The sequence below is a fragment of the Macaca mulatta genome, chromosome 20 (assembly GCF_049350105.2).
Source record: "Macaca mulatta isolate MMU2019108-1 chromosome 20, T2T-MMU8v2.0, whole genome shotgun sequence".
Classification (NCBI taxonomy): Eukaryota; Metazoa; Chordata; class Mammalia; order Primates; family Cercopithecidae; genus Macaca; species Macaca mulatta.
Window position 1 is genome coordinate 24,071,152 of NC_133425.1, and position 65,846 is coordinate 24,136,997.

At 40.6% G+C, this 65,846-nt stretch overlaps 1 protein-coding gene across 2 annotated transcripts; it reads left to right on the top strand.

The window, feature by feature from the left end:
* The first annotated feature begins 27,938 nt into the window (after positions 1–27,938).
* RBBP6 (RB binding protein 6, ubiquitin ligase) lies at positions 27,939–60,661 on the top strand. 2 transcript variants are annotated; one of them, XM_015125811.3, is made up of 18 exons: positions 27,939–29,189; positions 34,207–34,306; positions 36,954–36,990; positions 41,542–41,586; positions 43,644–43,732; positions 43,851–43,947; positions 44,334–44,473; positions 47,594–47,766; positions 49,655–49,758; positions 49,874–50,211; positions 51,209–51,305; positions 51,432–51,510; positions 51,620–51,674; positions 52,793–52,861; positions 54,942–55,304; positions 55,592–55,693; positions 56,542–58,293; positions 58,672–60,661. In XM_015125811.3, the coding sequence occupies exons 1-18, from the start codon at positions 29,024–29,026 to the stop codon at positions 60,239–60,241; spliced, it is 5,376 nt and encodes a 1,791-aa protein (XP_014981297.3). In that variant the 5' UTR covers positions 27,939–29,023; the 3' UTR covers positions 60,242–60,661. The 2 variants fall into 2 exon arrangements, with proteins under 2 accessions (XP_014981297.3, XP_014981298.3); XM_015125812.3 differs by lacking the exon at positions 55,592–55,693.
* Positions 60,662–65,846: the final 5,185 nt, after the last annotated feature.

The window sequence follows — 65,846 nt, forward strand, 5'->3', positions numbered from 1 at the left end:
ACATGGACGGAACGGGGGGATCATTATTTTAAGTGAAACAAGCCAGACACAGAAAGTCAAATATCATGTGTTCTCACTCATAAGTGGGCTCTAAAAACATGTGTTCGCGGCTGGGCACAGTGTCTCACTCCTATAATCCCAGCACTTTGGGAGGCCAAGGTCAGAAGTTTGAGACCAACCTGGACAACATGGTGAAACCCTGTCTCTGCTAAAAATACAAAAAATTAGCCAGGTGTGGTGGCGCATGCCTGTAATCCCAGCTACTCGGAAGTCTGAGGCAGGAGAATCACTTGAACCTGGGAGGCAGAGGTTTCAGTGAGCCGAGATCATGCCATTGCACTCTAGCCTGGGCAACAAAAGCGAAACTCCATCTCAAAAAAAAAAAAAAAAAAAGTGTCCACATGGGCATAGAGAATGGAATGAAAGACAATGGAGACTTGGAAGGGAGATGCAGTGGAAGGGGGTGGATGATAAGAAACTACTTAATAGACAATGTATATCATACAGGTGACTTGACCCTGACTTGACCTTTTGACCACTATGCAATCTATGCATGTAATAAAACTGCACTTATACCCTATACAATTTATTTTATTTTATTTTATTTTATCTTATTTTATTTTATTTTGAGACAGAGTCTTGCTCTGTCGCCCAGGCTGGAGTGCAGCAGTGCGATCTCGGCTCACTGCAAGCCTCGCCTCCCGGGTTCACACCATTCTCCTGCCTTAGCCTCCCGAGTAGCTAGGACTACAAGCGCCCACCGCCACACCCAGCAAATTTTCTGTACTTTTAGTAGAGACAGGGTTTCACCGTGTTAACCAGGATGGTCTCGATCTCCTGACCTCGTGATCTGCCCGCCTTCGCCTCCCAAAGTGTTGGGATTACAAGCGTGAGCCACCACACCCAACCTTGTACCCTATACATTTATACAAATAATAATAACAGAGAACTTTTATCAAGCACATACTGTGTGCCAGGTACTGTGCCAACGCCATGCAGCAACACTGTAAGGTGAAAATCACTCCAGGTTTCAGATGAAGAAACTGAGACAGAGAGGTTAAGAAACACTACAGTTGGCTGGGTGTGGTGGCTCATGCCCGTAATCTCAGCAGCACTTTGGGAGGCCAGGGAGGGAGAATTGCTTGAATCCAGGAATTCAAGACCAGCCTGGGCAATACAGGAAGACCTCATCTCTACAAAAAAAAAAAAAAAATTAAAAATTAGCCAGGCCGTAGTGGCATGAGCCTGTAGTTCCAGCTACTCAGGCAATTAAGGTGGGAGGATTCCTTGACCTCAGGAGTTTGAGGCTGCAGTGAGGTATTTTCATGCCACTGCACTCCAGCCTGGACAGCAAACCAAAGACTCTATCTCTCTGTTTTTCTTTACCTTTTCTTTTTCTTTTTTCTTTTTTTTTTTTTTTTTTGAGACGGAGTTTCATTCTTGTTGCCCAGGCTAGATGGCAGTGGCACAATCTCGGCTCACTGCAACCTCCCCCTCCCAGAGACCCTATCTGTATATATATAATATATATATACACATATATATATAATATATATATACACATATATATTATATATATATACACATATATATATACATTATATATATATATATAAACAGAAAAGAAAAAGTACTACAGTTTTTTTATTCGTTTGTTTGTTTGTTTTGAGACGGAGTCTTGCTCTGTCGCCCAGGCTGGAGTGCAATGGTGCAATCTTGGCTCACTGCAGCCTCCACCTACCAGGTTCAAGCCATCCTCCTGCCTCAGCTTCCTCCCAGGTAGCTGGGAATACAGGCATGTGCCACCATGCCCGGCTAATTTTTGTATTTTTAGAAGAGATATGGTTTCACCATGTTGGTCAGGCTGGTCTCGAACTCCTGACCTCAAGTGATCCTCCTGCCTCAGCCTCCCAAAGTGCTGGGATTACAGACGTGAGCCACCGTGCCCGGCCAAGCACTACAGTTTTTAAGTAGAGGAGGCAGAATTGAAATTCAGAGTCTTATTCCAGATCCGTAGTCCTTAACTAGGACAATATGCACAATGTAAAGGGAAGTGTTTTAAGTGGACAAACAAAATCAATCATTGCAAGCTCCCCCAGAAGTCTAGGTGTATGATGCCATCAACAGCATCCACTTGCTAAAGTAGCTTCAAACCATCTGGGATGTAGGGGTCGGGGGAGCAGGAAGCTGTCTCAGATAGAGGCTGCTTTGAGGCTATGCAGGTCTCGGTAGACACAGGGTCCCACAGTTTTTTCTTTCTTGAGAGGCTGGGGAATGGGGGCATGAACAACATCTCTGTAGGGAAGGGAGTACTTGATAAGCCAACCCTAATTTGTTGGGCAGGGTTTTGTGGCCCTGTAAGTCAAGGGTTAATTAGATTCAGGCCTGGGCTGTTGCAAGCCTACATGGGAATTACCCCAAGTCTCCGAATTCTCACAGTGCAGTTTTATTGGAAAACAAAGAGTTAGGATGCATGCAGAATGTGTGACAGCTTCTTCCTCTGTGTGGGAATGCACCTGTACTGGAAGTTCCCTGAATCCGCACGTGGGCTTCAGGACCCCATAACTAATATGGCAGAAATGATTGACAATAAATCAAGGCCGACTAATACAAAAAAATAGCCGGGCGAGGTGGTGGGCTCCTGTAGTCCCAGCTACTCGGGAGGCTGAGGCAGGAGAATGGCGTGAACCCGGGAGGCGGAGCTTGCAGTGAGCTGAGATCCGGCCACTGCACTCCAGCCTGGGCGACAGAGCGAGACTCCGTCTCAAAAAAAAAAAAAAAAAAAAAAAAAATCAAGGCCGACTCTTCTCTGCATAACGGTGATTTACACATACCTTGACTCTTCTCAGGGTAGCTGTACCTGCCCTGCGTGGGTGACGAGCAGGAGAAAGTGTATACCTGGGCACCGCTGGTCCTCCTGATGACATGAAGAAGCTGTACAAACCATATCTCTTGCTCATATTCCTCTGTAACAACTGTGAGTGCAGTGGCTCACGCCTATAATTCCAGCACTTTCGGAGGCCGAGGCAGGCGGATCACTTGAGGTCAGGAGTTTAAGACCAGCCTGACCAACATGGTGAAACCCCTTCTCTACTAAAAATACAAAATTAGCCGGGTATCGTAGCACATGCCTGTAATCCCAGTTACTTGGGAGGCTGAGGCAGGAGAATCGCTTGAAGCCGGGAGGTGGAGGTTGCAGTGAGCCAAGATCTTGCCACTGCACTCCAGCCTAGGTGATGGAGTGAGACTCTGTCTCCAAAAAAAAAAAAAAGGTGGGGGGCAACTTGGCCCCCCAAGGGACCATAGGCAATGTGTGGAGATATTTTTGGTTGTCAAAATGGGGGAAGGGATGCTACTGGCACCCAGTGTGTAAAGACCCAAGCATGTAGTTAAACATCCTACAGTGCAAAGGACAGCCTCCCACAACAAAAGATTGTCCAGCCTCAGGGTTGAAGAACTATTAGACTAAAGCCTGTTGTGCCTTTTCTCTTTTTTGACGGAGTTTTGCTTTTGTCGCCCAGGCTGGAGTGCAATGGTGCGATCTTAGCTACTGCAACTTCCGCCTCCTGGGTTCCAGCTATTCTCCTGCCTCAGCCTCCCGAGTAGCTGGGATTACAGGCATCCACCATCACACCGGGCTAATTTTTTTGTATTTTTACTAGAGACAGGATTTCACCATGTTGGTCAGGCTGATCTTGAACTCCTGACCTCAGGTGATCCACCAGTCTCAGCCTCCCAAAATGCTGGGATTACAGGCCTGAGCCACCGCACCCGGTTTTTGTTTTTGTTTTTGTTTTTAAGACAGGGACTTGCTCTGTCACCCAGGCTGGAGTGCAGTGGTGTGATCATAGCTCACTACAACCTTGACCTCCTGGACTCAAGCAATCTTCCCACCTTAGCCTCCTGAGTAGCTGGGACTACAGGCACACGCCACTATCCCTGGCTAATTTTTTGTGTTTTGTAGAGATGAGTCTCGCTGTGTTGCTCAGGATAGTCTCGAACCCCTAGGCACAAGTGATCCTGCTGCTTCGGCCTCCCAGTGTGCTGGGATTACAGGTGTGAGCCACCCCACCTGGTCCTGTCGTGCTTCTCTGATGGCCCGTCCAGCCTTATAGTCATAGCTGTGATACTGAAGGCAGATCTTCATCTTGTTCCCCGAGTGTGTGTCCATGCTGCGGGGATGAGAATGCCATTTCTCTACACTCTTGCCACCCCGGAGAATAGTTTACCCTCTGCTGGAGGCCAGGTGCTGGTATCCAGCAAAGGTCCTCTCGCAAAAAAGAGCAGACCATGAAAACACAATCTCATGGGAGTCCACTAGGGGGCAGCCATCAACAGTATCCACTTGCTAAAGTCGCTTCAAATCGAATGAAAATAAAGCTGGAAATCCACGGGCAGAAGGAAAACAGACCGTTATCTCACCCCTTATGCAAGAATGAACTCAAACTGGATTAAAGATTTAAACATAATATCTGAAACTGTAAAACCAGTATGAGAAAACATAAGGGATAGAAAGGAACAAAATAGGCTTGGTGCTGTAATCCCAGCACTTTGGGAGGCCAAGGAGGGCGGATCACTGAAGGTCAGCAGTTCGAGGCCAGCCTGGCCAACATGGTAAAACCCCTCCTTACTAAAAATGCAAAAGTTAACTGGACATGACAAGGCGCATGCCTATAGTCACAGCTACTCGGGAGGCTGAGGATCACTTGAACCCAAGAGACCAAGGCTGCAGTAAGCCGAGATCACCCCTCTGTACTCCAGCCTGGGTAACGAGCCAGACCCTGTCTCAAAAAAATAAACAAAACATAATTTATATACACTTGACCCTTGAACAACATGAAGGTTTGGGGCACCAACCCTCCATTCAGTTGAAAATGCAAATATTAACTTTTGACTTCCCAAAAACTTAACTGTTAATACTAATAGCCCACTGTTGACTGGAAATCTTATCAATAACATAGACAGTTGAATACATATTTTTTATGGTAAATGTATCATATATTCTATTTTTACAATATAGTAAGCTAGGACAAATATTATTAAGAAAATCAAAAGAAAGAGAAAAATTATTTACTATTCATTAAGTGTAAGTAGATTATCATAAAGATCTCCATCCTTCCAAAAGTCTTAAAAAAAAAAGAAAAAAAATTGCCTCAGGTCTAGGAGTATTGAAAAAGAATAATTTATTTTTAAAAAAGATCTTCATGCTGAGTAGACTGAAGAGGAGGAGGAAAAGGAGGAGTTGGTCTTACTGTTTCAAGGGTATTTTATGGTACCAAATGACAAAATAGCCTACCATCTACATATATTTTATGCATTCATGACATACCTATTTTTTAAATTTTTTTTGATATTTCTAGGCTATGCAGTTTGTCTGCAAATTTCTTTTTTTGTTTTTCTTTATCTTTTACTTTTTTTTTTTCTTTCTTTCTTTTCTTTCTTTTTTTTTTTTTTTTTTTTTTTTTTTTTTTTTTTGGAGGCAGGATCTCACTCTGTCACCCAGCCTGGAGTGCAGTAGTGTGATCTCGGCTCACTACAACCTTCACTTGATCCTCCCACCTCAGCCTCCCAGGTAGCTGGGACTACAGGCACACGCCACCACGCCCAGCTAATTTTTTAAGTTTTTGTAGAGACAGGGTCTCAATTTGTTGCCCAGGCTGGTCTTGAACTCCCAGCCTCAAGCAATTCTCCCGTCTTGGCCTCCCAACGTGTTGGGATTACAGACATGAGCCACTACACCTAGCCTAAGTTTTTTCAAATTATTGCAAATCTCCTAAACATGTTCCAATATATTTATTGAAAAAAATCCATGTAGAAAAAAATCCATGGACTCAAGCAGTTGAAACCCATGTTGTTCAAGAGCCAACTGCAGATAGATAGATAGATAGATAGATAGATAGATAGATAGATAGATAGACAGACAGACAGACAGACAGACAGACAGATAGATAGATAGATAGATAGATAGATAGATAGATAGATAGATAGAATTTTGGTAGCATATTACACATTGGTCTTTCCTGTGCTTTTCACTTATCTATATATATCTTGGACACCTTTCCACAACAGTGAATAGTATGCCATCTAATTCCTTTTTTTTTTTTTTTTTTTTTTTTTTTTTTTTTGAGACAGAGTTTCCCTCTTGTTGCCCAGGCTGGAGTGCAGTGGCGCGATCTCACCTCACTGCAACCTTCAATTTCCGAGTTCCTGCCATTCTCCCACTTCAGCCTCTCGAGTAGCTGGGATTACAGGCGTGTGCCATCACGCTTGGCTGATTTTTGTATTTTTAATGGAGACAAGGTTTCACCATGTTGGCCAAGCTGGTCTTAAACTCCTGATCTCAAGTGATCCACCTCCCTCAGCCTTCCCAAAGTGCTGGGATTACAGGCATGAGGCACCGTACCTGGCCCATGTATAGAATTGGGGTCTCCCCCGGATCTCTCTTTTCCAGGATTCCCCCGCCTTGATCTTCAGAGACTGTGTTTGTGCATACCCTGCCCTCTGGTTTTTCCACATAAAACCAGGTTTTCTAGCAGGGTTTAAGCTACTCCCAGACCTTGGCACAGATTTACCCTGCCCTCAAAAACAAGGCACTCACCCAGGCTTGTCCCAAGTGGCAGCATCACTCTAGCACCTGCCTGCTTGTGCTCACTCCTCGGTGCCTTCAGGCTTTCACATTTTTGCAGAGTTTACAGTTGTTATCTGCACAGGGTTGATCCAGGATGAGAGTGAATTTTTGCCTCACCCTTTTTTTTTTTTTTTTAGGAATGGGGTCTTGCTATGTTGCCCAAGCTGGTCTCTAACTCCTGGGTTCAAACAATCCTCCCACCTTGGCCTCCCAAAGCACTGGGATTACAGATGTGAGCCACTGCACCCAGCTTGCCTCACTCTTTAACTGCCACATTTTACCCTCAGAAATATCACAACCCAGCTGGGCATGGTGGCTCACACCTGTAATCCCCTACTTGGGAGGCTGAAGCAGGAGAATCATTTGAACCCAGAAGGTGGAGGTTGCAATGAGTTGAGACTGTGCCACTGCACTTCAGCCTAGGCGACAAGAGCAAAACTCCGTCAAAAAAGAAAAAACAAGGAAGGAAGGAAGGAAGGAAGGGAAAGAAAGAGAGAAAGAGAGGAAGGAAGAAAAGAAGGAAGGAAGGAAGGAAGGAAGGAAGGAAGGAAGGAAGGAAGGAAGGAAGGGAGGGAGGGAGGGAGGGAGGGAGGGAGGGAGGGGGGGAGGGAGGGAGGGAGAAGAGAAAGAGAGAAAGAGAAAAGGAGGGAGGGAGGGAAGGAAGGAAGGAAGGAAGGAAGGAAAAGAGAAAGAAAGAGAGAAAGGAAGAAAGGAAGGAAGGAAGAAGAAAGAAAGAAAGAAAGAAAGAAAGAAAGAAAGAAAGAAAGAAAGAAAGAAAGAAAGAAAGAAAGAAAGAAAGAAAGAAAGAAAGAGAAAGAAAGAAAGGAAGGAAGGAAAAGAAAGAGGGAGGGAGGGAAGGAGGGAGGGAAGTAGGGAAAGATCACAGCTCTGCGACCCTCCTGTCTTCAGAGCAACGGGTAGTATGGGCCATCAGATCCCAGATCATTTGAGCAATTTGGGATGGAGTGTGGTTTTGGTTTTTGTGTGTGTTGACAAAACACTGTCAGCAAATCACTGACCTTGGAAGGGTTGCTTCACCTCAGTTCTCATTTATAAAGCTGAATGGCAATACGTCTTTCCTTGCAGGCTTGTGCAGAAGTTCAATGAGATAGCACAGTGATGGTCCATGTTTTTGTGGCACTTACAGTGTACAGGTACTGCTGCTCAGGTACTTTATTCCCTGCCACAGCCCATCAATGAGGTCCTGTGATTATCGGCTCCATTTGATGGTGAGGACATGAAGGCACAGTGAGTTGGCGTGATTTGCTCAGTACCCTTCATGGAGTACGTGGTGGAGCTGAGATTTGAACCAAGGGCATGTAGTGCCTGCATCTGTGCACCTAATCATGTGGAAGCTATAATGTGGGGTTTGTTTTTGTTTTGTTTTGTTTTTAAGAGTCAGTGTCAGGCCAGATGCAGTGGTTCATGCCTGTAATCCCAACACTTTAGAAGGCCAAGGAGGGCCAATAACTCGAGCTCAGGAGCTCGAGACCAGCCTGGGCAACATTAGTGGGACCACCTCTCTACTAAAAATACAAAAACACAGCTGGGCATGGTGGTGCACACCTGTGGTCTCAGCTACTTGGGAGGCTGAGGCAGGAGGATCACCTGAACCCAAGAGGTGGAGGTTGTGGTGAGCTGAGATCACACTTTTGCACTCCAGTCTGGGTGACAGAGCGAGACCCTGTCTCAAAAAAAAAAAAAAAATTGCAACGAGCCAGTGTCTCGCTCTGTTGACCAGACTAGAGTGCTGTGGTGCAATCATAGCTCACCGCAGCCTCAAACTCCTGGGCTGAAGCGATCCTCCTGCCTCAGCCTCCCAAGTAACTGGGACTACAGTCATGTGTGCTACCACGCCCAGCCGAGTGTGGTGCTTTTTCATCCTGGGTCTGCATCAGAATCACCTGGGCTTCCTTCAAAGACCTGCTGAATCAGAATCTCCAACCTCTGTATTTGGAAAAATCTCCACGCCTTGGCATTGAGTCAATGCTGAAATATGAACGTCCGTACCTCCTGGTCTCCCTTTTCCTGATTCACAGGGGAGGACTGCCGCTGTCAGCCTCTTCTTGGCTCTCAACCAAGCTGCAGGCCTGGATTATTAGGGTAGCCTCTGACCCATTCCTGATAGATCTATGTCACCAGCCTGAGCAACAGGTGGAACAGGCTCCAGGAGCTTTGGCAAGAAACGGCTGCCCATTGGATCATCCTTACCCGCCTGGCTGAAGCTGTAACTCTGGTCATATGGCCTCTGGCAAAGATGCTATGAGCCATGGTGTATGTCACCCAATCTCTATCTTCTAAATAAACCACACCTGGCAACCCCACGCTCTCCTGAGCCCCTGCAAGTTCCTGGAACCTCCCAGGATGCTCTTGATGATAATTACAGTTCAGTTGTAACTTGAAGGACTTAGGAACCCATGGTAACAACCATACTGAGAATCCTGAACATTAAAATGGGAATGTCTTCAGTTCTCATACCCTTCTAGAACATTCCCTTCTCAAATCTAAATTCATTCACATGGCTTTTATGATCCTACACTCTCTGACCCCTGCTCACCTGTCAGGCCTAAGCCCTACCACTCCCCACAACCCCAACCCCAGTAACCACACTTCATTCAGCCACATTGGCCTTTTGACTCTCCCCTCCCCGTCCCCTTTTTTTAGAAGCAGAGTCTTACTCTGTCACCCAGGCTGGAATGCAGAGGCATGATCAAAGCTCATCGGAGCCTCGACCTCCGGGGCTCAAGCGATCCTCCCACCTCAGCCTCCCAAGTAGCTGGGACTACAGGCAAGCACTAACACGCTCAGTTAATTTTTTAGTTTAGTTTAGTTTTGTTTTGTTTTGTTTTTTGAGATGGAGTCTCACTCTGTCGCCCAAGCTGGAGTGCAGTGGCAAATCTCAGCTCACTGCAAGCTCCACCTCCCAGGTTCATGCCATTCTCCTGCCTCAGCCTCCCAAGTAGCTGAGACTACAGGCGCCTGCCACCACGCCCAGCTAAATTTTTTTGTATTTTTAGTAGAGACAGCTTTCACTGTGTTAGCCAGGATGGTCTCAATTTCCTGACCTCATGATCTGCCCGCCTCGGCCTCCCAAAGTGCTGGGATTACAAGCATGAGCCACCGTGCCCAGGCAGTTTTTATTTTATAGAGATGGGGTCTCACTATGTTGCCCAGGCTGGCCTCAAACTCCTGAGCTCAAGTGATCCTTCCACCTCAGCCTCCCAAAGTGCTGGGATTACAGGTGTGAGCCACTGTGCCTGCCTAAGTTTCTTTTGATCAAACCTCAGGGCCTCAGCACTTGCTGTTCACCCTACCAAGAAAGTTTTTTCCCTAGAACTTCCCACAGCTTTCTTGTCAATCAAATGTCAAGTCAAATGTCACCTCTTCACGGAGGCCTTTTCTGACCACCCAATGTTAAGTCACCCTCGCTCTCTGCCTCCCCATCACTCTCCATCTCACTACCCTGCTTTATTGTCTTCCCAGCACTTACTGCATCCTAAAGCTGTTGTTGACGAGGCACAGTGGCTCACGCCTATAATCCCAGCACTTTGGGAGACCGAGGTGGGCAGATCGCCTGAGGTCAGGAGCTCCAGACCAGCCTGGCCAACATGGTGAAACCCAGTCTCTACTAAAAATACAAAAATTAGCCAGGCGTGGTGGTGTGCGCCTGTAATCCCAGCTATTCGGGAGGCTAAGGCAGGAGAATCGCTTGAACCTGGGAAGCGGAGGCTGCAGTGAGCTCAGATCACGCCACTGCACTCCAGCCTGGGCGACAGAGGGAGACTCCATCTCAAAAAAGTAAAAAAAAAAAAAAAAAGAGGGCCCTTGAATGATACATTGTTTCATTCAACATGGGTGGTTTCACCATAACTCAATTGCTAGCTGGGGCCACTAGCTGGAATTCGCACATTCTGCCCGCATCTGCATGGGTTACCTCACTAGGTTTCCTCTGACATTGCAAAGCTGTGCCTGTTCGGGGAATGGGGGCGTCTACATCCCAGTGTGAGTGAGTGTGTCTGTGAGTGTGCCTCGTGATGGAATGTGTCTTGCCGGGATGGGGTCACATCACGCACCCTGGGCTGCCAGTACAGGCTCAGGCCACCCGAGACCCTGAACTGGAATAAACAGGAAAATAACAATCTTACATGTTTTTCTTAATCTTTCTTAAAAGTACGTATAGCGGCCGGGCGCGGTGGCTCAAGCCTGTAATCCCAGCACTTTGGGAGGCCGAGACGGGCGAATCACAAGGTCAGGAGATCGAGACCATCCTGGCTAACCCGGTGAAACCCCGTCTCTACTAAAAAATACAAAAAACTAGCTGGGCGTGGTGGCGGGCGCCTGTAGTCCCAGCTACTCGGGAGGCTGAGGCAGGAGAATGGCGTGAACCCGGGAGGCGGAGCTTGCAGTGAGCCGAGATCGCGCCACTGCACTCCAGCCCGGACGACAGAGCGAGACTCCGTCTCAAAAAAAAAAAAAAAAAAAAAAGTACGTATAGCTCACATTCATTTCAATGTTTAATATGAGAAGTGTGTTGGTCTTTATTTAGAAGTTTGGTGATGTTTTTGTGACCAGAAATATGCCATAGGAATTTAACTCTTGTTAATATCAGTAAACCTATGGTAAAATTGGTTTTGTAATGTGTTGTTTCACTTAAAGTCACAATTTCCAATAACCTGTTAATGACATTCAGCGAGGACTTACTGTGCCTGAGATGGGCGCTGGTGTGACAGACACCACTGGGAGCACTTAACAGGGAGGGCGAGCTCACTCCCTGAGTTTGAACCCTGACTCCATCACGATTAGTGGGGGCCCTGGACCCACCTCTGGGGTATATAACCTGAGGCTTTCCTCTGTGAGCCCCGGGTTTCTTCCTCTGTAAAACAGGGAGAAGAATGAGGCCTCCTCCACTGGCTCATCATGAGGATAAGTGAGATAGTACCTGTTAAGCCTATAGTACAGCACCAGGCCTATAGGACCAGCAACCCCGGTTGCAGAGTCGGGAAGAGGAGGGCGGGGCAGATGTTTGCCGGCAGCATCACTCACAAAGTCTGACCTAGGTAAGCAAAGGCTTCCCCATGTGGCTTCTTCCAGGGAGGCTCAGCAGTGCGAGGGGAGATTCCAGGCCAGCGCTCTGCTTTAATCTATCAAGCTCGTCGCTGCTGCAGAAGCCAGACAGAACCACTTATCAAGAGTCATTCTGGGGCCTCACAAATAATTCCCCAACCCCTGCCACGAGCTTAGGGAAGACACAGGTGAGGCAGGCAAGGTCTGCGCCCTCTGGGAAGTTTATCTCAAAGCAGAGACAAGATAAAAACAAAGATAATAGGAGACTCGCTGTTGCAAGGGCATATGTTGGTCTGTTTACAGAGGGCCAGCTCCGCTCCTGGTAGCTGGGGACAAGGGGTCCCTTCTCCATGGGAAATGTTAGCCACATGGAGTAAAATGGAGTCAGTGGAGGGGGGAGGCACTGCTCTCCCCAGCAAGACACATCCCATTTGCTTGGAGGTTTTGATGTTGTTTTGTTTGTTTGTTTGTTTGGTGTTTGTTTTAGAGTCTCACTCTGTCACCCAGGCTAGAGTGCAGTGGCGAGATAGCTTATTGCAACCTCCACCTCCTGGGCTCAAGCGATCCTCCCACCTCAGCCTCCCAAGTAGCTGGGACTACAGACATGCACCAACCCATCCAGCTAATTTTTGTGTTTTTTTTGTAGGAACGGGGTCTCACTGTTGCCCAGGCTGGTCTCAAACTCCTGGGCTTAAGCACTTTGGCTTCCCAAAGTGCTAGGATTACGGTGTGAGCCACTGTGCCTGGCCTCTGGTTTAGTTTTTTACTTTTTTTTTTTTTTTCGTAAAGACAGCATCCCACCTTATTGCCCAGACTGGTCTTGAACTGGTGTCAAAGAATCTCCTGACCTCAGCATCCCAAAACAGTGGTATTACAGGCATGAGCCACCGCGTCCAGCTCACATCCCTTTTAAATGATGGCTCCTGTGTGACCTCAAACGTGTTACCTCAACTCTCTGAACTTCATTGTCTCATCTAGCACATGGGGATACTATTGGGATGGATTCACAGTGTTGTTGGGAGGATTTAAAAATTCAATGCAGTCAAAAGTGTTTGGTTCAGGGTATGGTGAATAGAAAATGCATGGTAAATGCAAGCAGTTGTTGTTTTGTTGGTGTCGAGTTTACCAAGTTGGAAGCACTTCAGAGAAACATACCACGTGAATTTATTTCCCAAACAGCACCTAAGTGGTGCTTGTATACCAGGCACGGTCATTCAATTGCCTTAACAGCTCTATGAGGGACTGAGCATGGTGGCTCATGTCTGTAATCCCAGCACAGGTGGGAGGATAGCTTGAACTCAGGAGTTTGAAACCAGCGTGGGCAACATAGTGAGATCCCATCTCTACTAAAAAAAAAAAAAAAATTAGCTGGGTATGGTGGCATGAGCCTGTAGTCCCAGCTACTAGGGAGGCTGAGGTGGGAAGATCACTTGAGCCCAGGAGGTCAAGACTGCAGTGAGCTGTGGTTGCGCCACAGTACTCTAGCCTGGGTGACAGAATGAGATCTTGTCTCAAAAACAAAACAAAACCAAACAAAAACAGCTGTATGAGGAAGGTATTTTTGTTATCTTTCATACCATTTTTTGTACGCATAACATAAAACTTATTCTTGCACCCATTTTTAAGTGCACAGTTCAGTAGTATTAAGTATATTCACATTGTTGTGCAGCAGATCTCTAGGACTTCCTTGTCTTGCAAAACCGAAACTCTGTATTTTTTGAACACCATTTCCCCATTTCGTTCTTCCCCACCCCTCACTGCCAGTCTCTGGCAATCAACATTCTACTTTGTTTCTAGGAAGGGACTATTTCTAGAAACTAGGGACTATTCTACTTTATTTCTAGGAAGGAACTAATTTAGGCCTGTTTCACAAATCAAGAAACCAAGACCAACTACATAATTTGAGGGACTCAGAGTAAAATAAAAACGTGTTTAATTTATTTATTTTTTTTTTTTTCTGAGACGGAGTCTCTCTCTGTCACCCAGACTGGAATGCAGTGGTGCAATCTTAGCTCACTGCAACCTCTACCTCCCAGGTTCACGCGATTCTCCTGTCTCAGCCCCCTGAGTAGCTGGGATTACAGGCACACGCCACGACGCCCGGCTAATTTTTATATTTTTAGTAGAGATGGGGGTTTCACCATGTTGGTCAGGCTGATCTTGAACTCCAGACCTCAGGTGATCCGCCCGCTTTGGCCTCCCAAAGTGCTGGGATTACAGGCATGAGCCACTGTACCCGGCCTCCAGGGTTTAAACTGCTCTAAAGAAGGTCAAGACAGTGACAGCAGAGCTTTAACCGAAGCACAGAGCCCTTCTGAATAGTCACACAGGGCCAGCGAAACCAACCCTGGAGAAAACCACGGGCCAGAGAAGGTATATAACTTTCCCAAGGTCACACAGCAAGTGTTGGAGCCAGGATTCAAGCCCAGTGTCTAAAATGACACGACTCCCTTTACTTATTGAAAACTCCCTACAGGCAGGGGCTTTGATTTGATCACCACAAATTGCCTGGTTCCCTCTCAGGGCTTGTCACACAATGGCACTCATGACATATTTCATATTTGGAAGAATGAATGAGTAGATCACATTCACCCAAGAGCCAAGCAGCTTCTCGGAGGTTCTTTTGCTTTGCCTTGGCTCTGGCACAAGTAACACTCCCAGTTCTGCCCCTCCTTCATGTTTACTTAAAGCCTTGAATTCCTAGAAAAAGCAAGCCTGGCGTGCCTGTCTACATGTAATGGCCACACGCCGGACGCTTTTATGAGGCTCCACCTCTCCAGAGCATTCCTGGTCTCTGAGTCCCACTTTGATGGGGTGGAGTGAAGCTAGGAGACATGAGATAATGGAAGGTCACCGATGGCATACCTCACTCCAGGCCCCCACGTCACATGAAGTCTGATGACCAAGTCCCTGGTCTGATCCCAACGCAAGGAAACTAGAACCAACTTATTAAAGTAGAAGCAAAAAATTAGTTTTATTTATGGTTATGGCATTAAGTGAAAAAAAACAGCTAATACTGCCAGGCGTAGTGGCTCAGGCCTGGAATCCCAGCACTTTGGAAGGGAGAGGCAGGAGGATCGCTTGAGCCCAGGAGTTTGAGACCAGCCTGGGCAATATAGTGAGACCCCATCCCTACAAAAAATTTAAAAATTAGCCAGGAGTGGTAGCATGTGCCTGTGGTCCCAGCTACACAGGAAGCTGAGGCAGGAGGATTGCTCGAGCTGAGGAGGTTGAGGCTACAGAAAGCTGTGGTTGTGCCACTGTACTCCATCCTGGGCAACACAGCAAGACCATCTCAAAACACACACACACACACACACACACACCCACACACACACACCCCACACACACACACAAACACCACCAGCTAATGCCATAACCGTACATAACTAGATTAGTCAAGATTAATTAATCTAGATTAATCTAATTAGACTAATCTAATCTTAACTAGATTTAGGGAGCTAGCCCAATTCTTGCCTCTTTGAAAGGAACTACATTTCTCTGTCTGAATGCTTACAAGATGCTTTGCTGGCAGTCGGGGCAGTGGGGAGAGAGAAGGAAACTCAGGAAAACATAAATAAATGAATCATAATCCCAATGTCATAACACCTCATCATCATTGCCCTAGGCATGACTCTCTGTTAGTTTAATTATTTTTTCTTTATTTATTTATGGTAAAATAAGGAACACTTGTGAACCCACTCACCCAAGAACAACATCATTACCGACAACTCACATCTCTGGGAGCGGACGTGGAGGGGTGGGTGGCTTCCTACTATCTCATCTTTCCATCTCAGAGGTAATCGCTGGCCTGAATTTTGATTTTTTTTTTTTTGGTTTGTTTGTTTGTTTGTTTTTGAGACATAGTTTCACTCTTGTTGCCCAGGCTGGAGTGCAGTGGCACGATCTCAACTCACTACAACCTCCACCTCCCAGGTTCAAGTGATTCTCCTGCCTCAGCTTCCCGAGTAGCTGGGATTGCAGGCACGCGCCACCACGCTGGGCTAATTTTGTATTTTTAGTAGAGACGGGGTTTCTCCATGTTGGTCAGGCTGGTCTTGAACTCCCGACCTCAGGTGATCTGCCCACTTCGGCTTCCCAAAGTGCTGGGATTACAGGCATGAGCCACGGCGCCCAGCCTTTTGTTTTTGTTGTTGTTGTTGTTGATACAGAGTCTCACTCTGTTGCCCAGGCTGGAGCACAGTAATGCAATCTCAGCTCACTGCAACCTCTGCCTCCCAGGTTCAAGTGATTCTCCTGTGCCTCAGTCTCCGGAGTAGCTGGGATTACAGGCAAGCGCCACCACACCCCGATAATTTTTGTATTTTCAGTAGAGACAGGGTTTCACTATATTGGCCAGGCTGGTCTCAAACTCCTGACCTCTAGAGATTCGCCTGCCTCAGCCTCCCAAAGTGCTGGGATTACAGGTGTGAGCCACTGTGCCCAGCCCCTGAATTTTGTGTTGTTTAGTCACCCTTTTAAAGAAGTATTAAGGTCTAAGTGCCATGGCTCTTGATTGTAATCCCAGCACTTCCAGAAGCCAAGAGGGGAGGATCCCCTGAGACCAGGAGTTCAAGACCATTCTGGGCAACATAGTGAGCCCCCTGTCTTAAAAAAAAAAAAAAAAGAATTAATTAACTGAGTGTGGTCCTAGCTGCTCAGGAGGCTGAGTCAGGAAGATTGAATCCAGGGCAACAGAGCGAGACTCTGTCTCTAAAAAAATACAAAAATTAAATTAAAAAGATGTATGCCTAGCTAAATAATGTATTGTTCAGTTTTATGTGTCTCTGAAATTCATTAAAAAGTTATGTCATCTTTGGATACTTGCTTTGCTGACCCAGATAAGCTAAAAAGATTTCACCACCATGTTACTACATGTAGCTATATTTCATTTATTTATTTCACTGCTGTATGATACTCCATTATCTGGAGAGACAACGATCTTTTCTTGTTGATGGGTGTTTCGGTTGTTTCCAGCATTTTTTTTTTTTTTTTTTTTTGAGACAAGGTATCACCCTGGCACCAGACTAGAGTGCAGTGGCATTATCATAGTTCACTGCACCTTCAGTCTTCTGGGCTCAAGCAATCATCCCACTTCAGCCTCCCAAGTAGCTGGGACTACAGGCATGCACCATCACGCCTGGCTAATTTTTGTCTTTTTTGTAGAGATGGGATTTCACCATGTTGCCCAGACTAATGTCGAACTCCTGAGCTCAAGTAATCCTCCTCCTGCCTTGGCATCCCAAAATGCTGGGATTACAATTACACTTTGGGATGAGACAGGCACAAGCTACCGTGTCCTGCCTTTTTTTGTTTGTTTTTTTGTTTTTGTTTTTGTTTGTTTGTTTGTTTATTTTTTTGTTTTTTTTGTGTGTGTTTTTTTGAGACAGGGTCACACTCTGGGCGCCCAGGCTGGAGTGCAGTGGTGACCTCCTGGGCTCATGCAATCCTCCTGCATCAGCCTTCTGAGTAGCTGGGACTATAAGTATGTGTCACCATGACCAGCTTTCCAGATTTGCCTCTTAAAAAGACAGCTTCCATGAATTCTTGTTCAAGTACAGTTAAATTTTACCTCCGGTATAGAGCCAAGAATAGAATTACTGATTCATAGGGTAAAGGAATGCTTAAAGTTGCTAGAGTTAAATTTTACCATGGATATATAAGCAAGAATGAAATTACATAGAGTATAGGAGTGTTCAAATTTGCTAGAAAATGCCAAATTTTTTCCCAAAGTGATAGTTCCAATATACATCCCATCATTGGGATACATCCCCCACCAATGATGGGATGTATATTGGAATAATCACTTTGGGAAACAATTGGTCTAGTCTCCAACTCTCACACACAGTATTGTCAAACTTCTAAATTTTGCAAATTGAATGAGTTTTGAATTAAATGAACAGTGTGAAAACAATGGATTTTTCACATCAATTTTCAGAAAATCTATTCATATGATGACTTAATTTATTACATTTCTACACATTGATTTTTTTTTCTTTTAGGAGACAGGGTCTCATTTAGGCCTGGCACAGTGACTCACGCCTGTAATCCCAGCACTTTGGGAGGCCAAGTAGGCAGATCACTTGAGGTCAGGAGTTCGAGACCAGCCTGGCTAACATGGTGAAACCACATGTCTACTAAAAATACAAAAATTAGCTGGGCGTGGTGGCTCATGCATGTAATCCCAGCTACTCAGGAGGCTGAGGCAGGAGAATTGTTTGAACCTGGGAGGCAGAGGTTGCAGTGAGCCAAGATCACGCCACTGCACTCCAGCCTGGGCAACAGAGGGAAACTCTGTCTGAAAACAAAACAAAACAAAACAAGGTCTTGCTCTGTCTCCCAGGCTAGAGTGGAGTGGCAAGATCATAGCTCACGGCAATCTGAACTTCCTGGGCTCAAGTGATCCTCTCACCTTGACCTCCCAAGTAGCTGTGACTACAGGTGCACACCACCACGCCCTGCTGATTTTTAAATTTTTGGTAGAAATGGGGGTCTCCCTATGTTGCCAAGGCTGGTCTTGAACTCCTGAGCTCAAGCGATCCTCTCACCTCATCTTCCCAAAGTGCTAGGATGACAGGCTTAAGTCATCATACTTGCTGAACATTCTTTAAAAGACTGCTGAGAAGGCAAAACAAAAAGCCATCAACTATAATATTGTAAAAATCTTCTAAAAACAAAATCATCCCATCTGATTAAACCATCAAAAAATATAGTTTAAAAAAACACAAACTTTTGGTAAATGTTCAGCTAGTCATTTATCAAACTGGAATGGCTGAAAAATAATTTAGAGAAAAGGTCAGTAAACTTTTTCTGTAAAGGGCTAAATAGGAAATATTTCACATTCCATGAAATATTCTTCTTCTTTGCTTTTTTTTTTTTTTTTAACCCCTTTAACATTTTAAGAAGTGCCAAGAGTGGCAGCTCAAGCTTGTAATCCCAGCACTTTGGGAGGCTGAAGTTGGGGGATTGCTTGAGCCTAGGAGTTCAAGATCAACCTAGGCAACATAGCAAGACCCCTGTTGCTAAAAAAAAAAATACAAAAAAAAAAAATTAGCCAGGCATGTTGGCACACGCCTGTAGTCCCAGCTACCAGGGAGACTAAGGCAAGAGAATTACTTGAACCCAGTAGTTCGAATTTACAGTGAGCTATGGTCAAACCACTGCACTCTACCCTGGATGGCAGAGAGAAGCTCTCACAAAAAAACAAACAAAAAATAAACAACAACAACAACAAAAAACCCATGAAATTCAAAAATTGGTGCTATTGGCAGAATAGTACAGGTTACTTTTGGGGGAAATGATTTTCAGTGAATTATTATTTTTTTATTATTATTATTTGGGACAGAGTCTCGCTCTGTGGCCCAGGCTGGAGTGCAGTGGTGTGATCTCGGCTCACTGCAAACTCTGCCTCCAGGGTTCAAGCAATTCTCATTCTTCAGCCTCCTAAGTAGCTGGAATTACAGGTGTGCACCACCATGCCTGGCTAATTTTTGTATTTTTAGTGGAAACAGGTTTTGCCATGCTGCCCAGGCTGGACTCAAACTCCTGGCCTCAAGTGATCCACCTGCCTCAGCCTCCCAAAGTGCTGGAATTACAGGCATGACTCACCATACCCAGCTGAATTATTATACTTTTAATCCAAAAAACACAGTTGACTATTTGGAGGAAAAAAAAAAGTTAATCCACGAGAAAAAAGCAGACTTATCAAATGACAGGTGCTGAGACATTTGGATATCCATATGTGGAAAGTAAAATGAAACAGAACCCACAGTTCATGCCATAAACAAAACTCAACTCAGCTAGACAAAAGAATTAAATATGAATGGCAAACTTAAAATCTTTTAGAATAGACTAAATGCATTGCCTATAAAGGAAAATCTTTTAAATTTGACATTATACTTAAACATTTCTATTCATCAAAGTATATCTAAACTAACAACTAAAAAATTAAAAAGGAATGAAGGACTTAGAAAAATCACCATTCTGCAACTGCCATAGTAATCATTGTTCAGGTAAGACTGTTCAATGAATGAATATTAGACTAATGAGTGAAAAGTTCATGAGGAACAAGGTCTTCAAATAGTCTCAAAGTATCTCCCCACAAATTACTTATTAATTCCAAAGGGGTAATATCTGTATAGTGGATAAAACCAGCAAAACAACCTTATTTAAAAATCAAAAATAGGTTGGGTGTGGTGACTCATGCCTCATGCAGACATAATGATCTAATTGCAATGCGTTGTCCAGGATTGGATCAAAGGCCAGAAAAAAAAAAGAGATAAATTATATTAGTGGGTGGCAAAATTCAAATCTGAACTGTGAATTGGATCATAGTTCTGTATCAATGTTACATCTCTGAATTTTGATAAATGTAACGTGTAAGAGAAAATGTCTTTGTTCTCAAAATCTCAAGCTTTGAGAGGCCTAGGCAGGAGGATTGCATGAGTCTATGAGTTTGAGGTCGCAGCGAGCTACGCTTGTGCCAGCCTGGGCAACAAAAGGAGACTGTGTCTCAGAAAATAAAAAAAGAAAAAGAAAAATAACATCATCAATAATGAGTAGCCATCATGGACTCCCTGCTGCAATGATTCCCTAAGTAGGACACATCAATTCTGTGATTTTTCTGCCAGATTTTCAAACCCTAAATCCAACTATGAGGAAACATTAAACCAAATCAAGAGACATCAATATAAATGAATTATCCCGTACTCTTAAAAAATATCAAAAGACTACCAGGTGCAGTGGCTCACACCTGTAATCCCAACACTGTGGGAGGCTGAAAAGGCAGGACTGCTTGAGGCCAAGGGTCCAAGACCAGTCTGGGCAACACAGCGAGACTCTTTGTCTCTACAAAGAAATTAAAAATTAGCCAGGTGTGGTAGCACATGCCTTCGTCCCAGCTACGCAGGAGGCTAAGGAAGGAGAATCACTTGAGCCAGGGAGTTTGAGGCTGCAGTGGTCAAGCCACTGCACTCCAGCCTGGGTGACAGAGCAAGCCTCTGTCTCGAAAAAAAAAAAATGCAAACGACAAAGGCTAAGAAAATGTTTCAGAATAAAGGAGATTTGAGAGAGATGGCAAGTAACTGCAATGTGCGATTGAGGAATGGCTCAAAGACCAGAAAAAAAAAAAAAGAGAGATAAATTACATTAGTGGGTGGCAAAATTCGAATCTGAACTGTGGATTGGATAATAGTTCTGTATCAATGTTACACCTCTGAATTTTGATAAATGTAATGTGTAAGATAAATGCCTTTGTTCTCAAGAAATATACATGGATGTTTTTAGGGATAAAGAGGCATGGTGTCTGCAAAATCCTTTCAGAGAGATCCAGATATACCTATATGAAGAAGGGCAGGGGACAAATGGTTAATTAAAAAAAAAAAAATGGGGCCAGGCACGGTGGCTCACGCCTATAATCCCAACACTTTGGGAGGCCGAGGGGCGGGAGGTGGGGGCGCAAATCACTTGAGGTTAGGAGTTCGAGACCAGCCTGGCCAACATGGCAAAATCCCGCTTCTACTAAAAATACAAAAAAAAAAAAAAAAAAAAAAAAGCTGGACATGGTGGCTCATACCTGTAGTCCCAGCTACTTGAAAGGCTGAGACATGAAAATCGCTTGAACCTGGGAGGCGGAGGTTGCAGTGAGCCGAGATGGTGCCATTGCACTCCAGCCTAGGTGACAGAGTGAGACTCTGTCTCAAAAACAAAAACAAAAAGGAATAGGACAAGATGGGGCACGGTGGTTCATGCCTGTAATCCTAGCACTTTTGGAGGCTGATGGGGGAGGATCACTTGAGCCCAGGAGTTTGAAACCAGCCTGGGCTACATAGTGAGATCCCATCTCTACAAAAAAAAAAAAAAGTACCTGGGTGTGGTAACTGGAGCCTGTAGTCCCAGCTACTTGAGAGGCTGAAGTGGGAGGATTGCTTGAGCCCAGGAGGTCAAGACTGCAGAGAGCTATGATTGCGCCATTGCACTCCAGCCTGGGTGACAGAGCAAGATTCTGCCTCTAAAAAAAAAAAGAAAAACAAAAAGGAAAAAAAAAAAAAAACGAAATGGGACAAAATGCAAACAATTGCTGAATCTGAGTAAAGGCTAAATAGGGGTTTCTTATGTTCTTGCTACTTATCCATAAGTGTGAAATACTCCAATTGAAAAGGTTGTATTATTTCACCTAAGATTCCAACTACATGACATTCTAGAAAAGGCAAAACTATGGAGACAGTAAAGAAATCAATGATTGCTTGGGGTTTGGGGTGGAAGGGAGGGTTGGGGAAACAGTAGCATAGGAGAGCCAGGGTTAACACCTTATTAGCTGATTGATTGATTGATTGATTGATTGAAACAGAGTTTCACCCTTGTCATCCGGGCTGGAGTGCAATGGCACAATCCCAGTTCACTGCAACCTCTGCCTCCCAGATTCAAATGATTCTCCTGCTTCAGCCTCCTGAGTAGCTGGGATTGCAGGTCCACGCCGCTATGCTCGGCTAAGCTTTGTATTTTTCATAGAGATGGAGTTTCACCATGTTGGCCAGGCTGGTCTCAAACTTCTGACCTCAGCTGGTCCACTCACCTCGGCCTCCCAACATGCTGCAATTACAGGCATGAGCCACTGCACCTGGCCAGTGTCACCATTTTAAAACAGACTCCATCTTAAAACTAGCAAGACACATTCCTTGCTGGTCACGGCTCATGGTCATATGATGTTTACAACTGAAGAAACAGCTTAGTAATGCCTGCAAGGACAAACTCCTCCAACAACAAAATGTCCAGATGTCCCAATCTCTCATAACAATATATGCTTTTACGATCATTATAGTCATGCTTTTTGATATACTTATGCACTAAAATGCCAAGGATAAATTTCTTTAAATCAACAAGGTAATAAATTTTGTTATGCTGTCAGCCCACTAGCACGTAGACATAGCTTAGCTTTCACATAGATAAGACCCCTATATTAGAAGAGGTTAAAATAAAGACAGTGCATGCCTCCTCTTGCTTTCTGAGGACGCCCTACTCTGCAACGGAGTAGCTTTCAATACACTATCTCTTCTCACTGTACTCTGAGACTCACCCTGAATTCTTTCCTGTGCCAGATCCAAGAACCGTCTCTTGAGGTCTGGATGAAGATCCCTTTGTCCAGCAACAGGACGGAGGGTTGACTAGGAAGGACACAGGGGAATTTTAGGGCTTTAACGGTGGACATATGTCACTGTACACTTGCCAAAATCCATAGAAATGTACAACACAAAGGGTGACTCCTAATATGAAATGTGGACTTTAGTTAATAATGTATCAACACTGACTCATCAATCATAACAAATATATGACATCAATGCAAAATGTTAATAATAGTGGAAGCTGTATGAGGGGAGATGGGCATATGGGAACCCTACACTTTCCACTCAATTTTTCTGTGAACCTGAAACTGCTCTAAAAAAGAGTATATTGTGTACCAACAAAAATTAAACATTAAAAAAATTAAAATAAGCCTGGGCACGGTGGTTCACACCTGTAATTCCAGCACTTTGGGAGGCCAAGGCGGGCAGATTACTTGAGGTTTGGCTTTTGAGACCAGCCTAGCCAACATGGCGAAACCCCGTCTCTACTAAAAATACAAAAATTAGCCCAGTGTGGTGCTGGACTGTAATCCCAGCGACTCGGGAGGCTGAGGCAAGAGAATCACTTGAACCCAGGAGGCGGAGTTTGCAGTGAGCCGAGATTGTGCCACTGCACTCCAGCGTGGACAAGAGAGTGAGATATATTTTGTCCTTTATTTACTTATTTATTTATTTTTTATACAGGGTCTCACTCTGTCACCCAGGCTGGAGTGCACTGAGACAATCACAGCTCACTGTAGCCTCTACCTCCCAAGCTCAAGCAATCCTCCCACCTCCGTCTCCTGAGTAGCTGGGACTATAAGCATGTGACACCACATGTGGTTATTAATTTTTTGTAGAGATGGGTTTTTGCCATATTGCCCAGGCTAGTCTCAAACTCCTGGGCTCAAGTGATCCTCCCAACTTGGCCTCCCAAAGTGCTAAGATTACCGGTGTGAGGCACCACTCTTAGACTCTTCATTAACAATATATTTCACAGTGAAAAAGGGAATACAATGATCTTCGTTCTATATTATACCCTGTACACCAAAAAAAACAATCAAATAGATTACGGAGTTTAAAATCATGAAGCTATACATAAACTAGAAGGAAATATAGCAAAAAAAAAATCTAAGATGAGTGCTGAGTGGGCTACAAGCCATTTCTCCAAGCAAAAAAAAAAACATAAAGCGAGAAAGGTCAATGGACTTTGTTTGGAGACAGATTCTCCCTTTGTTGCTTAGGCTGGAGTGCAGTGGCACGATCATAGCTCACGCTGCCTCAAACTCCCCAGCTCAAACTATCCTCCCACCTCAGCCTCCCAAAGTGCTGGTATTACAGACGTGAGTCACAGCACCCTGTGGATTGATGGACTGTATTACATAAACTGCAAAAAATAAAAATAAAAAAAAAATACCCCAACTAGAGGCTGAAATATTAAATAAAATAGAAAGTCAACATAAAAGCAATCAACTCTCTGGAGAAAATACAGTGTGATGTAAGGGACGTATCTACCTTCTGTGAATTGGACTGAGAACACCGAGGCTTAGAACCTGATGATGGTTCTGCTGTTGGTGCTTTTTTTTTTTTTTTTTTTTTTGAGACAGAGTCTCACTCTGTCACCCAGGCTGGAGTGCAGTGGCGCGATCTCGGCTCACTGCAACCTCTGCCACCTGTGTTCAAGTGATTCTCCTGCCTCAGCCTCCTGAGTAGCTGGGACTACAGGCGCCTGCCAATGTGCCTGGCTAATTTTTGTATTTTGAATAGAGATGGGGTTTCACCGTGTTAACCAGAATGGTCTCGATCTCCTGACCTCGTGATCCACCCACCTCGGCCTCCCAAAGTGCTGGGATTATAGGCGTGAGCCACCGCGCCCGGCTTTTTTTTTTTTTTTTTTTTTTTTGAAATGGAGTCTTGCTCTATTGCCCAGGCTGGAGTGCAGTGGCAAGATCTCGGCTCACCACAACCTCTGCCTCCCGGGTTCAAGTGATTCTCCTGCCTCAGCCTCCCCAATAGCTGGGATTACAGGTGAGTGCCAATGCGCCAGGATGATTTTTGTATTTTCAGTAGAGACGGGGTTTCACCATGTTGGCCAGGCTGGTCTTGAATGCCTGACCTCAGGTGATCCGCCCGCCTCGGCCTCCCAAGGTAATGGGATTACAGGCATGAGCCACTGCACCTGGCCTTGTTGGTGCATTTTTAAGATTAAATTCAATATACAAGCATAGGACAGCTTCCCTGGGACCAGCCACAAGCTCAGGCCTGTAATCCCAGCACTTTGGGAGGCCAAGGCGGGAGGATTGCTTGAGGTCATGAGTTTGAGATCAGCATGGCAGCATAGAGAGGCTCTGACACCACTGAAAAAACTAAAAACTTAGCCGAGCATGTTGGCACAAGCCTGTAGTCCCAGCTACTCAGGAGCCTGAAGCAGGAGGATTGCTTGATCCCAGGAGTTCAAAGTCACAGTGAACTATGATTGCACCGCTGCCCTCCAGTCTGGGTGACAGAGCAAGACCCGGACTCCAAAATAATACTACTAATAATTAAACAAACAAAAAGAGAACAGCCTCCATGAAATAGACCTCATTCCAACCTCCTGAGCTTGAGTAGTTCACTACAGACAGCAGGCAGGCAGAGCTCCTTGGATCTCCCAATTCCTCTTGCTGGAACTGAACTTTTGACATAAGAAAATAAGTTAAAGGGTCTAATAACTGTCTATGGTCAGTGATATGAGGCTGTATTTACTGGGTTTGAGAACGACAAGGGTTTGAAATCCTGGGACATGGGACCTCCAGAATTGTAACATTATGGGAAGATTAGACAGGAATGCTTCATTCACTGCAGGATAATACAAAAGGCTTTTTCAGGGCTTACAAAACTATTGGTAGGGGAGAGAAGTGGCAGGGAGAACAGCTCCATATTACCCAAGGAAAACGGCAAAATTTACAGTTCAGCTCACTGAAGAAAAAAGAAAATAAAAAGATTTTGTTTAAAAAAAAGAAAACTGCAAAATGAAGATTAGTAAAATAATTTAGTGAAATGGACCAAATGTAGCATTGTGTCAATTAGTCAGGCAACTCAAGTCATAGGCTTATTGGGGGTGGTTAATGCATTTTGACCTGTTTGATGTGATATGAAGTGAGGCCTCTGTAAGTGAGAATATCAAGGTTGAACAAAGCTCTTGGCGGATTAGAACAGTTGGACCAATTGACAACATTCTTTCCAAGAACACTCCCCCACTGATTAGGTTATGATCCACTCTATCCTATCCTGAGGCTGTGGCCCCCTTTGAGATCCATGATGCACCAGGCTGATTAAATTAGGCATTCAGTATATAAAGCAGTAGGCCAAAGACAGGCGAAGGGAATAGATTCACCGCTTCAGAGTGAATGCTGTGATGGTTTGCAATTTTCTCGTCGAGTTTTCCTTTCACTGGAGATAGCCCTCGCCCTTTCATTCACACAGAGGCTTTTAAGAAAAAGCAACCAACCTAAAGAGGACCTGACAGCAAGAAATTTTTGGTGAATTAACAAAGAGGTAAAAGTGGAAGAAACGTGTTATATATGAAAAGTACTGATGTGTGTGGTTGAGTTAAATTGTACTGGTGTCTCTAGAGCTGCCCTATGACTGTGGCCAAAATTGTATTGCCACGATATCTCTATGGATCAGGTAAAAATGTATCCAGTAATTCAGCACATATTTATTGAGCACCTACTATGTTCTAAGATCTGAGGATACAGCAAAAACAAAGATAAAGATAAGATCCCTATTGTCAGCTGAAGGTAGAGATTGGGGGAGACAGATAATTAAAAAGTAAATGTATAACTGTCAACTATCTGCAAGTGCTAGGAAGAAAAGACTAAAGGGATAGAGAAAGATCGCCATCTTATTCAAAAAAGATGGCCTTAGGAAAGCTTTTCTGACAGGATGATGATTAATTTTAAATCAAGTTCAGTAAGAATTTGGAGTGTGCTTTCAGGAAGTCCCTGGGAAACTCTGCTACTTCTTGGCTATAGGATCTTATTCTCAGTTGCCTAGATTCATTGAGCCTCGCCTGTAAAATTCAGACTAGATGAGGAACATGGATTGCAAACGATAGTTACTATCGTTTGTGAATGTAATTTTATTATATTATGATTTTTTCTGAATGTAATAACGTCCCCATGCCTGAAGGAAAAAAAATTCCAATCTACTGAGGTGGGTCCTTGTCACTGTTCCTGGCATTTGCGCTTAGGAGTGGAATTGGGACCCTGCCACTGAGCAGGCATCCCCTTCTGCAAATTCAGAAAGTACACGATTGCTAGCTTCAGTTCCATCATCTGTAAATCGGAAATAATGGTCATGTTGACCACGTAGGGTTTTTGTTGTTAAATTGACATTTATTGAGCCACAGCTATTAATATTTCGGTGCACTGAGCCATGTCAATGCACCGGCATGGTCTTAGACTATGGATTTATTTAATCCATAACAAACAAGTAAACCAAGTACTATTTTTAATGGCATTTTACAGCCAAGGAGACCCAGGCACAGAGGGGTTAAATCTAGAGCCCCACAGGTAGGGATCCAACCCAGACAACGTGGCTGCTGAGCCTGGCAATGTTATTATGCGATCAGCCCGGTCCTAGCACATAGTAAGAGCTCAATAAATCTGTATGGTGCGAGTGGCTGTTGTCAGTTCTTGGCAGCGGCTGCTCCACGATTTCCACTTGTGAAGAGTATAGGGTAGCCAGTTTATTAGGGAAGCAGCAGCTAGGGAGCGCTTGCATAGCAACCATAGTTTTCTGCTTAGCAACCATAATGCTCACTTAAATTGGGAGGCTTAGGGGAGCTGACAGGACCTGTGGGGAAAGGGGAGTTAGCTGGCCACCCCTAGGCAAGCCATTTTGCAGTGGAAACTGCACGCAGCCCCGGCAAGGCGAGCTCTCCCCACCGAGCCTCCCTGTGAGCCGCTCCTCCCGACGCGACAACCCCCCTCCCTTGTGAAGCAATTGGTTCCTCCCGTTGTCTCGGCTCTTTCAGTTTCCGCGCTCTGGAGTCACAAAGCACGGGGTCACGTGGGCGGGCCGTGCGCTTTGTGACGTCAGCAGCCCCGCCCCTTGGCCCGCCTATCGGCGCACGCCAGCCCCGCCTCGCGCGCGCCGCCCGTGCTATCCCTGCTTAAGAGACCCCGGAGTGGGGCGCTCGTCCGAAGCCAGGCCGCGTCCGCCATAGTGCCTGGCTTGGAAGTGTCGCCGCCGCTCGGTGAGGGCCCCCGAGCGGCAGGGGGGCAACACAAAAAGGGAGCCGGAGAAGCCCTGGCCGCTGCCCGGCAGCTTGCGGGCGTGTTCTCCCGGTTCCGGGCCTCAAGGCGACGGAAACGAAAGGCGAGCGAAGCGCGGAGGATCCGGCGAGAGGAAGCGTCAGGGAGCCTCGGCGGTGTCCCCGGGGTCCGCCGAAGCCACCCGGCCGCCGGCTGGGGCCCGGGGTGGTGAGGAAGTGCTCCGAGGCCTCGCCGAGGCCTAGTGCCGGCTTTGTGTCCGAGGCGGCGGCGGCGGCGGGGGGAGGCGGAGCCGGGGGCGGCCTGCGGGAAGGCCTCTCCTCCGCCGACCGCGCGTTTTCGGCCTAGGCCGCGGGGCCGCTCGTGGCCTCCGGGGAGCAGGCGCCAGGGGTTTGTGTGCGGTGGGGGCCTGGGCCTGGGCCTGGGGAAGCTGACGCCGGTCGTCCGGAAACCAGGAGGAGGCGTGAGGCCGCTCGTGGACTCCGGGCCTAGGCCCTCTCCCCTCAACCTTCTCCCGGGGCCTGGGTCACCCCAATCCACGGAGAGAGAGACCCGCCGGGAGGTGCGGCCGCGCTATGGACCCCTGACCCCGTGGGGTCGCTCGGACTCTTAACGTGTGGACTGACCGCTACTGACTGCACCGCCTATCCCCCCGTCTCTGCCGGCCCCTTAGCATGAGCGAGGGGGACCCAGCCGGGTGACATTGTGCCCGTTGGCGGATTCTCGATTTCCCCTCTTACCCGTCCTCGTCCTCCTCCTCCCCCATGAAGTGCTTCTGAGTATCGGGGGGGCTCTGGATTATTGTTCTGACGAACCCCTGCTTGTGGTTGGGGGGTATTTAATCTGAGGCCTTAGGGTCCTTCGGTGTCTTTTAAGTGTTTTGTGTGTACATATTTTGCTCTTAAAGTTTATAAATATACATATATTGAGAGTGTCCACGTCTCCTCGCTGAACCTTAGGAATCCCTTGGCACCATGTCCTGTGTGCATTATAAATTTTCCTCTAAACTCAACTATGATACCGTCACCTTTGATGGGCTCCACATCTCCCTCTGCGACTTAAAGAAGCAGATTATGGGGAGAGAGAAGCTGAAAGCTGCCGACTGCGACCTGCAGATCACCAATGCGCAGACGAAAGAAGGTAAGGGCCGCATGGTCTTAAGATATTTGCTGGCTGGAGAGAGATACTAGTTAGAAGGTGCCTGGCAGGAAGCTAACCGCCATTATGTCTCTCGTGGGACTGTTCGTTCTAGTACTTTGGATACAGCTTTCATTGATAGCCAAGGGTTGCAGCAGCTGGCCTTGGAGTTTCACTGGTTTATTTTATTTCTGCATACTTGGGTCATCTGTAACAGGCTAACCCAAAACGTGGAAGCCTGATTATTCTTTTTGCTGTTTTTTTAAAATGAGGGAGGGAGGGAGGAGAGGGGAATAGCTATCTAGACTCTTTGGGTGCTTGTCTTAGGGCATTTTCTAACTTATTTTCCATCAAGAGGGAAGGAGAGCCTGTGCAAGACTTGTTTGTTCGATCAGCCAAAAAAAAAGAATTCTCCAACCTAACAACATTGTGGAGTTTGATGGCAAATTTTACGCCCTGCCTTCCTCCCTCCCCGCATTTATTTATTTGGAGTTGCTTGCCTGTGTTGTGGAGAAGGGATCTGAACTTTAATATTTTTGAGGGTTTAATCAGTGTTGGAATTGCTTTTGGATCTTGAAATGTTCTGATGTCACCGCTCTTGTGTGTCAGCTTTAGAATTAGTAACTACTCTTAAGATTTATCAATTCGATGAAGATCAAAAGTACTGATTTTTTTTTAAAGTGGTAGTTGCTGGATTTTACGTGACTGTTGATACTAAGGTATGAAAAATAGGCGGCTACCATAGAGTACAAATAAGCCACTGATAAGAATCGTTAGATTCTTTCTCCTTTTTCAAAAGTATTTGATAATATTGGGAACTTAACAGTAGATGAATGTGACAGGCAGTCTTGCCTGACTCTGAACTTGTTTTGGTTTCTTTTTCTCAAATCAGTAATGCTGATGTGTGTTTTTTAGCAGTTTGGTGTTCTAAAAGTTACTGATGGGATGAGAAGTGAAGTTGACAATTAGGTTAGGGTATTTTTTTAGTCACTGAATTTTTATCACACTTAAGGTGTGACATGGATTCTTTTAGTTGAAATGGGAGGTCCCCCACTTCCAGCCTGTAGTTTAGGTAGAGTAAATCTTGTCATGTAGACCAGTTTTCCATTTACAATGCAGACCTAAGTATAATTGTATTAGGTTAAGGAACAGCAGTGCTGGCGTATCATGACTCAAAAATATTAAGGAAGAATTTTATTTGCTCAAATGATATTACGTGAAAATACTGTCTGCTTCCCCACCTTTTAAAAACAAGTATCATACTCTTTGATAATTGGAGCTATGTGTAATCCTCTGACTAAGGAGAGGAAAAACTGGTGGTGGTCATGAACAGTTGAGAAATAGCTTTATTTAAGTGTCTCACAAGCATCCCTTAACTATAACAGTCAAATTTCACAGAACAGATGGGTTTATAAGAAGTTTGGGCCATCTTGATATATTGAGTATTTATGAATGAGAAGAGAGACAATATGAATGGAATTAAAGGATATTAAGACAATTTTTATCGTCATATATTCAAGTTTCATATTTTACTGGAGTATTACACAATTGAATCATTAGGGCTAGGCGTTATCCATCTTTTCGACTGAGCAATTGAATGCAACTTTTTTGGGGTTTTTTTCCCTGTAACAGAGTCTCACTCTGTCACCCAGGCTGGAGTGCAGTGCCACCATCTCAGCTCACTGCAACCTCCACCTCCCTGGTTAGAGCTATTCTCATGCCTCAGCCTCCCAAGTAGCTGGGACTACAGGTGTGCGCCACTACACCCAGCTAATTTTGGTATTTTTAGTAGAGACAGGGTTTTGCCTTGCTGGCCAGGCTGGTCTCGAACTCTTGGCCTCAAGTGATCCACCCACCTCGGTCTCCCAAAGTTCTGGGATTACAGGCATGTGAATGCAACTTTAGACTGGGTAAGTTATAGTTGAAAGAATCCTGTCCAGAAATTTAAGAGTTTTGTTATAGTTGAAAGAATCCTGTCCAGAAATTTAAGAGTTTTGTGACTTTGTGTAACCAATTTTTTTTTCCTAGTCCAGGAAGTAAATGATACATAATTCAAACCCAGAAAGCCAGGGAAGTGATTTGCCCAGCACATTTTCTTTTTTATCTTTATGTGAGCTGCCCTTTATTGGAGAAAGATTTGATGTTAGGTTTGTTAAGAAAAGGGAGCTTTGAGGGAGAAAATTTGTTTTTTATGCAGTCCTCAAATTAAGAGAGAAAGAGATATTGATGGTAGCTACTTAACTAGTTTTATGGAAAATAGTATCCAATGTCACAAGGCAGTTGAGTAGAACGCCACTTGATTTTCGCACTGATACTCAACATATTTACTAAAGAAAACTATGGTAATCTTTTTACCATAGTTAAGGTCCAGTTTCTTAATTCCTTTCTTATAATTTTAAAATCCCTAATCTACTATGTTTCTATAAAACATTTCCTTACAGTTTTGGAATTCTGTCCATGTTTAGGTCCCTTACATCTTTTTTTTTTTTTTTTTTTTGGAGACAGATCCTCACTCTGTTGCCCAGGCTAGAGTATAATGGCACAATTTCGGCTCACTGCAGCCTCAACCTACCAGGCTCAGGTGATCCTCCCACCTCAGCCTCCCAAGTAGCTGGGACTACAGCCACACACCACCATGCCCAACTAATTTATTGTATTTTTTTTTTTGGTAGAGATGGAGGTTTTGCCATGTTGCCCAGGCTGGTCTCCTGAGCCCAAGTGATCCTCCTGCCTTAGCCTCCCAAAGTGCTGGGATTATAGGCTTGAGCCACTGTGCCTGGCCTAGGACCCTTAAATCTTGATAAGACTAAAATGCTTGGGTCAGAATTCCATGTATTTTAGACAAGAATCCTGCTTGTTTCTAGACTATATTTCAAAATGAATCTCAAGTAATCTTTGTTATATATGAGAAACTTTTCTGCTTTTCTGCACACCGACCCCTAAAAAACAAAACATCCTTCATTCTGAAATTAAAGTGTGAGAGGTTTGGAAGCTGAATATGAAGAGTTTATAAACGACTCTTATTATCTTTCTAACTCTCCATTTCTCAGATTCATGTTGTTTTTCATTTCATCCATGCCTTTCATGTCTGGGGTCAAAAAAACTGCCAAGCACAAAGGGTCTTTTGAAGCCAACAGACTACTTGTTAAGGAGGTATTTTAAATGAAATAACCCCCAAAGTGTCTTTAATACCCCTAGAAAGATACCTTGAGGCGTAAGAAATTATCATTGTAAATCAGGTATTTAAAAAGTCAGTCAGAACATCTGTTTTGAAGGGCATTGAGGCACCTTTTAGTTTGACACAGTACTGTGCTAATCAAATTAATAGGCTGTCTTGGAAAGCTCTTGTGAGTGCATTGAGTTGTTAGCATATTCAGAAACTTCCTGTCAGGTGTTTGACACTGTTTTGTTTCTAGAATTAACTTTAAAAAAATCTAGTCACCCCATACTCTCAGTTTTTCTGAATCAAAACTTTCTTGGAATTTGGGACTATCATGAACTATCCAAGATAATGATTATAGTCCTACATTGGCATGCCTAAATCTAGGAAATTGCCTACCTCTGATTGAATACCTGTGAGATACCACCTTCTATTTGAAGTATATAGAAAATAACCCTTGCCTGAACAATTTCATTTATAACAAGGAGTACTGTTAGCATTATGACTAAAAATAATTAATATACATTAAAAGCCGGATACGCCTACATATGTGGTAAGCTTAGTAATCGGAAGAACAGAGATAGTCACTTTGTGCAGAGTAACTTTAAGTGAAGCAAGTAAACTTAATGACAATAAAAAGGCCTGGTTGGGTGATTAAAGGAGATGGATACATTTTTGCATCTTCAAGATAATTTTTCTTTTTGGTAATTTTACAGATTCTTTCACCATAGTTAAGGTCCAGTTTCTTAATTTCATTCTTATAAAAGTATTGCAGATAGCCCAAGGAGTATAAAAATAGGATCCATTCATCTCCCTCTTGGTTTTCCCAGAAGGTGACATCACGGTTTATCCAGTGGCTGTAGCCAGTAACCCAGGGATTCCTCTGGCCTGATTCCTCTTTCTCTTTCATCTCCCCAATATTCGGTCCATCAGCAAGCTTTGTCAATCCTACCTGAAAACATTCTGTCTTAATTTCTCTCTGTCACATCCTAACATAGGTCATCATTATCTCTACCTGGATTGTTTAACAGCCTCATTATTAGTTCCCTGGTTTCTATTCTTGTTCTCCTACAAGCAGTCTTTTTTTCTTTAACAAAAAGCAAATAATCACTTTGCTTAAAATCCTTCAGTGTCTACCTGTTGCACTTTAAAACAAAATATAAATGAGTGTATGGTCTATACCTTTCTGTCATTCTTCTCTTTTATTTTCTTAGGCTGTTCAAGCTATTTCGTGTCATTTTCCCACATGCTTTTCTTATCTTCTGCCTGAAATAGTCCTCAACCAGTTTTTTCCCCCATATCTGGCTGGGTTCTCAGTCCTTAAGGATCCAGTAGAAGTTCCTCCAAGGGGCTTTCTTGGAATCATCATGCTATCTGAAGTTGTATTCCATTATTCATTCCTTGTTAGAAAACCATTTTCTCTTTATTCATAATATCATAATTTAATTTTTAGTCTATCTTCCTCAGTAATAATTTCTGTGAGTGCAGGGATTGTAGTACTCAACTAATGTTTAGGGACTAGGAGAGACAGAATATCTTCATTCTAAATAACAGCTTTTCCTCCGCTCATATGTTCAGCATTTCTGACTAAAGAATGACAGTGTTACTGAGATTTGGAGTTCCACAAAAGTAGAGGTGCCAGAGCCAAGAACCTGCTGATGATATTTGTTGTCCTTTGAAAACAAGCCCTCTTACAGCTTTGGATGTTTGTTCTGACAATATCAGTAATCTAGTTGCAAGGAACTTTTAGTATTATATTTAAAGTTCATTTCCCATGAAATTTATATTTGAAGTTTTCTAATTCTTGGGTACTCACCCAAATCCCCAAATGGAAATTCGATTCTGTCTTTTTATTTACAGAATATACTGATGATAATGCTCTGATTCCTAAGAATTCGTCTGTAATTGTTAGAAGAATTCCTATTGGAGGTGTTAAATCTACAAGCAAGACATATGTTATGTAAGTATCAAATCTCATGTATTTCTCAAAATAGACTTTTTTTTAGTTTGTTTTTTAATTTTGTGAGAGAAAACTATATTTTAGAACTGAACTCATTACTTTAACCTTAATGAATACATTTTCTCAAGACTGTGAGGATAGTGGGTTTCTTTGTTCGTTTGTTTTTTATTTCCTCCCCCAGTTAAATTGACTTAGCCTGTGGTGAGAAGGGCCATTATTAGGAAAAAATTTTTTCTCCATATGGGCAGTATATGCAAAGACAAGAAAGTGATATTCAAATTATTTCTGTGCCTTTCTTTGACTGCTTTTTTTTTAGCGTGTTCCTTCGGTTTTCTTCACCACAAAAATTTAGTGTCGTAGACATTGGTCCTAAATATTTTGACAGCATCAAGAGTATTCAGCAATGCTAACATTTACTCTTTATCAATAAGGAGCTTTGGCTGAGAGGCATAAAGTATATAGGATTTATAATCATAGGCACTGAAATCAGGCTTAGATTTGATTCCATTTACTGCTTCATACCAGTTGTGTGACTTTGGACCTTGGGTAAGTCTCTGTGCCTCAGATTCCTCAAAAATAAAATAGGGATGTGAGTACTTAACCCTAGAGGGTTGTAAGAATTAAATAGTGTCTGGCACATGGTAAATGCACATTATTGGAGTAGAAAGAGAGCAGTCTCACAACTAGTCCAGAGCTGATGGTCACTAACCTGGGGCAGGATTAAAACCTTGTATCCTTAACTTTCTCTGCTTTCTTGCCATTTCAGTAGTGATAGCAGAACTATAATATGTGAAAAGGGCAGCAACTTAGGTTATGTAAAGAGTAGTGATTTTCACTTAGGAGGATTAGGTAGTTTTGTTTGAAATGGAATAAATTGTTTTGAGTCAATGAAAAATTCTAGAATTTGCCAGTGCTAGGAAATGGAAAGTGTTCTTGAAATTAAGATAAAAATAAAGTCATTTCTTGGAGCTTTACCTCATGTGGGCAAGTATTCTAAGATTTTTCTGATTAGTTTGTTGTAAAGTTACATTCCATATCTTAACACTTAGAAGTCCTTTTGTGCAGTATCTTCTGTATAGTAACAGCTTTAAAAAGCTGAATACTTTCCTTGTTGTAATTGCCAAGTGAACTTTTAATGGTGTGTGTTCTTATCTTTAAATGATTCTAAGAACTATAGAAGAATTATATTAGGGTTTTTTTTTTTTTTTGCCTGAGAGGGAGTCTCACTCTGTTGCCCAGGCTGGAGTGCAGTGGCACAATCTTGGCTCACTGTAGCCTCCAGGCTCAAGCAATTCTTCTGCCTCAGCCTCCCAAGTAGCCAGGATTACAGGTGTCCACCACCAAACCCGGCTAATTTTTGTGTTTTTAGTAGAGACTGGGTTTCACCATGTTGGCCTGGCTGGTTTCAAACTCCTGACTTCAGGTGATATACCTGCCTTGGCCTCCCAAAGTACTAGGATTACAGGTGTGAGCCACCGCACCCAGCCTAAGAATTACAAATTTATGGGGATAATTAATTCCTACAATCTAGTGTGAAGTTTTACTTTGCTTTTTAAAAAAATGGCAAACATCATTTCTGTAGATTTTTTGATAGAAACTCTTAAGAAAAGAATTACTTGAAGTACATGGCAAAATAAGTTGCCTCTTACACAGAATACTATGTTAATTTACAACATATAGGATTCTGTTTGTAATAAATTTGCCTCATAAAATGCATCTGGTTTTTTTTTTTTTTTTTTTGAGCAAATAACTAGAAAATCAAAGCTCAGCTTTTTTTTATCTCAAATTCCAAATTATACACAAACCTAGAAACTCCTGTTAGATGCTAACATTTTTGTATAGCCAAGATACCTTAAACTTGAAGCATTAAAAGGTATATCTAGCAACTCAACTCCTTCCCCTTTCCTGTGTGGATTAAAATAATTTCTTTTGGGGTTTACGTGTATGGTTTTTAAACACCAAATTTCCAGTTCTACACAGCCTTTTGAGTCAGTTCTTCTAACTAAAATATGTGTTTTTCTGGGAATGAGAATTTTTGTTCAGTTTTTTTTTTTCTTTTTTTAAGAGATGGGGTTACTATGTTACAGCCCAGGCTAGTCTCAAACTCCTGGGCCTCACCTTGGCCTCTTGTTCAATTCTTGATCATTGTTTCGAGACATTTGAAAAATAGGTATCAGCCTGGCCTTCCAGATTGGAAAATTAGTTTTGGGAGCACAGCAATTTCTCAGGGATCCAAATTACAAATGTTAACAACAGTGGTCTTCCTGATGTGTGAAAATTTACCTATTCAGAAACTGGGAAATTATGTAATTTAATTTTTCAGTGTATTAAGAATAAACCACATTTCTAAACCTAAAATCCCCATACTACCTTTCAGAAAACATTTGTTTTAAGTGGCACGGTACACTTATTTTCGAATTCCCTAGTATGGAATTTTTTTCCAAACCACAAATCTATCTTAAAACTGTTCAGAGGTGGTAAAGATTAATCAGAGTAATTCATTCAGAAATTGGCTGTTGTTAAATATTTATACCAAAGGAAAATTATGTTCCTAAAAATGTATTATTGAAGATAATGTGTTAAAATTTATTAGCACAAAAATTCATAAATAGCTAATGTTAATTTTGGTTTTTATTTTGTTTTTTAGAAGTCGAACTGAACCAGCGATGGCAACTACAAAAGCAGTATGTAAAAACACAATCTCACACTTTTTCTACACATTGCTTTTACCTTTATAATGTAGCAGTGAAGTAAATCATTTTAGAACTTAATATCCAACTGATCATAGTACATATTGTAAATAAAATGTATTTTGATGACAGCTCAGTTGAATATGGATATATGTGGCATCATTTGCACACTTATTTTGTAGAAATGGGTAATTTGTGCCCGTAACACTGTTTCATATTAAATATGATAGCATTCTCCCTGTATGACACTGTGTTGTACAGTTAATGTATGATCCTTTTTAGATCGTTTAGGTTTTACACTAATGAACATGATGACATGTTCTACATTTGTCTGTCTATAGTTAGTATTTTGTATGTATGTACAGGCTGTTGTGTGCTTTTTGTTTCTTGCAATAAAAAATGTTTGGAGTGTATATTTTGCCATTTTCACGTTGTATCACTTAGTTTTTGTTAGTTTTTTTTTTTCCTGCCTGATTTATGGCTTCCAAAAATGCATTAGCAACATGCAAAGCTTATATTAAAGTTTGATGCTTTCTCCAAGTTCAAACACATCATAGAAAAGAGCTTTCCAGAGACCATTGATGCAGCTTTATTATTTAGTCGTGCTTTATTTGGCATTTTGAGCTCCTCCTTTTGTTTACATCTGTACTATAAAGTGATACCTGAAACTGGGGCCCCCTATGAATATATAAATGTCTTAGTGATTTTCAGTTTATATAAATTTATTGTTTTCAAAGTTTAATGAGATCTTCTCCTTCTATCTAGTTAGTGCAGATGTCCAAATTAAAATATTTCCCTCTTTTTCATGAGATACTAAAATGCTGCGTTAATTGTAGGCTGTTGAAAGCTGTAGCTTATCAGAGGTAACTCCCCCTAACCAGGATAACTGGTTTGAAGAAAGTTAAGCTTAATTTTTGTAATCACAGATTAACTTAATTTGTGATATCATTTTAACTTTGAGCTCTTCAGTAAAAAGTAGCAGCATTCCTAAGTTGTGGGGTGAAACATCTGTTTCATAACACAGGTCTATCATAATTGGGTTCTGTAAATGTAATGGTTCTCTAAACATTTTAATACCCAGGCTTGATATTGTACATAATGCAAGATGTCTAAAATCTTCATTTAGAATTCAAGGGTATTGCTTGCTATTTCACATTATATACTTTTTAAATACTATTGCTCTTTGTATATGAGGCATTTCACTAATCTTGGATCATTGGATCTTAAACATGATAAAATAGAATATCTGAACATTGGACTTGTTCTTTAGAGTTATATGGCCTTTAGTTCTTGTGGAACTAAATACAGTGATTCTAAGATCAAAAGTCTTAGTGTTTGGGGCTTTTTTCCTCTTTTTGGATATGGGTTTTTTTTGTTTTTTTTGTTTTTGTTTTTGTTTTTTGTTTTTTGTTTTTTTAAGCATAATGCTGTAAAAACTGTCCAAGCTTATGTTTTGCTGGTGATTGGTTTAAAACTGATTTTTATGTATCCAAATGCTAGCATAAATTAGATTGACTATCCTGGTGACTGTAGTAGTTAATGTAACACATTTTGTATAAAGTACAGTTTATATAGTATTTAAACTAATTCAGATGAAGTTTTATTTCTTGAAAACAGTTATTTCCTTTTTGTTTATTAGCATGTGTATAAACACAAATCACATGTTCATAAATAAAGTTAACATTCTTTTAGCCTTGTGTGTTCCGGCATGTCTGTATTACATTTATAAGAAGCAGTTTATTTAAGCTTATTTAGGTTTCTCTTTTCTTTTCTTTTCTTTTTTTTAATACTTTAAAAGTGGCTTTAATTTTTAGGTAGAATTATTGAAATAGAGATATTAGATACCCTGTTGTCCCCATCATTTATTTGCTTGGGGTGCATTTGCTGGCATTTAGGATGAGAATATATTCATCAAGCATAATTAGTGCCCATCTTAGGAGATTTAGAATCACGTGGATTGTACACATTCACAAAAGCAAAGTAAATAGAGGCACTAGGCCAAATTTTTCTTATCCTGATTAGTAAAGTGAATATATAGTTTTGGTAATGGAAGCGAACTCTAATCAAGGATGGATGACTGTTTCCATATTCCCCAGTCTTGTTTTTAGTCATCCGTCCATGTTGATACCCCAAAGCTGGATGTTCTTCTTGCTAACTAAATATCAGAGTTGCATTTCATAGGATCCTTTAACTTCAAAAAGCAAGTATAATTAGCATAAAAGATTTTAGATCCTTGCTCCCCAAAGTAAAACCCCTAATTAGGTACAGGGAGGTGGGTTAATTTTAATGTCAACAATCTGCATCAGTCAGTTTTGTGAGGACTTTAAAGTGGCAGATTTTTTTTTTTTTTACCATTAGTATCTTACCAAGAGTCACTATTTTTATTGATGTTTAGTAATACAGATTCCTAATCATTTTTAAACCATTCTTTGTCAACATTTTTTGCTCATTTCTTAACACCTTGCTATATATAGAAAACATTTGTTTGCTTTTCTAAATTTGAGGTAAACTTGACTTTTTTGTGGACTATAAGATTTTTAGGGGCAGTAGTGATTATTTGGTAAAAAGGTGATTTAAATGCAGTTGCATATCTAAAACCACTTCAAAGTCAATGAATATATAATACTAAGTTGGCAGAAAGCTTAAAAGCACACAAAAGCCCAGCATAAAAACAAAAAGGATACTGTATCTTAAGTGTTAGGAGTGGGAAGACTTTTTTTTGTTAAGTTTTTTAGTTCCAGTGGTAAGAAAGTTAATATAATTGTTTTCTTTCCAAGGAAATCATCAGTATTTGTATTCTATTCTAGATAGTAATGGGCTATTTTTAAAGGCTGTTTATTTTATTGGTGAGAAATGTAGTATAGATGATGGTTGACAGCAATTTGTCTAGTCCTTGTTACTTAAAATCAAATAATTCCTGGTTGGTATAAAATCTTTAAAATAGATTGAGTAGGTCAGAACTTATTTTAGATAAAAAGAGAGTATGTATTATTTAGAGGTTTTTTTCTACTTACCACTTGAGATTAGTTCTTAAAGGAAAAAAATACTTTAAAGCTGGACAAAAATGATAACCCATTGGCAAATTATGTTAAAATGCATTAGGATGTGGGATTAGTGCATCATGAACTCTTTTATAGTCAGTTCCTTAATGTAGAGCAAAGAACCTTTTGTCTGAATAAACATCCCAGTAATATCCATCAAACTAACTTTTAAAACCGTAAGATATTTGTGAGATGTGTCTTATATTTAGCCAACATTATTTTTTATTTACATTTATTTACTGTGTGGGCATTGGCTAAGAACTTCATATTGAGACTGGTTACATTTCTCTTTGGGGCTCTTAAGTCATGTTGCTTTTATTTTAAAACTTTTAGTTCTCTGGAATATAGAATACCTGATGAAGACTTTTTTATTTGATCCAGACATCTTGTTACATTCTCCATTTTAAATGAAGAGTTCTGACCTTACGACATGTTAAATAAGCAGCCCACTTACTACATAGGAAGCTGTAGGGAAAGCATATCTTCAGGATTGTTTACTAAAGATTCTTTTAAAAACTAATATTAAAATCATTTCAGAGGATCAAATGAACAAAAATTAGTGTTCAATTTAAAATACATTTTAATTTTTATTTTATTTTTGAAAGAGAAATGTTTTATTCCTCTTTGCACACAACAGTTTATGAAGGTGGCTCTCTCCTGACTCCATACATCTTTTACACAAAGATGCCTCTTCAAATATGCCCAGTTATCTCCCCCACTTCAGTGTTGGAGAATTGGCAGTGAGTGAGTGGAGCAGAATGCTTAAGACTCATTAAAATACGTTTTTTAAAGCCCTCTTATATCCTTTATATGTACACTTGCTCTGTGTGATTAAATTAACTTTCTTCAAATAATAGAGTCCATCATAATAAGTGACAGCTCTGTTGGCCTTCTCCACAGGGTGCTTTTGTTTTCCCTTTTTTTGACTTAACATCTTTGCCCTTATAAAGTTGTGGTTTCTTTGACAAGAAGCTATTCTTACTCTCTGTATGAGAGAATAAACAAGCTTCACTCAGACTGAAGTGTATGTTTTCAAAAATTAAAGAAGTAGCAATTATATGGGAGCTGTTATTTATTAAAACAATTACCTGAGCACTTAAAGAGCTGTTTGTTTTTACAATGTTGTATAATGGCCTTGCAGGAAAATTAGATTTCTTATTCTCTCTTCCAGTGTATATTGTCTTGAGTATTGTCACATTTAGAGACCATAGAGAGAAATGGGACTCAACACTCTGAACAGATTTTCTGTGTGATATATTTTTTCCCCATTTTTTCATTTTGATTGAGCCCCTTTTTCCTCCCCTCCAACTGATAGCCTTTGATAACTGTGTGAAATATCTAGAGAAGAATGAAGCAGGCTGAGCTACATTTTCAAGCTTAACATTCTTTAGAAAACTAAGAAAATGCCCAATATTTCAACATTAAGTGTCAATAGGGGCTAAATGATCACTTTAAGATGTTTTCAGTTTGGAACTTGAATGTGTGTTTAATTTTTTGTGAACAGATTGATGACTCTTCCGCGTCTATTTCTCTGGCCCAGCTTACAAAGGTATATATATATTCTTGAAAATATAAGTTTTTTTCTAACATCATATTTTTTTATGTGGAACGGTTTTTTAAGAGGGGTTGGGGGAGGATATATTTTGCAAAAGCATTGTACATATTATTACTATCCTGTAAAGAGTAGTTGCTGTTTTGAGAAGATAGGGGAATACTTTGTCAGCCTCAGCGTATTGGAGTATTGTTCATCTTCAAGACAGAAGAAACACTTGAAGCTACACTTAATTTTTTTTTCCCTCATACGTTTTGTTTAATTATACATTGGAAACTAACAAGGTTCTGGAGGAATTTCCTGGTTTTGGCTATAAGTTATGTGGACCTTTTTTAAGCAGCCAAAACAGAAGATTTCCTTTACACGGACGATTGCATGGTTATTTCTTGAATATTTGACTTGATCCCATGAAGGTCAATATTTTAAATGTGATACAGTTGTTTCTTTATGCTATAGACTTGTAGTCTGTCTGCATTAGAAAAAGTTTTGAACAACCTAATTTGTTTGAACACAGACTACATGAATTGTGTAAGTGTGTAAAGCTGTTTGCAGGAATATACCAATGTGTATGTTTGGCAGAGGGGCAAATTGTTACCTCCTGAATCACTGTATATGCAATGTTTTGCGATAAGATTGCTTGCATTTTCTGCTCAACAATGTGTATCTTCTGTTTGGGAAAGCACTAGTGATGGATTACTTTTTAAAGCAATACATTTAGCTTGCAAATTGTGCCTTTAAAAAAAAAAAGTAGGCAGACTTTTGAGGGCCGAGAAGGAAGCTGTCCAATTTTCCAAAAATCCTTTTTCCCTGCTATCAGAAATGTGAAACCAAATTTAGCAACCAAGATTAATGAAAAGATGGGTTTTCCATTAGTGCTGTCCCTATCTTGTCCTTGGCTTTGTTACGTCCTTTCCCCTAGACTGTATCCCGACAAAATGTCCTAGTAACAAATTGCTTTTTAAGCTCCTGTCTGGGAAAAGTAAGCGTTAAAATTGATTATTCTAAAACCTAAAGTGGACTAAAGCCATCCTATTTTATAATTTTCTAATGCAAAGTGGTTTAGTATAGAGTTAACACTTAGAATTTTATAGTTTACTGTTTTTATTCTTATGTACTGTAAGGACCATATTTGAGTTTTTGGTCTATTCCTACCATTGTTTCTTTGCGGGGAGGAGTTGGGGAGATTTGGGGGATTGGGTTTTTTTTGTTTTGTTTTGTTTTGTTTTTTTAAACTACAGGTATTTGTAAAACAGTGTTTGGGTTCAAACAAATTAGTTGTTAAACATCTGTAATCCAGTTTTCTGTAAATGTTGCTGCTGTTCTAAGCTCTGTTAATGTTAAGCATTCTTTGTATATAAAATTACAATAAAATGTTAAAACTGGTTGCTTGTTTTGTGGATGAATGTAAAGACAAACCCCAATGAATGGCTGATATGAGTGCTAAATGCCTGAAGATTCAACTTACTAGAAATCACTCCCTTAGACCCTGCTTATATCTAGACCTTGTATATCATACCTCAAAGATGAAATTCATAAAACTTACCTGAAGAGTTCAATTTAAAATTATAATGCTCAATGCACATCTTTTGCACTTGATTTGAAACTAACATCACTACCTAAAGAGCCTTCTTCTAATACCTGCTGCATAATATGTTCAGTCATTCTACCCCCATCCCTACCTCCACATTGTAAGTATAAATTATAGTCTTAATGCTCTGACACTTGAATTATTTTTAAAACATCAAGTGTTTCTATTCTAACAATATCAGTCTTTAACTTGTAGAAAATTAGTATGCAAGTCTTAATGTAAGGTACAAACAGGGTCTAAGGTTTGAGTGCCCCCAGAATGACTTTCTTCAGCCTTGCAGACACCCAAACATCATGTAATTACCTAAGGAATTCCCGAGTGCCTCTTCCAGGTTATACGTGTAAATAGCTGTTTTTATGCAAGGTTAGTTAGATACTGCTCTTTACAGGATGAGTGGTGTTGTCTTTGGCTGTGTGGTCTTAAATGTGTTTCTAATGTGTGTGTCAAATAATTACCTGTTAAACAGACTGCCAATCTGGCTGAAGCCAATGCTTCTGAAGAAGATAAAATTAAAGCAATGATGTCGCAATCTGGCCATGAATACGACCCAATCAAGTAAGTTTCATAAATATTTTATACTAATAGGAACTTTTGGGGTGGGTTTTCCCCCCCAATCAAAAGCACTATTTTTGCGAAGTCCTCGTATACATGTAATTTTTTTTCCCCCTTTTAGTTACATGAAGAAACCTCTAGGTCCACCACCTCCATCTTACACGTGTTTCCGTTGTGGTAAACCTGGACATTATATTAAGAATTGCCCAACAAATGGGGTAAGTTCAAAGCAGAAACTATGTCTTACCTTTTTTCTTTTGGAATTGTTTCTTAGCTATCTTATTTTTCTTGGTTAATACTGCCTTCTGTAGACAATGGCAAATGAGCGTGGTCTCTGGAGCCAAATTTGCCAGGCTTCACATCTTGGTTCTGCCACTTAGCTGAGTGAGTTTGGGCAAGTTACTTGATCTCTATAAGCCTGTTTTTTCTTCTCTAAAATGAAGATAAAATAGTACTTACCTCACATCGCAGTTACGAGGATTAAATGAGATCACATATGTAAAGCGCTACAAGTAATATATTAAGCACTGTATAACATTAGCTAATTTATTAAATAACGGTAACTGCTTTTTCTCTTCCTCCTCTTCCTTTTTCCTCTGAATAGGATAAAAACTTTGAATCTGGTCCTAGGATTAAAAAGAGCACTGGAATTCCCAGAAGTTTCATGATGGAAGTGAAAGATCCTAACATGAAAGGTGCAATGCTTACCAACACTGGAAAATATGCAATACCAACTATAGATGCGTAAGTATGCAAATTAGGTATGACCTTTGGAGACTCCAGTCAGTCCCAGGGTATAGTGTTTTAATCTTGGGCTTGTAACTTGGCTACTTGGATTCCTTGAGAACTTTGTATACCAAGGTCATTAGTCTCTACATCTTGCATTTCTGTGAGGCTGCAGTCTGCTCCATTTAAAGCAAATTTAAAATGGATTTGGGGATTTTTGTTATCAGTGAGTGCCACTTCCCTTGTAGTCTTCTAATTTTTTCTTTTTCTGTCATTCCCTGCTTTCTTCCTCATTCACATACATACTCCCACATACTCTTATTATATATGCTACTCGCATTTTTAAGTGAACAAAACAGATTGTAATCATTTTAAGAAACAGGAGGCTTAAGAATAAAAGCTCTGCATGATGTTGAGGCAAATTTAAGTGTCAGGCGTAAATGAAATACTGAAGTAGCTTGAATAAGTTTGGATATGCCATGTGAGTCTTAAGATTCTCAAGTAAGGTTTATTTTATAAACCATTAGTTCTGATAAACTATAGCTCTATAAAACACCTTAATGCCTTTTTTTTTTTTTTTTTTTTTTTTTTTGAGACCAAGTCTCGCTGTGTCCTCCAGGCTGAAGTGCAGTGGCGCGATCTTGACTCACTGCAAGCTCCACCTCCAGGTTCACAACATTCTTCTGCCTCAGCCTCCCCAGTAGCTGGGACTACAGGCACCTGCCACCACGCCCAGCTAATTTTTTGTATTTTTTTAGTAGCGGCGGAGTTTCACCGTGTTAGCCAGGATGTGTTAGGAGTTTCACCACGTTAGCCTGACCTCATGATCCGCCCGCCTTGGCCTCCCAAAGTGCTGGGATTACAGGCGTGAGCCACCGTGCCCGGCCCTTAATGCCCATTTTTAATGTGTATTCAGATTTATATTATGAACCAGTTTTTAATGAAATGGACAGACATGAAACTTTAGTGGCAGGGTTCAACTAGATAACTTCCCATTTTATCTGCTTTTATTAATGTAGTCAGTTACTTTTTGGATTACCTTCAACAGTTGTTAATTCATATACTATACAACACAATATTAAGTGTTCTTTGGACTGTCGTTTTCTAACTTTGTTGAGCATAAGAATCTCCTGCAAAAGCATGTTAAAAGACTGGCCAGATAGAGTGACCTTGGACAAAAAAAAAAAAAAAAAAAAATCCTGGTTGCTCTGCCCCCGATTTTGATTTAGAAGTTATGTGATAAGACCCTGATTCTACATTTTTAACAGGTTGTACAGGAGATTGTGAAGTTAGAGGATCCTCAGGGCATCAATTTACAGAATAGGTGTTCATGTTCTCAGTGACAAAAAATATATATATATGTGTGTGTGTATATATATATATATATATAAAAGAACAGTTTTCCTCGGCTTCATGCTATAAATATTGTTGAAGTGTAGTGTAGTGAGCAGGTGGGGATGATGATGAAAATAGCTATGCCGTAGAATGGTATTGAAAAGATCTTGTGTTTTTGAATATGTACTTTAGTAAATAGTGTTTTCGTTCACAGATAAGAATGTTTTCCTAAACTCCCAACCCTGCTCACTTCCTCAACTTCACCCCCATCTATTTTTTATCAGTCACCATCCTGTGTTTTTGTGGTTCATCATTGAACAGTCTGTTGTTATGCTGTTTCTAATTCAGAGACATTTCATAGATGTTTCCAAACAACTTTAGCTTGAAATTGATTCTTTTTACAGACACAAGAGCAGACCGCTTCATCTATATTATGTAAAATTTTTAAATAAAAATTTGTGTCGGAAAAATTAGTATCACCTGTAAACCCTAACTAATAATTAACTTCATTGCTTTTGAATGCTGAAATACAAATGCCCAATTGTGCCAGACACACAGCAAATACTGGGGAAAGATGGGAATCCAAATATTTTAAATGAAACTTTCACCCTCTTCACTAACACCACTGATAAGCAACTCAGACTCTTCTTCTGTTTCTTTTTCTATCCTCTGTTCTCCTCTTTTTTTTCTTTTTTTTTTTTTTCTTTTTTCTCTCTTTTGGGCAGTGGGAGACTCCTCTTTCACAAATTGGGAACAATGGGGCATAAGCAAATTGATACTTATTTCTGGAATCGTGGTGATGTCTATGGAGCAACTGCAACACAAATAACACACCTAAGGTACCCTACTCTGTACAGCCGAGATTCTTTCATTTTCAGCATTGAGATAAACACACTCTGTTCCTGAATGAAATAGAAAGGGTTTCTCTAGGGATACCTGTGTTTTGCAAATTTGCCTGATTACAGAGAAGATGGGGGTGTAGAAGCAATGGTGACAAGTCTGAGAATAGCTATTTTTATTTTTTTAATACTATATTTAATGCCCAACATTTCTGCAAAATGCATTTCTACAAAAAACTGGACCTAGAATGTCTAATGAGGTGTTACTTTACAATTTTGTAACACATATTTTGATCATTTAAGTCACTAATGCTTCTTAATTGACTATAAATTGATTAACCTCTCTTAAAATACTAATAAGTAGATCATGGGTTTTGGTATCTCATTTTATTAATTATTTGTGTGGCAATGACATAATATTTCCTTTGAACTATCTTTCCTTAATTGTATGATGTCAGTACTAATTTTAATTTCCCATCTTGTGGCATTTACTCCAATACCTTCACAGGTTTGAGGGACTTTTGGGATATGGAGAAGGGGAGATTTTTGGGGATTTTTAATTTTAATTTTTATTTTTTTCAAGAAACTTGATAGAGTAGGAAAAATTGTGATTATGGTGTTGTCTAAATTCAAGTCTTGTCTTTGTCACTTAAATAGAAGTTTATGGCACAGAACATGTTGCTTTATTTCTGGCCCACAGTTCTTAGAGTTGTGGGTTCTAAGGTCCTTTTATTGTTTTTATAGCATTTCCTTGCTTCTTTTTGTTATACTTGTTTAGACTTTTGTGTCTTTGTTTAGAGTGAGGTTGTACATAATTACTCCCTTATTTTAGAAGATACGGTGCTTGTCAAAAGTAATTTAGCATTGTGCTGAATTATGTGTTCCGATCATGTAATAGTAGAACATGTAGCATGAATACTCTGCCTTCTTAACAATGGTGAAACACTAAAACCTTCTTTTACAGAGAAGCATATGCAATTGGGAAGAAAGAGAAACCTCCCTTCTTACCAGAGGAGCCATCTTCTTCCTCAGAAGAAGATGATCCTATCCCAGATGAATTGTTGTGTCTCATCTGCAAGGATATTATGACTGATGCTGTTGTGATTCCCTGCTGTGGAAACAGTTACTGTGATGAATGTAAGAAATGCTGAATCTTGGAAGATGTATATTTTAGAATATTTGTATTTACTTGGAATGGCTCTTCCCAACCTCATATATTTTAATAATAAAATTAATAATGTTGATGACAAGTGTTGATCAATGAGCATTTAGTAGTGAGAAGTCTGTTTTTGTTGCTGTTATCTTTTTTATACAATAACCTCTTTGTCCTATTAAATACTAGAATTGAACACCTTCTCTACCTTTGTCAGGGTGACTATACTGAGGTGTTTTTCTTAATACAGACTTTGTTTTCTATATGTTTTAAGTGGTATCCAGAATTTTAAAACCTTTTTGGGCCTTATATAATTCTGGAAGTATTTTTAAGTGGTATCTAAATCCTTTTCCTGGATTGTGAATAGCTTATCCTAATATTTCTAAGTGTATTAAGACCTGCTTCTCACTGTCTCCCAGGTTGGAGTGCAGTGGCGTGATCTCGGCTCACTGCAAGGTCTGCCTCCCGGGTTCACGCCATTCTCCTGCCTCAGCCTCCCAAGTAGCTGGGACTACAGGCGCCCGCCACCACGCCCGGCTAATTTTTTGTATTTTTAGTAGAGTCGGGGTTTCACCATGTTAGCCAGGATGGTCTTGATCTCCTGACCTCGTGAGCTGCCCACCTCAGTCTCCCAAAAGTGCTGGGATTACAGGCTTGAGCCACCGCCCGGCGTCTGTAGACATACTTATTACCCAGCATTTACCATGCAGTTGTGACTTTTTAAATCACTTATATTAGCACTTAGTTTTTTCCTGCCTCTTATCCTAAGTTTGTGCCTTCTTACACAGAATAAATCAGTGTTAACCCGAAAATATGCTCAAGCCTGCTCTGGCCTTTTTCATTTTTAAAGGTAGTTTTGAAATATATAGTCCTCATACACATGGTTCTGCATCTGCAGATTCAACCAACCACAGATCATAAATATTTGGGGGGAAGGAAACAGTAAAAACTAATATAATAGTAAAGACTAATACAGATTTTAAAATAAGAGTATTAATTAGTTACATAGTATTTATATTGCAGCAGGTATTACAAGCAATCTAGAAATTATTTAAAGTATACTGGCGGATGTACATAGTAGTTACATGCAAATACTATGCCTTTGGGGCAGTTGAGGGACTTGAACATCTACAGATTTTGTTATCTTCAGAGGGTCCCGGTTTGGATACCTGTAAATCTGTATTTTTTGACCTCTTCAGTGAAGACCAAAATCAAGAAGAGGTTGCTAAAGACTTGTTTCAGAGTATATCTTAGATTTAACAAACCACTTGATATTACTGGAGTTTTACTACATTGAAGCATAATCTTCATATCTGTAATTTAGTGTTGCTGCCATGTACTGTGCTGTAGATCTCTCATTTCCTTGCTAGAATAAAAACCCCAACTTAGCCATGTAAAATTTTTGCCTTTCTAGACTATCTCATACTTCTCTTTTGTTTTCTGCAATATTCCAGTTACTAGCTAAACAAAGAGTGCTTTTGCTGGCAATTCAGACATTTGTTTAAATGTGTCCTTTAAAAAAAAAAAAAGATGAGGTGAGGGATCCTTTCTATTTTGCCCCAGGCTGACCTTGAATTTTTGGGCTCAAGTGATTCTCCTGTCTCAGCCTCTCCAGGAGCTGGGATGACAGGCACATGCCAGTACACCCAGCTATGACTTCTCTTTTTAGAGTAGCATAGGTCATACAGAAAAGAGCAGAGGGATACTTAAGATGGGAGATTTTACTTAAGTTTCTTAATCTAAGAAATGATTAGCACAACGTGCTTGGAAAACAGTAATGTAACTGAACAAATGTGGACCATCCTTTTAATTCATTTCGTAAACACTGAGTTCCTACTATGCTTTTATTAATATTTGAAATCTTACACATAGGTATAAGAACAGCACTCCTGGAGTCAGATGAGCATACATGTCCAACGTGTCATCAAAATGATGTTTCTCCTGATGCTTTAATTGCCAATAAATTTTTACGACAGGTAAATCTTTGTATCCATTTTATGAAAAAATTCTTTTTACTCTTTAACTGATTTAACTGTACTTCAGTGAATACTGCATAACATTTTTCTGCATTATTATGCTTGGTATCTGTAGGCTGTTAATAACTTCAAAAATGAAACTGGTTATACAAAAAGACTACGAAAACAGTTACCTCCTCCACCACCCCCAATACCACCTCCAAGACCACTGATTCAGAGGAACCTGCAGCCTCTGATGAGATCTCCAATATCAAGACAACAAGATCCTCTTATGATTCCAGTGACATCTTCATCAACTCACCCAACTCCCTCTATATCTTCATTAACTTCTAATCAGTCTTCCTTGGCCCCTCCTGTGTCTGGAAATCCATCTTCTGCTCCAGCTCCTGTACCTGATATAACTGCAACAGTATCAATATCAGTTCATTCAGAAAAATCAGATGGACCTTTTCGGTAAGCCTATGTATTTTTCACTGTTAGAAACCAAATGAGGTCAATGATGTAGTGTTTTGTTGTTGAGTATCACTTTAACAGCTTTCTTAGTGGACCACTGTGCTTAGTAATGTGGGATGACTTGTAAGAAATGACTTAGTCTTATTGGGGGAAGAGGAAAACAAAGGAGATTCATTTGGCAAATGAGGATTAAGCATCCCGAGGTCAAATACTACACAGGGTGCAACCAGCTCCTGTTAAACCTTGAATGTTCCATATACCATAACAGCTCTGAACTTAACAGAGGTGGAAGAATTCACTCGTGGTCATAATGATAGTTTTGGATAGGAGTAGTTTTGAGTAAGAACAATTTGGATAGGTAGAGAAGTCAGAAATAGTGATTGTTGTGGAGCATCGTTATTATGTAGGATAATAGTGAAAACTCATAGCCTGCCACTTCAGAAATGAGACAGTTGTCCATGTAGTTTAATGACTCATAAATTCTTAAAAAAAAAAAAAAAAATAGGTGTCAGAGGCCCATTTCAGACATATTGAAGCAAAATCTTTAGGATGAGACCTTTACATTTACATTTAAGAAATTCCACTGATCTGGTGAAATGTATTTGGTTGATAGTGGGAATAGGCCAGAGAGTTCTATGGCTGGCCCAAGATTATCCTTTCAGTTTAGTGGTAGAGCTAGAGCTAAAACTTAACTCCTAATCCTAGGGGGATTTTTGTCTTCATAGGCCACAATTTGATTTTCTTTAAGTTTTGCTTTTCTTGCAAGTGATTTCTGTCATAAGTATCATATCTTCTTGAGGGTCCTTCATTTTACTTTTCCACTTAGATATAGAGAACTCTTCAAAGTTTCAGCCTTCTGTCATGTTTCTCAAAAGTATTCATCATCTTTCACGTAACTGATCTTACTGCAGGTGATGGGTAAACAGCAGCACATTTTTTACTCTTAATTGTCCATTTCTGATGATTTTTAATGTATTATAATTTATATTTTTTTAAGGGATTCTGATAATAAAATATTGCCAGCTGCAGCTCTTGCATCAGAGCACTCAAAGGGAACCTCCTCAATTGCAATTACCGCTCTTATGGAAGAGAAGGTAAATTTTACTGATGCTTTAATTTGGGATTTTTTTACAGTAGGGTTTTGTTGTTCTGGTTTTGTTTTTACCTCTTTTTTTTTATTATTATTAACTATTTCTGTTTATTTGTGATTGTTTCTAAAGGGTTACCAGGTGCCTGTTCTTGGAACCCCGTCTTTGCTTGGACAGTCCTTATTGCACGGACAATTGATCCCCACAACTGGTAAGTAAGGTGACTTTGGTTTAGACTTTTTTCCCTTTAAAAAATAATTTTAGCTTGATTTAATGTGCAATTTTATATTTACCTACTGTTTTTATTTTTTTGCTTCTAGGTCCAGTAAGAATAAATACTGCTCGTCCAGGTGGTGGTCGACCAGGCTGGGAACAGTGAGTAGATGTTTACAATAATCTTCTGATGATTGCCTGCAAACTAGATGATGGAAGGTCCAAACTAGGCAGCCGGTCGCTGCTCTTTATTGTAAACTTTCATGTGCCAGATTAACTTTTTTTTTGTAAAATTCAAAATTCAAGCTTATATGAGGGTTTTTTTAAAAAATGAGTAAATCTTTTCTAAAATACAGAATTTTTAAAGTTTTTTTCTACTTTCATGTCCAACAAATGGGGATCTTGACAGGACTTCAGTTAACGAGTAGATAAGATTACTTGAAAAGTTATTTTAAATATGGTGTCAGTTATTTTCCTAGTAGGTTTAACTTCTTCTATCCTTAGATTGGATGATCAAAGTTTGATTTGAGTGCATACATAATAAGATTAACATCTACCAAACAAAAATTTTTTGTCTGAAATGAAGTCTTTTATTCTACAGGATGTGTTTTTTCCACCCTATAATACAAAGAACTTTGATTTTCTCTGTGGGATGTTTTATGGCATTGAAAATCGGCAGACTGACTTAATGTATTTTTATTTATATAATTATTTCTGTTTATATAATCCAGTTGAAAACTGACATATTCTTAAAAGTATGAGTTACTAGTAGGATAAATCAGTAGAAGGAGCATAGGATTTAGAAACAGGTAGACTTGGATTTGAATCCCATCTCCTTCGTTTCCTAGCTGCATGACAGTGGTCATGTGGTTTTACTCCCTAACATCCATTTCCTCATTTGGATTTGGAATGACACTACCTACCTTAACATGTAAAATGACTTCATTGTGCCCAGCAGACAAAAGGGCTCTTTTCCTTCTATATAACAATAAGTTCACAGAGTAATTTATAGAATGCCAATTAAAATATAATATTACATAAAGTGATCTCTTTTGAGGTCTAGTTATTGTTATGATACAGTTAATTGGTGGAGGAAAATTAGTTTTAAGAAAATATAATATTTTTTCAGCTCTCTATCCGAAACAAGTTTAAGAATTGGGGAGTAGGAAAAAGTTTTCAGAGCAGTTAAAATTGGTGTCTTAACATCTATGCATGGAAAGGTCATGTATTATACCTGTGGAGAAATACTTGAGCCTTTTTTTTTTTTTTCTCCCACACAGTTCCAACAAACTCGGCTATCTGGTTTCTCCACCACAACAAATTAGAAGAGGGGAGAGGAGCTGCTACAGGTAGGCATACTAAAAATCTTGGAAAATAATCATCTTATTTTATATATATATGTGTGTGTGTGTGTGTGTGTGTGTATGTATCACCAAAGAAAAATATAATACCAAAGAAATAAAAGCACAGCAGTGGCAGGAGGGAAGGGGGTCATTTGTTTGTATTGTGTTTATCCCTCTTAAGTCCTGGGTAGTTGTCTTTAAAGAGGGCTAGAAAAGAATAATATATAGTATCTTAAATGATGGTTTTTAAGACATTTTTAATATTCCTTCCCAGTGATTACTTTCTCCCAGTCAGCAAACAGCAGAATATTGGCTTGCATTTACCCTCTTGGAAGTAGAAGAAAGTCATTAAGGCTCAGACAATATTGAAGATACCAATTTAAGATGAAAGCTAACAAGCTCAGCTCCCAACTGTGAACAAGAATTGCATTTATTTCTCTTCTATACTCCACTGTCCCAATCATCTCCCACCTTCTCTTTTCCAAAAGAAGAGACAGGAGATTGTTAGAGGCTTCTGCCCTGGTGGGCAGGTACAAGCAATATTAATCTGAGAAGTAAGAATCTTACTGTCTAGGTCAGGGGTCCCCAACCGTGGGCCACAGACCAGTACCCATCCTTGGCCTGTTAGGAACTGGGCAACACAGCAGGAGGTGAACAGCAGGTGAGCAAGCATTACCACCTGAGCTCCACCTCCTGTCAGTTCAGTGGTGACATTAAGATTCTCATAGAAGCATGGAACCCTGTTGTGAACTGCGCATGTGAAGGATCTGGGTTGCACGCTCCTTATGAGAATGTAATGCCTGATCCTGTAAGGTGGAACAGTTTCATCCCGAAACCACCCCCCACCCCCGTCCATGGAAAAATTGTCTTCCACAAAACAGCTCCCTGGTGCCAAAAAGTTGAGAACTGCTAGTCTAGTTTATAATCACCACCAGGATAAAGGGGTCTCCAAAACTTTATAAAAAGAGTTTTGGCCAGGCATAATGGCTCATGCTGGTAATTTTAGAGCTGTGGGAGGCTGATGGGGGAGGATTGCTTGAGGCCTGAAGTTCAAAATTAGCCTGGTTAACATAGCAAGACTCTGTCTCTACCAAGAAAAAAAAATTAAAAATTAGCCAGACATAGTGGCATGCACCTGTGGTCCCAGCTACCTGGGGAGCTGAGGCAGGAGGATCACTTAAGCTTAGGAGGTCAAGGCTGCCGTGAGCTATAACCACATCAATGTACTTTAGCGTGGGGGACAGAGCGAGACCCTGTCTCCAAAAAAAGGAGAATGCTTTCTCTTTGAGAGAAAGCCTTGATATTTTCATTGTTAATTATAGAAGTTAAAACTAGAGTTTATTCTGCTTTGTATGATCTTCACCCGCTTCCTCCCTCAAAAAAGAAGTTACAGTAGGTGGTTTTCCTTCATTTAAACTTTTGGGGCCGGGTGTGGTGGCTCTCACCTGTAATCCCAGCACTTTGGGCATATCACCTGAGGTCAGGAGTTTGAGACCAGCCTGCCCAACATGGTGAAACCCTGTCTCTACTAAAAATACAAAAATTAGCTGGGCATGGTGGCACGCGTCTGTAGTCCCAGCTACTTGCGAGGCTGAGGCAGGAGAATTCACTTGAACTCAGGAGGTGGAGGTTGCAGTATGCCAAGATTGCACCACTTAGTCCAGCCTGGACGACAGAGTGAGACTCTGTCTCAAAAATAAATAAGTAAACTTTTGGGGAGAGCTAGGTCACAGCAGCATTAATCTGTCAGTTCCTTCAAAAGACAGTTTAGGAAGTAACAGGTAGTAATTAGTGGAGTGATAATCAATCTGAACTTCATAAAAGAGAACTTTTAAATACAATATTTCCATGTAGAAAAGGTCCTATAAACTTGCATCATCTCAGTCAATACATGGCCTTAAGAATTATGTTATGTTGCAGAGTTATTTTTATAAATAAATTGTACTAATGTTTCTATACTAGTTGAATAGTTGGTTCTATTCCACTGTTTTTAAGTTTGAAAATAATTATGGATAGAAAAGATAAGCTTACTTGTCTCAGATGACTTTAGTTTGAAGAAGTAATATCTTGGAATTTATTTCTCCAGAAGTATAAACCGTGGGCGACACCACAGCGAAAGATCACAGAGGACTCAAGGCCCGTCACTACCAGCAACTCCAGTCTTTGTACCTGTTCCACCACCTCCTTTGTATCCGCCTCCTCCCCATACACTTCCTCTCCCTACGGGTGTTCCTCCTCCACAGTTTTCTCCTCAGTTTCCTCCTGGCCAGCCACCACCTGCTGGGTATAGTGTCCCTCCTCCAGGGTTTCCTCCAGCTCCTACCAATTTATCAACACCTTGGGTATCATCAGGAGTGCAGACAGCTCATTCAAATACCATCCCAACAACACAAGCACCACCTTTGTCCAGGGAAGAATTCTATAGAGAGCAGCGACGACTAAAAGAAGAGTATGTATTCTAATTTGAAATTATTATACACTTTTTTCATTTTCTGATAATAACATTAAATAGGTGTCTGGAAACGTTTTCCAGTGTTTCCAGTTAGTATGAGAAATTCACCTAAAATTTAAACCAAAGCCATACAAGCAACTTCCTCAGGGATTCCTAGTTTATAGTTTTAAAGTGGAAAACTAATGGCAATTTCATTCATTTCATTCATGATCTAATTACATTTGTCTTGTTAGTTTTCTTAAATGGTTTTTGTTAACTTTCACTCTTTAACTTTATTTTACTAGGGAAAAGAAAAAGTCCAAGCTAGATGAGTTTACAAATGATTTTGCTAAGGAATTGATGGAATACAAAAAGATTCAAAAGGAGCGTAGGCGCTCATTTTCCAGGTTAGTGTTTTGCAAGCCTTCACAACAGAATTACAAATGGGACTTTGAATATCCAGGGATTAGCTATGGATATAAAGAACATTGCACTTACGAATTTTTCTGATTCGGTCTAGGTGTGTAGAAGTGAAGATGTAGCTTATTTCCCAATATCTGTTCATTGAAATAATGTCTCAGTGTAAATTCTATTGTGTAGAACTAACAGTTGTGGGGATTAAATTGCCCTTGTCCCTTGAAGTTATTTATAGTATCAAATAATTGGGAAATGTTTTTGGAAGGAAAGAAATAGGGGAATAGCCAAAGAACAGTTCTCAGGACCCTTTTACCATAAGGCTACAGCTTCTTGCTGGAACATTAACCTGTGTAATTATGAAGCAGTAATAGAACACGAATTGCTTTATTGATAGAAAAAGTGAATTATAAAAATTCCCTGGAAGTTTGTTTAAAAGACTTTATTTTTTAGCCTTACACTTGAAATGTTTCTTTTACAACTAGGCTGTTGGCCAGTATAGGACAAAAAACAGACTCCTACTTCAATATTCAGATAGGAAGTGAAATTTAAAATTAATTGACATTTTGTTTAATGTTAGTTAGCTCATATAACTCACGGTACATTAATGCACTTCACTCTAATTGTTAAGACTTCACTTTTGTTTTGTAACAAGTGATTGCTCTGATTTGTGTACTTTATTCCATTCCAGTAGAGGTCACTATGCCTCTTTAATCATCTAAGATGAAATTTGATATAAAGACAGATGAAACCGTGAGGAAAGAATGCTAGAATCTGAGAGTTTGTGTTTTATTTTGTATATATTTCTCAACTATCAACTATTGTTTTGTTTTGTTTTTAGGTCTAAATCTCCCTATAGTGGTTCTTCGTATTCAAGAAGTTCATATACTTATTCTAAATCAAGATCTGGTTCAACACGTTCACGCTCTTATTCTCGATCATTCAGCCGCTCACATTCTCGTTCCTATTCACGGTCACCTCCATACCCCAGAAGAGGCAGAGGCAAGAGCCGCAATTACCGTTCACGGTCTAGATCTCATGGATATCATCGATCTAGGTCAAGGTCACCCCCTTATAGACGCTATCATTCACGATCAAGATCTCCTCAAGCGTTTAGGGGACAGTCTCCTAATAAACGTAACGTACCTCAAGGGGAAACGGAACGTGAATATTTTAATAGATACAGAGAAGTTCCACCACCATATGACATGAAAGCCTATTATGGGAGGAGTGTTGACTTTAGAGACCCATTTGAAAAAGAACGCTATCGAGAATGGGAGAGAAAATATAGAGAGTGGTATGAAAAATATTATAAAGGTTTTGCTGCTGGAGCACAGCCTAGACCCTCAGCAAATAGAGAGAACTTTTCTCCAGAGAGATTTTTACCACTTAACATCAGGAATTCTCCCTTCACAAGAGGCCGCAGAGAAGATTATGTTGGTGGGCAACATAGAAGTCGAAACATAGGTAGCAACTATCCAGAAAAGCTTTCAGCAAGAGATGGTCACAATCAGAAGGATAATACAAAGTCAAAAGAGAAGGAGAGTGAAAACGCTCCAGGAGATGGTAAAGGGAATAAGCATAAGAAACACAGAAAAAGAAGAAAAGGGGAAGAAAGTGAGGGTTTTCTGAACCCAGAGTTATTAGAGACTTCTAGGAAATCAAGAGAACCTACAGGTGTTGAAGAAAATAAAACAGACTCACTGTTTGTTCTCCCAAGTAGAGATGATGCCACACCTGTTAGAGATGAACCAATGGATGCAGAATCCATCACTTTTAAATCAGTGTCTGAAAAAGACAAGAGAGAAAGGGATAAACCAAAAACAAAGGGTGATAAAACCAAACGGAAGAATGATGGATCTGCTGTGTCCAAAAAAGAAAATATTGTAAAACCTGCTAAAGGACCCCAAGAAAAAGTAGATGGAGAACGTGAGAAATCTCCTCGATCTGAACCTCCACTTAAAAAAGCCAAAGAGGAGACTCCAAAGACTGACAATGCTAAATCATCATCTTCCTCTCAGAAGGATGAAAAAATCACTGGAACGCCCAGAAAAGCTCACTCTAAATCAGCAAAAGAACACCAAGAAACAAAACCACTCAAAGAGGAAAAAGTGAAGAAGGACTATTCCAAAGATGTCAAATCAGAAAAGCTAACAACTAAGGAAGAAAAGGCCAAGAAGCCTAATGAGAAAAACAAACCACTTGATAATAAGGGAGAAAAAAGAAAAAGAAAAACTGAGGAAAAAGGTGTAGATAAGGATTTTGAGTCTTCTTCAATGAAAATCTCGAAACTAGAAGTGACTGAAATAGTGAAACCATCACCAAAGCGCAAAATGGAACCTGATATTGAAAAAATGGATAGGACCCCTGAAAAGGACAAAATTTCTTCAACTGCGCCAGCCAAAAAAATCAAACTCAACAGAGAAACTGGGAAGAAAATTGGAAGTACAGAAAATATATCTAACACAAAAGAACCCTGTGAAAAGTTGGAGTCAACATCTAGCAAAGTTAAACAAGAAAAAGTCAAAGCAAAGGTCAGACGAAAAGTGACTGGAACTGAAGGATCCAGCTCAACTCTAGTGGATTATACCAGGTATCTGAATGTAGGGGGTGGGTGTGGAAGTTTGTTGGGGGAAGGATTTTCTTCAGTTTTACCCATGCTTGTGCTTTCTATATTATGAATGTGCTGATCTAGGGAAGTAGGCTGGTTTTATTTAGTCTTTTGTTGTCTTTGAAGAAAGGAATTGCTAAAGACAAGGTTATAAGTAGATTTTGGGGGTGAGCCACATTTGTGTTTATACAATCATAATCTTAAATTGTGTGTCTTCCTTAGGGCAGAATAAGTTTTTTTTTGTTGTTGTTGTTTTTTAAGTTAAAAGGACATTTGTGTTTAAGTTAGCATTTTTATATTTATCAATGTTTTATAATTAATAAATTCTTCATTAATTAAAAATATTGTTATTCTTTTTAGTACGAGCTCAACTGGAGGCAGTCCTGTGCGGAAATCTGAAGAAAAAACAGATACAAAGCGAACTGTGATTAAAACGATGGAAGAATATAATAATGACAATACAGCACCAGCTGAAGATGTTATCATTATGATTCAGGTTCCTCAATCCAAATGGGATAAAGATGACTTTGAATCTGAAGAAGAAGATGTTAAATCCACACAGCCTATATCAAGTGTAGGAAAACCCGCTAGTGTTATAAAAAATGTTAGTACCAAGCCATCAAATATAGTCAAGTATCCTGAGAAAGAAAGTGAGCCATCAGAGAAAATTCAGAAATTCACCAAGGACGTGAGCCATGAAATCATACAACACGAGGTTAAAAGTTCAAAAAACTCTGCATCTAGTGAAAAAGGGAAAACCAAAGATCGAGATTATTCAGTGTTGGAAAAGGAAAACGCTGAAAAGAGGAAGAACAACACTCAGCCAGAGAAAGAGAGTAATTTGGACCGTCTGAATGAACAAGGAAATTTTAAAAGTCTGTCTCAATCTTCCAAAGAGGCTAGAACTTCAGATAAACATGATTCCACTCGTGCTTCCTCAAATAAAGACTTCACTCCCAATAGAGACAAAAAAACTGACTATGACACCAGAGAGTATTCAAGTTCCAAACGTAGAGATGAAAAGAATGAATTAACAAGAAGAAAAGACTCTCCTTCTCGGAATAAAGATTCTGCATCTGGACAGAAAAATAAGCCAAGGGAAGAGAGAGATTTGCCTAAAAAAGGAACAGGAGATTCCAAAAAAAGTAATTCTAGTCCTTCAAGAGACAGAAAACCTCATGATCACAAAGCCACTTATGATACTAAACGCCCAAATGAAGAGACAAAGTCTGTAGATAAAAATCCTTGTAAGGATCGTGAGAAGCATGTATTAGAAGCAAGGAACAATAAAGAGTCAAGTGGCAATAAACTACTTTATATACTTAACCCACCAGAGACACAGGTTGAAAAAGAGCAAATTACTGGGCAAATTGACAAGAATACTGCCAAGCCTAAACCCCAGTTGAGTCATTCCTCCAGACTTTCCTCTGACTTAACTAGAGAAACTGATGAAGCTGCTTTTGAACCAGACTATAATGAAAGTGACAGTGAAAGTAATGTTTCTGTAAAAGAAGAGGAAACTTCAGGAAACATTTCTAAGGACCTGAAAGATAAAATAGTGGAGAAAGCGAAAGAGAACCTGGACACAGCAGCAGTTGTCCAGGTGGGCATAAGCAGGAACCAGAGCCACAGCAGCCCCAGCGTCAGCCCCAGCAGAAGCCACAGTCCTTCTGGAAGCCAGACCCGAAGCCACAGTAGCAGTGCCAGCTCAGCGGAAAGTCAGGATAGCAAGAAGAAGAAGAAAAAGAAGGAAAAGAAAAAACACAAGAAACATAAAAAGCATAAGAAGCATAAGAAACATGCAGGCACTGAAGTGGAATTGGAAAAAAGCCAAAAACACAAACACAAGAAAAAGAAGTCAAAGAAGAACAAAGATAAAGAAAAGGAGAAGGAGAAAGATGACCAAAAAGTGAAATCTGTCACTGTGTAAAAGGACAGATCTTAAAAATTGACTTAATTACTAAGTCATCTGTATTAAATTTTGTTATAATGTAAAGAGATTCAAGCCTTGTAAATAATGACATGGAAAGACCCTGTGCTGCACTTAAAATATTGCTGCTTGATTATTTGATTTTTACATCAGAGCTTTATAACACGAACTTTTGTACAGAATTGTGAGTTGTGACCATGTAACATGAGAGGTTTTGCTAGGGCCTATTATTTTTAACCACCATTAATTAGTTGGGGTGGAGTTTACTGTAATGTGAAATTTTCACATTTGAATTTTTTTAATTGCCTGGCAAAAGCTGATATAAGTTCTAAAATATCAGCAGAATGATTTGCTGAATTCATTACAACCCCGTTATGTCACTTTTTGATTACAATAAAAGTTTTCAGTAAACTTTTCAAATGTTGAGTATTTGCATTATTTACAGAAAGTAGTGCCATATTTATATACTTAACCCACAGACGGAGATTGTATGTATGAGTCCATTTCCCTATTTTAAAATTCTTAGTTTTTAATATAAGTTAAACTGAATATACAAAATTCTAAATTAAACATTGAAGATACACTTCATAGGTGGGCAGGTGGTAGAGGCCAGAAATGAATCAGGATTAATTGGAGATGTGGTTAAATAAATTTAGGAGCGTCTTGCATTACATAGAAATTAGAAGTTTGAACTTTCAAAGTGGTTTGGATTTGAATATTAGAGATGCAGAATGGTGACTCATTTATGGCCACGTATTTTTCTGGAAACCCTAGTAAGTGAGTATTAAATTCCTTGATAAAGTAGAATGTAGCTAAACCCGTGAGTGCTTGTGGCCTACCAGTCTGCCCAGTTGACAAGCAAGTGGTAATTATGATGAGTTTCCTTTATTGCTGTGGTTCGGGAAGTGTACCTGGGGACAGTGAAAATGTATTGAAAGGATTTGGGGAATGAGGGAGAGTGGGAATGGTACTTTAGAAACAGTGGTATAAGTAGGGATTGAGATAATTTTTTTTTTTTCTTTCTTGAGACAGTCTCACACTGTTACCCAGGCTAGAGTGCAGTGGCATGATCTCAGCTCATTGCAACCTCCGCCTCCTGGGTTCAAGTGGATTTTCCTACCTCAGCCTCCCGAGTAGCTGGGATTACAGGTGCCCGCCACCACACCTGGCTGGTTTTTATATTTTTAGTAGAGACGGCTTCACTATGTTGGCCAGGCTTGTCTTGAACTCCTGACCTCGGGTGATCTGCCTGCCTCGGCCTCCCAAAGTGCTGGCATTACAGGTGTGAGCCACCGTGCCCGGCCGGTCATTGATTTTAAGCGGTATACAGGCATACTTTTTTTGAATGTGTTTTTTAAGTGCAGTGCTTAAAAAATATTAAGTAACTTAAAAATTTTAGAATGTTGGCCAGGTGCGGTGGCTCATGCCTGTAATCCCACCAGCACTTTGGGAGGCTGAGGCGCGCGGATCACGAGGTCAGGATATTGAGACCATCCTGGCTAACACGGTGAAACCCCGTCTCTACTAAAAATCAAAAAAAAAAAAAAAAAAATTAGCTGGGCCTGGTGGCAGGCACCTGTAGTCTGAGCTACTAGGGAGGCTGAGGCAGGAGAATGGTGTGAACCCGGGAGGCGGAGCTTGCAGTGAACCAAGATCGTGCCATTGCACTGCAGCCTGGGTGACAAAGAGACTCCGTCTCAAAATAAAATTTTAGAATGTTATATTTGTATAGATGACAGGCAAGTACTGTAAAGATCATGAAAGCTGTTCAGAACTGAATTAGGGAAATGCCTCTCAACCAAGTTAAATTTCTTCTAATGGGCCCTGCTTTTTTTGTGATGCTTAGATTACATTTGTTTATTCCCAGACACCCTGTTGCCCGGGATAGGATATCTGGCCTAACCATTCCAACTCTACCCCACCCCACACACAACACACACTGCCATTTCTACTTTAAAATAATCCAACTAGATTTACTGTCAGTTCTTGCTAATCTGGACCAAAAATCTGGATTAGATCGCTCACGTTCATAGGATCTGGCACCTAGAACTATCATACATTGCATCATCTGAGGTCAGTTTCATTACCTAAGCTCATTGTTCTTTGACCTTTTCTTTAACTGCAGTCACTCCTGTGACAGTTTTCTAGTTACTCAGCACCTGTGGCAATTCCTGTCTTGGAGAAACACTGTAGTTAAGCTCCAATGTTTCCTCCATGATTTGGTCTTCCAGCTCCATCCTTTTTGGTCTTATTTGGGGCTGAGTTTCAAGTCATCCCCCAGTCTCTCTTCTTTCTACTCTTTCCCTTCCCTAGTATCCTATGCCCTGTTGTTTCAGCCACACGCTAACATCCCCATAACCTGCTGCTCCTTACCTATGTTGCTGCACCCAAACAGCTAACCTTCAAACCTGGATTAAGATGCTGAACACTGCTTAACAAAATGAAAGTTTTGTTAATAACTTACTTTAAGAAGTAACATTTGCAAGGCACTGTGCCAGCTGCTTGGAGTTCATTTAATCCTTAAAAATTCCAGTGGCTCTTGATGTCTTGTGTTACGTTAAGCAGGAAAGTCCACTGCCAGTGAAGGCTCAGTCCAGCCTTAGATATTCAAGCCAGCTCCTAAGTAATCCAACTCGCCCCTACCATGTGGAAGAGTAAACTAGCAAGTAAGACTCCACCTCTTGCCAATCCCCAAAACTATATCATGTCTCCCAATCTTTTGTACTCAGCTGTTTGATGCTGGAATTTCCTTCCTCCTTTGCCTGCTTCATAATTTCCTACTCATTGTTCAAGAGTTAGGTTGCTGTTTTGGAATTATTCCCTCACAGTGCCCACCCGCCCCCATACACGCCTAAGGTGCGGTAGCATCCCTGGATATGCTGTAGTAACACCTTCCAAATTGTTTTCTGTGGGCCGTGTTTGGTTATCTCCCTCACCGGACTGAGCATGACTTCCACAAAAAGAAAGTCTAGTTTATATTACGGAAGCCAAACCATGCCTTGTACATAGTAATAAGTGTTTGAAATAATAAAATGAAATTACCTTGTTTTAAACTTTGAGATTATGTTTTACCAAGCAAATTAATTCTTACCCACACACTGGCCTAAAGACATATGACGTATGTGTAGAATAAGAGCAGACTGGTGATGTGTCCATTTCTCAAGGGAGCGATTACTTTTTGGCCTTCTACAGGTTTGAAAAGTAGTATCCTTCAAGGACCTAGGCGTTTCTGTGTGCCAAGAATACTCCAGAGTGTTAAAATCACGAGTTTAAAAATCACTCGTTTGCCTGTGTCAGCATGGCAAATGAAGGGAGCGAAACCTGCTCCAAAATATTTAAGCCAGGATTTCAGAGGGGCAAAAAGCTACTTAATAAACTTAATAGTTTATTCATCCCAGTCTGCGCAAGTGTTTCTGTGTACTTGTCCACTTTCCCTGTCTTTCAGCGCCTTTAATGAATGCTGTTCTTACTGTATAAAGCTAGACATAGAACCAAAACCTCTGTCCTTTCTGAGACTTTTTATACCACTGCTCATTTACTTTAGCTTCAGCAGTTGTCTTACTTTTAACTAGAAAAAAGCCTCCTCTATATAGTATGTATGTGTATATATATGTATGTATATGCGTGTATATATAAAATATAGAAAGCGAGTGTATACCCTGCATTTTCTTTATATCACAAACACATCCTTTGACATTAAATTTTTCCACAAACATTTTTAATTTTGAGAATTGGGATGGTCAAGAAAGAACAGACTTAAGGTCACCTACTTAAATCCTTGAGAAAGTGTACCATGGAGCTGCTGTATGTGAATAACTTCAGCATACGGATCTGAAAGAAATAGGGTTAATAGGAATATTCAAAGATTTCAGGCAAATTCTTTCAGTAATGGATCTAAAGTATAAACAGCTTATCAAGGCTCCTCTTTGATAAAAGCCTTTGAGATTATTTTTAGGATCATATCAAAAGGACTTTTAAAAAATAACTATTGCTAATTCCTTTATGCACTTTACCTTTTATTAAACTTAATGAAGAGTGAACAGTGATCTCATATTAAAGCCAACACCAGCATGAATCTTGCTCTTCCACTTTGCTTGAAATGTGGCTCTTTTGTAATTTACTGTGAAGTTGGTTTGGCCAGTGTGAATGTTTTCAATTTAGGTTTTTATTTTTAAAGTCTTTTGTGGTAAGATTTTAATATGAGAATGGATATACATTTAGAATTTAAAATACTATTTTTTGGTAGAAACAACTGGAACCTTAATAAATTTTGGGGGGATTGGGGGGGTTGTTTTTGTTTTTGTTTAGAGACAGTCTCTCTCTCTCTTGCCCAGGCTGGAGTGCTGTGGCACAATCATAGCTCACTGCTTCCCCAACCTCCTGGACTCAAGCAATCTTCCCGCCTCAGCCTTATGAGTAGCTGAGACTACAGGTGTGTGCCACCATGCCTGGCTAATTAAAAAAAAAAAAAAAAAATTGTAGAGATAGGTCTTGCTGTGTTGCCCAGGCTGGTCTCAAACTCTTGGCCTCAAGAAATTGTCCTGCCTGGGCCTCCCAAAGTGCTGGGGTTACAGGGATAAGCCACCACACCTGGCCCATTAACAAAATTTTGATAATTGTTAAAATATGTTTTTACCTAGCTTAATGATATATAAAGCTGGTAGACTGATTCTTTTTGTATCCTGAAAACTAAAACCAACAAAAACAAATATTAAAAATGAAGCCAGGGAAAACTGTATTAGTGCTAGAAACTCAGGAAAAGACAGAAGGGGCAGACATAGCTAAAAAGATGACATTTCTGCCATAGCACCACATCTTAAAAGTTTTTTGTTGTTAATGGAGAGAAGGTGAAATAAAGACAACTGACCGTTCTCTCCTTGAGAAGGCAGATGGCCTCTTGGGAAGCTTGAATAGAAGATCTTGGGTATTAGGAATACACCATCATCTCAAGAAACAGGGATGGGCCATGGAGCAAATGAAGATGATTTCCTTTGAAGTCACTTTGAATATGATGAAAACTGCACAAAGGACACCTGAAGCATAGGCTACCATGTTGATGGGGATGGAGGAAGATTCTGTCCAGAGACAGATTTGTTATAGCTGGTCTTGTTGCCAGGAAGGAGGCCGGACCACGCAGTCCTCATTTCCCTGGCTACTATGGGGGCTGAAGGGGGAAAAATACACCATTTTCAAAGCATTATGGCACTGGTGCCAGAAGAGGCAGACAAGTCAGTGGAATTGAATAAAACACAATAAACTGGCCCAAATATAATAACAGTTTCAGCATAAGTAAATGTGAAAAAGGATAGGTTTTTCAATAAGCTTTGAGTGAACTGGTTAACCCTTGGAGAAAAAAAAAATCACATCTTAAAATTCCAGATTAAATATTGCTTATCCAAAATTTTACATATTTAGGATTTAAAATATTCTTTTGTGTAAATTTTGGTACCTAAATAAAATGTTGATAATTGTGTGTTTTGACCTATCATATTAAATTCCTGGATGACCATTTTTTAATAGGTTAGGAGGTTATTATTTCAACTGGCCAGTTCAACTGGAAGCCCAGGAGCTTCCCCGATATTTTTGATGATGGTTATATGAGATC

Excerpts from the sequence above, each read along its gene's own strand:
- RBBP6 (XM_015125811.3), top strand. The coding sequence starts at position 29,024 with ATGTCCTGTGTGCATTATAAATTTTCCTCTAAACTCAACTATGATACC. Across the intron at positions 49,759-49,873 it reads CCAATAAATTTTTACGACAG|GCTGTTAATAACTTCAAAAA; the intron begins GTAAATCTTTGT and ends TGGTATCTGTAG. Across the intron at positions 51,511-51,619 it reads ACAATTGATCCCCACAACTG|GTCCAGTAAGAATAAATACT; the intron begins GTAAGTAAGGTG and ends TTTTGCTTCTAG.